Source organism: Pteropus medius, unplaced genomic scaffold (assembly GCF_902729225.1).
Source record: "Pteropus medius unplaced genomic scaffold, Ma_sr-lr_union100, whole genome shotgun sequence".
Lineage (NCBI taxonomy): Eukaryota > Metazoa > Chordata > Mammalia > Chiroptera > Pteropodidae > Pteropus > Pteropus medius.
In genome coordinates this window covers 364,317-436,405 of record NW_024355265.1, presented here as the reverse complement: position 1 = coordinate 436,405, position 72,089 = coordinate 364,317, and the positions used below count along the sequence as shown (strand labels likewise).

The window sequence follows — 72,089 nt, the reverse complement described above, 5'->3', positions numbered from 1 at the left end:
ATACCCTGCACTAGTTGGTGATGCAGAGGAATGGCATCACTAGGAACTCATTTCACCCTGGCCTAAATTTACAAATGTAAGATTCTTTTCCCCATAATTTATATCCGTTTCTCCTGATTGTAACTACTGGAGTATCATGATGGTTGCAATAAAGGTGATATAGTAGTATCGTTGAGAGATCAGCCAATCTATGATATTGCTACCTTAGAATCCATTTTCTGTATGCAAGTTGCCTTGAACTGACACTAGCCCCTCCCACTATGCACACCCTGGACAACCACTCACAGACTCACAAGTAAGTGTAAGTTCCCAACAAGACTTCTCCAGCAGCCCTGCAAGTCTCCCCTGCCTCTGAGGGCCTTCACCTCATACACCCCCTAGATAAGATCCCTGCAGAGCTTACCAAAACCTTGCTATTTTTCTTTTGAATTGACCAATCTAGGCTTAGCTCAAGAACCCCAAAGCTCTATCCCATGGACCGTAATTAAGGTATGTGCCCTGAGTCCGGCCCTTTTAGGCCTATATCCTGTTTACCTATATATCCCTTTGAGACATGTTGTATACTTCCTCTAGGATGCATGAATCATAAACTTGCCCATTTCAATTTCTTTTGTGGTCTTTTGTTGAACTGTAGGCTCAGCTTCCAATACAAAGGGGTCTGCTTAATAAACGCTAATATAAAAGTCACAAGAAATATAATTAGAAGCTGTACTTTGGTTCAAGGGGTGGATCTGCTTTAGATGAGCTTGAAAGGTGAGCAGGTCAGTGCACCCCACGCCCCCTATCTGTATCAGAATTTGTGGGCATCTGTGGGAAAGAATGGCTCCTGATGACAGAAAAAGAGAAACTCACAGTTTGGTCTCCATGTAGGAGCTGATTGTCCTTGACTCACTCCTGTGGCAGAGAACAAAGAAAGGTGGGCTTCTCTGCATGTCAAGGTTTTTTTGCCTATTGGTGTGGTGGTAGCTGCTGAAGAGGCTCTACTGGTGCCTTTTAAAAACAGATCCTCAAGATTCAAGTGTGAATGAGTTCTTAAAGAACTTGGTAAGGAGGAGTAAGAGGTAGAATTGGCAGGTTCTTGGGTAAGTGTCATGTCTCAATTTAGGGGCTATGTGGTTTTTTTTGTTGTTTGTTTTTTAATGACATGTATTTAGAACTTGCAAATATTTACTACCATTCTTTGATGTTTCTAATCAATGTTTGCAACTTATGTTTTCTCTGTTTCTTCTTATGACAGTCCCAGTCAAGCATTTAGATCACTTTTTTGCTGTGTCCCAGAGCTTCTCCACTCTCTATCCTGACTAACACAGGGTGAACAATTCTCACCATGAACTAATGACCTGCAACTATGGGATTTGCTTTCTTTCTGAGAGACGAACATAAGAATGTGTTGATTCCCAAGATCCCCATTGGGGCTGGAGTTGTGTCCAGAGACATCAGTGAAGAAGGAGAATATTTCATGCTAGGTCTCATCTAGATGCCCATCAACTCTACTGGAGACCAGGATTAAAAAAACACACGAATAGACAGGATGGCTTTGTGACCCCGAATTACTCAGAAAGTTTTGACAAGAAGAACCTAGCTCTCCAGAATGCTAAAATAAGACTCTTTAAAAATAATCAAAATACAATACTTGGGAATTGTATGTAGCCTGAAATTTGCATAAAACAGCTGTTTTCTCATGACTAGAATCCTGTCATCATTTACTCCTCCCCACCCCTCTATGATAACACAGGATAGATGATGTGTTCATCAATATGTATCAGGCTGCTGATGCCAGATTGTCCCAGTACAGCTGATGTCAACTTTATTCACTTAATTCAGGACCTGTCTCCCAGATTTCTCCACTGTAATGTTAACATTTTTGCTATCATCATGAATAAGAATTTGGGGAGATTTACTATGTGTTATGTATAAACTGTAACTTTTATTCTTGAGATTCCCTTTCTTCTGAGTCTGTCGTTGCCTGTAGTTTGCTTGGAAATGGTGGCTCTCTTCTTTGTTCATTAGAGATACTGGTTTTTACAACTGGCAGTTCCAAGTCAGGCCTCGGTCCTATAAGTTTTTATTTTATATCAAAGTCATGTCTGACATACTCTACTTTCTGACCTCCTTGTATTTTCATAAGAAGAAAATAAAAAATCATTTAGTTAATAGACGTTTAAGTGTGTTAAAATTCTAAAATATAATTCAGCACAAGGTTAACTCAAAGCTTTTCAATGAGGTATACACAAAGGATACCTTTTGTATGATTTTATGTCATTGTGTGTGTTTGTCTCCATAGTGTTTTTATAAGATACAAAAAGCTTCCTCCACAAACAGAAGTGTACACAATTGAAAATATTTCTTAATTTCAGTGACATTAAAATTTTTCTACTATATCACTTTTATTGTATACATATTTACTTTTTAAAGATATGAATGTGTACATTAAAAGTCATTTATTTATGAGTTCTGATTTGATAACTTTCCTTTTTCCTAACTCTTCTCAGCTACAAAATCTGCTACGATTATTCGTTTAGGAATTTTTTCTGCATATTGGCCTTGTACATGTCTTCCTTTTAGATGAATTCTAGGTCAGACAAACTAAGTTTCATCCCATGTTCTACAGTCATGGGATATTGGAAAATATCCTTATAAAAGTAGTATTGTTCTCATAGATTATATTTTTGTAGTGTTATGCAGTACAATAATGTCTAATGTCAGATGTTAAAAAGGAATGGTCCTTCATTACTGGTATTATATAAGAACCTGTAAATGCTGTGACTCTTTCCACTCCAAGTCATTCATCATGTCCTTTCATGTGTTTTACTGCTTTGGTATAAAAAATGTGGTCCTGGGACCTGTGTGCAGCATTAACTTGAATGGCCACCCTGTTAGAAATACAAAAAGTCAGGCTCCACCCTATAACTTCTGAATCAGAACCTACATTTTAATGAAGTTTCCAGTTCATTGTTGTGCTTTTGAAAATTTGGGAACTACACTTCAAACTTAATATGAGTTTGCAATATAAATATTCACACTCAAATATATATGCCTGTGTTGATGCCTTAAATATTTAATCTTCCCTATACTATAGTGGATTTTTGCATTTATGTAATTCCTTTTTTTAATTAAAATATCGGAAAATATTACAATGATGAAAGTAATCTAATTTTGTTTCAGAATCTAATTCTCCTAAGTCAGAACCACATCTCAACTCTAAAATAAGACTCTTTAAAAATAATCAAAATTATTTAAAATGTGTTTTCATCTTTTGTCAAATTAAGAACTCTTCCCATGGCCACTTGGTAAATGTCTTATTTACTTCAGGGACTGTTGACATTCAGGGTTCGGGCCATAGAATTCGCTCAGGAGGAGTGGGAATGCCTGGGCCTCTCAGTGGAACTTGTACATGCATGTGACGCTAGAGACTTATAGGTTCCTGGTCTCCCTGGATGAGGAATTTCCTTCCAGAATTCCTAGTCTGTCCACCGGGTTCAGTTTCTTTCACTTGTAGAATGTCTCTTGGGAGCTTCTGCATTGCATGGCTGATTTTGTGATCCTCTTTGATGGAAGCTCTTTGGGATTTGTGGGTATAAAATCTTCATAATGTCTCATCTTGACCTTTACCTTCCCCTTTTGTGAGATGATCTGCATTCTTCATTCAGTATTAGGGATAATTCTAGAAATTCAATGTCAAAATATTGCATACATCTGAAACCCCAATTTCCACTTCTTATATTTAATTCCATGTTGGTACTTTGATGTGGAGTTCAGATGTGTAAATCGAAAGTGTTTTCTAAGTATTATAAAGGGGCTGTTAGGAAACAGTGTTTGGGGAAATAATTTTCCATATCCTATAATGTATTTTCTTCTCTACTGAGCAATATACTGGGTTGGAAATTGTAGAGTCTCCAGCAAGAAACATGTTCTTTTTTAAATAAACATGAGTAGTTTTCTCTAAGCCAAATCTGGTCCCCCTTTTAGTGCAATGGAGAAAGTCCTGGATGTGAGGAAGAGGAGACAGTAGTTATACACCCAGGTGGTGGGAATAAACAAAGCAGATGACACAGTGAGAGGAACAAAAATCAGGAGGCAGTCCAATTTAATATACAGTTTGGGAAAATCTGTTTCATTGGAAGTAATTTTGAGAAGTCCAGGTTTCTTTCTCTTGTCATAGAGGGACCTATCCTGCCCAATCTGATCATGGTCCTACATCTTCTAAAGATCCTCCACTCCTGTAATTTCCATCACTCGCCATAGCCAGTGAGGGCCTGCATGGACTCACTGTACCTTCTTGCTTTGGGGGCCTGAGACAATCTGCTCATCTGGAGTTTATACACAGAATCTAAAATGTGAGTGTCCCCTCCCATATCTTTGGATGCTTTTGCTGGCTAGAGACTCCTCCAAATTTGCTATAACCTAGGGAATGTGAGATAGACTGACCCTCCCCTGTCAGATCTTAGGCAGACCAGGCCACCCATGGGGAATTCTCCATAAGCCATACCTATAAACAGTCCTCAGAAATGTCCCTGAGATCCTCCCAGTGTTTAACCCTGGCCTCATGGTAGAATACCCTAGACCACTTCACAAAGACATCATTGATGCCTGTCACGGACTGCTTACAGAATTTCTGGGGGTGGGACACAGGAGATGGTGGTTCTAAAACCACACAGGGGATGCCAACAGGGAGTCAAGCCTAGGAGGACTTTGCTGACTACTGCTCATCAAACTTATAAATCACTTGAAGATCCCATAGAGAACAGATCCTGGGCCCCACACTCACTCTACCTGCCCAGGTCTGAGATGAGGCCCATTCAATTGGCTTTTTAACCATGGAGGTTGCTGCCCCAAGACCCAATTTCCAGCAGCATTCAGCCAGAGAACGCATGAACACCTGAGCGCCTTACACCCAGCTCGTCTGTCTTAGCACAAATACTGCCTGTTCCCAGTGAAGAACACCTAGGAGCTTCTCCAGAGATGATATTCTCCGCTATGTGCTAGTTGAGAGGGGACAGAGAACGCAGTAGTGTCTGAGTGAGGCTATCGTTGGGAAACAACAATCACCTATTCATGAAAGCAGTGTTACTTGAGGAAGACTTCCTTGGAGAGCTCCTAAGAAATAAACTTATTTCCCACAGACCTGTCCCAATAAGAAGCCTTTCCTACCAGCAATGAAGCGGCTTACTCTGTCCACGCGAGTTCCTACTTGTGTTCACGTCTTGATTCATTCCCTCCTGTCTGGATTTTCTCCTATTTTCCCTTCACTTTCCAGGTCCAGGGATCTTTCCCTTGTTGCAAAGTGGAGATCATATTTAGCTCAAACAACATTTCAAAATGTAAAGAAAATGGACCAAGACATGCTATGCTTTTCCAGAATACATTCCCAGATCTTTGTTCAGCTACAAAGAGAATATTATACACGAGCCTAGGAAAGCATTTCAAACCTTGGTCAACTGACTGCCTCCTTCTGAAAGCTGAGGGATTCTTTTGAGTATGCAAAGAGCTAGATGTCTTCCACCAACTACTGAATCAAAAGCACAAGAGTAAAAGCCATAGAATCAGGTATTCTTAAAGCTTTTCCACAAGGTTTTTTGATGACTAAAGTTCTATACCCAGCACTAATCAAGAATAAAATCTGCAGAAATCATTAAGAGGAGAAGTCTAGAGTTCATATGCCACATGAGAAAGTCTTTGCTTCTGAATCAAAACATCTTCAATCCCTCTCTCAAGAACAGCGATTCCAGAGAGTGATTGTCAAGGGCTCCCAAGAAACTCACAAGGGAAAATGCAGATACACAAATTTACTCATAGATTATTAGAGAGAAGCAAGTTCCTGTAGTTTTCCCACACAGCACTCCTGTTCAAGGCAATTTGACCTGGGTCCAGGCATTTCTACTTGAGGCAATTCGTTGGCCACAACTATAAATGTCAGCTGTTCCTGAAAGAAAAACACAGTTCACCCATTAGACAGGAAAGGAGTTCTTATTTTTATACGGAGAGAAGCAGAGATAGGCAAAAATTAACCTGGCCATCAAATGTTCTGACTCATCCATGATAGATAATTTGGAGGAACGTATGTTTCTCTGTTTTTAAGTGAAATTCAAATAATACAAGGTTGGCCATCATAAAGTACGATTCAATGCTATTTAGTACATTCAGAATGTTGTACAAATATCAAATCCAGTTCTAACACACTTTTGTCATTCACAAATGAAACCCTTTAGCCATGATTCAGTTGCTTTCATTTCCCCTTTCCTCACTCTCTGCACACCACTAATATCCTTTCTGTCTCTATGAATTTACTTATTACAGACATTGCATATATGTGGAATGGTGTGAAATGTTGAGTCTTGGCCTCCCTAGTGAATGGGGACTAGAAAAGGAAATGCTGTTTTGCTGGTGTCAGTATGAACTTGCCTATTCTACCCAGGGAGAGCTTTGTATTTCACATACTAACTGGTAATCCCCACACAGTTACCTGCCAGTCTTAATTAAACAGCTTACAATAGTTCTAACTGCCAAAATGTTCCTGGGTCCCACCCTTCCCACTTCCTCCCCCACTGGGTTGCTTCGGCCTTACTAGCAGGGATTGTGTGGGACCAGTTCACAAAGATAGCTTTTCACTTAAACCATTTTCAACTTAAGAGAAAAACATCTTAGTTTCCAACACAAGCGGCTCACATAAGCCTAATTTTTTATCTTAAAAATGTTAAAGTAACTTTAAAGGGTAGGAAGCAACGCAGCTCCAACAGGTGGTTAATACACAGAAGCATTTCTATACGTGGATAAAACATCCTGGGAGCTAAATGTCGAGACCCTCAGACTCGTCCCGCGCCTGACCCCGTCAGCGCATTACCCCTAATGCTGTTTCACCTTGTACCATCACAGAGCGGGCCTGGCGAATAACGACCCCTCCCCCTATCACTCTCGCTCAGTTCCCCGTCGGTCTCTACAATCTATTTCGCCCCCTCCTCAAACCGCCTACTTGCGGTCACTGCTCAGGCCTGAACTGTTTCCAGACCCCGACCCCGATATCTCGTGCCGAGTCTTCCACCGACCGTTCTGTACTCTTCCCACCGATCACTGCGCGGGCGGGACCTCTCACCAGGCACCGCCCCCAGGAAGACCGCTTCTTCCCTCCCAGCGCCAATTTTTTAACTACTCTGGAACAGAGAGCCGGAAGCGGAAGTTACACTGCCCAGCCTGAGTTTCCGAATTTCTAGTTTAAGCCTGCGTTCCCCAACCCCCCTTCTTCATACATGGGTCTGGGGTCACCATGGACCTTATCACAGCCTGCCTGTCTCTCTTTAAATTCCAGGGTCACCATCGTGGCCAGGCTCATCCCTTGGCGTGTGAAATGATCCGCGGCTGCTCCCTGCAGTCCGCTTCCCCACTTTCGGTCCACGTAGACCCGCCTTGGGCCTTGGTTTTCTTCGTAAAGTCCTTCCCGTACCTCTCCGCCCGTCAGGCGCCACCACAGCATTCCGTGAGGTGGATTCGCGGCCCGGTCTCGCCCTCGCCCTCGCGGTCTCTGGGGGCAGCACTGGCCATACTCGTCCAGGAGAAGCCGTGTCTGCTCCCGGGTGCTGGGACAGATTCTCCCCGCCCTGTCCTTGCATCCCCTTTAGACCTGGCCCTTTTGCAACTCAGGCCATGTCCCTTTGTAATTCCCCCTTTCTCTGCGGTCGTGGGGGTGACTAAGATCTGCCCTGTGCCTCCCACTGGTCTTACTTCCCGCATTCCACCCCACTGGGAAGTGTGTGCTTCCGGGAGGCAGGCATCTTATTCCATCCCACTCCTGTGTGGCCAGGGGGTCAGGAGAAACAGGGCCCGGGAGACGGAAATAGAGAAAGTGAAGACAGAGTGAGAAGAACAGATACCAATGTGGAGAATGAGTGAGGGACTTGTAAGGAGACAGTAAGAGTAAAAAGGGAGGGTAGAAATACATAGAAGAGTGGGATTTCCAGGCAGATGACAGCGAGCCAATAGAAGGGCTGGTGGGGTAACAAGGGGTTTCGTAATGAATCAGGAATTCCTACGTCAACCCAGGTCTGTGACTTCTTTAGTGAAAGGATTTGAGATCAGCTTTGTCAACTATTCTTATTCGTGCAGTTTAACACACCTTCGAAGTGACAGAAGTAATGCCCCCTTTTAGAGTTGACCATGCTTAAGATAGCACATCATCTCCTTAGCCGTTCTGTACATTTATCCGTCCCCTGCTTTCTCTCACCTTTATATAAACTATCTTACATTCTTATTTCAAATGCATAAAAGATACTGCAAAACTGTCATTCTCTGAAACATTTGAGCTATTACTCCCTGGTTGATGTTCTCAGTTTGCCTCAAATAAGCTCTTAAAATATCAAGAGTGAGGAACAAAATGAGCACAATAGTAATAAAGAATGAAAGAAAGATAAGATGGCATTAGATGTACAGGAGAGTTGGAAATGCATGGTAGTAAAGAAAGGGGGGGTCTACATCAGAATATATATCTAACAGAAATAAAATCATATTTTGAAGAAATATCTGCACTCCTATGAGCATTACTGAATTATTCACAACAGCCAAGATGTGGAATCAACATAAAAGTCAGTTGACAGATGAATGGAGAACATAAATGTGATCCATATATTTACACACACAATATTATTCAGCCATAAAAATGGAGGAAGACATGAACAACACGGATGAAACTGGAGAACATTATGGTACATAAATTAAGCCAGAAGAGAAAGACAAGTATTATGTAATCTTGCTGTATGTACTATCTAGAAAAATCAAACAGAACCAGAGAGAGGGGTGGTTGGTTACCAGGAGCTGGAGGTGGAGAAAAATTAGGAATTGGTGGTCAGATAGTACAAACTTTCAGTTGTAAAATGAATAAGATGTGACTGTCTAATGTACGGCATCGTGAAATTTGCTGAGAGAGAAGTCCTAAGTGTTCTCACCACACGGACCTAAAAATATTCATTGTGAGTTGACTATTGATGTGTTAATTCAGTTGATTGTGATATTTATTTTACAATGTATGTGTCTTTTAAATGTTCATATCGTACTCAAACATAATTTGTGTTTCTCCATTATGCCTCAATAAGGCTGTGAAAATGAAAGTGGGTGGGAGCTGTGATAGTCTTGTCTCCTCTGGGCGGTGTTAAATCCTGCTTCACATTAGATTGCTGATTCATTTTGAAGTGACTTCTTGTGCCCCTGACTAGACAGTGTCACTGAAATAATCAAAGTGTCCCAGCCTCAATTATATTTAAAGTGCTTCAGATGATTGTAATCTATGTTATGGAGCAGCAAGACTTTGGGTCTTGCATTTCTGGGGACTGAGATCTGGGTTGAGAGTGAGGGGGCTCTACTCTTTACAGGGTTAGAACAGGGCCAGCTCTGTGACCTGATTGGAGTGTTGGATCAGCTGAGGTCCCCAGTGCTGCTGTATATATGAAGGTGTGACCAGGAGGGCAACGTGATCTCAAGGAGAGAGAAGCTCACTTGTTGGTCTCTGAGGAGCAATTTACTGTCCCTGAATACATCCTGTGGCAGGAGCAGTAGACACTGTCTTTTCCACACGGTGAGGTCTTCCCTATGTGTGTGGTGGTGGCACTAGAAAGAGTAAATTGTTAAACAAGATATTTTCAACTTTCCAAATTGACTTGTAGAGACTTGTTGCCTGAGGAAGAAGTCCAGAAGAGGAGGAGCAGTAAAGAAAGGAATTCGGTGATGGCTCTTTTTCAGGTAAAGTCATATTCTCAGTTGATTGTTGTGTCTGCCCTTCCGGGAATGCCCTTTGACTTGATAATTGTCTCTTAGTCTGAATTGTTCTGTGTACGTTTGTTGACACTCAACTGGGCCTTCCCTCTCAGTCCCTCTTATCTCTAGTTAGTTTCCATTGCACTATGATTCAGTGACATTGGACTTGTGAGAAGCTCCACTGGGCATTGTCTTGGACAGGGTGCTTCACACCCTTAAATTGGAGATGAGGTGTGGGCCCCGTGGCTTCAGTGTGTTTAGAGAATGAGGATTATTCAGTGGCCACATCTGGATGCACTATCTTCTCTCTGTCAACCAGGATAAAAGACGATGCACATAGAAGTCACAGATTGTTAGGCACAGATATCTAAGTTCTGGAAATGGGATCAATATGTGGAAATCTTTATGAGTGCTTTTATGATAAAATTTTCATGATTGGGAATGGAGTGGAAAGTTCATAGAGGGACATCATAACAGTGGTAGTTTTATTATGCATTTTAAATAGGGAATCAATCGTAATGTCTGACAGCTGAAGATTCTTTAGATTTTTTTTTCTCAAATCCATTTCTCAGAAGTTGCATTTCTTTGTGCACTGTTTCCTTTGACACACATGAAAGTTTTTGTTTGATGCAGATAGGTTCCAGCTTCATTCTCTTGTATGCGGAATCTAATTTCCTTTCACAGTTTGTCGAATGGATGACCTTTCTTGTAGTGTAGTCTTGGTGTCCTTGTCAAAAATCATTTGGCATGTATGCAGGGGTTTATTTCAGGGCATGCACTTTTGTTTCACTGGTTCATGTATCTGGATTCATGCCGGTATTCCATCTATCTGATTACTATTGCTTTGTAATGTCTTTTCAATCTAAAAAAGTAAGGGCACGAACTTTTCTTCTATTTCTAGACTGTTGGCTCTTCTGGATCTTTTTTGCTTGATTCCATATGAATTCTAGTGTTTTTATTCCTTCCAACATTGCCTTATGAATTTTGATATGTATTCCATCGAAGCTGTAGAACACTTTGGGTAGCATGGGCATTCGAACAATATTAAGTCCTGCAATCCATTAGTAAGGGATATCTTTCTATTTATATGTACCTCGTTTGATTCTTTTTAGCAATGTTTTGTAGTATTCAGTGTATGTCTTTAACTTTCTTGGCTGCATTTATTCCTATGTGTTTCATCCTTTATGATGCTATGATAAATTGGATTGCTTTTTGTAATTTTTTTATTAAAACTTTTATTAAAACTTCAAAACTTTTCTAAAATAGTTTTCCACTTGTAACACTTCTGTGTGTGTGTGTAGAATCTCTACGGTTTTCTACATGTAAGCTCATTTCATGTGGAAAAGATATTTTACTTCTTTTCAATTTGCATGACATTTTTTTTTCTTAATTTCTCTGGCAAGGACTTCTACTACTTTGTTGAATAGTAATGCTGAGAGTATGCATCCTTGCCTTTTTTTTTTTTTGTCATCTTAGAGCTAAAGCTTACAGATGTTAGCATTGTGTATGATGGTATGCGTTCTTTTCAAATATGGTTTTTATTATGTCGAGGTAGTTTACTCTGAATAGTTTCTTTAAAATTGTTGAATTTAGTCAGATGGCTTTTCTGCATCAGTTAAGATCATGTGTTTTTTCCTTGTGTTCAATCCCTTAATGTTGGGATAATTGATTTTTGTATGTTGAACCCCAGGCCAGGGAGAAACTGAGCTCCCTCCGCCGAGTGTGGCGAGGCTGGGGGAGGGGCGCCGAGCGTCCGAATCCAGCTCCCGAGTCCATCTCCCAAGACTGTATACTGCGCGGGGAGGACGGGCTGCCTAGTGGAGAGTTTTAAGCGGGAAAACGACCCAAAGGCGGACACACCACAGGTGGAACCGCCTCAGAGTTTACGCAAAAGGACGGCGGACCCTCCACCCCGCAGCTTGGCATCAGGGACCCGGAAATCTCCCTGGACGCCGGACTCACTGCTGTAGGAGGCGTAGTGCGGGAACTTCAGCGTCTGTAGCGACCCCCAGACTTCACGTGTGTGAGACTGTGGATCAAGAAGCTCAGGTTTCAACCAGAACCACCGAAAATCACGGCCACCAGCAAGACTTGCATCGTCATCAGCGCATCCGCGTCTCAGGAAACCGTCCGTAGGCGCTGAGGGAAAACTTGGGTCACAGGCGGGACTTGAATCTAGCGCTTCCAACAGAGGGTGGGGCCGTGGGTGGAGAGGCGGGACCCACAGGGAGCGCGCGGGACCTGGGCTCATTTCCTCGTTTACTTCCCTAATATTTTTTTAAGGCTCGAACATCATTACTCAATTTGCTAGATTTCCTTTTTAAATTAATATGATGATGATCTCCTAAGGACTGAATTCTCGATAAAAAGTTTGCTACACATGATATTTTAAAGATTTCTCTTCGATGTGTATTTACTTAAATCTTGTTTAAATATGTAGCCCAATTCATTATGCTTTAAGGTCTCCTAGGTACGAATTTCTGATGATTAGAGAAGACTCATCCTGCCTAAAGACTCGAAGTTTATTATATTTGTAAAGATTTTCTCTAATATATACAACCATGGCATTTGGTTATCGATGAAGAATGGATAAAAATGTTGCCATCTTGATTGCAAATGTTGGTTTTAATACTAGGACGGTTTCTTTCCAGTTGTGAAAACAAAACAAACAAAAAATTTGATAAATTTCTTAATTTGATTACACGTATAATATGCATTCTCAGTTTTAATCTCTACGATTCACCCCGATGCTACTGAAAGCTTAATCCAACCCTTTTATCTGATCATTCCGTGCATTTGTTTCGTGGACTTTTTTTTAAGCCACAATGTTATGAATAAACTTGGGGACCTTTAGAAGATAGTTCTTGTAGATCATATACTATTATGGAATATTGCCAATCAGCCATATTGTTATGAAAGAGATTTCAATGTGGACTCTCGTGTTCACATGGAAATCAATACATGGCTTGCGGAACTTTTTATCAAACAGAATAGTTTGGGAAACGCCAATTATAGGTAAAAGTCAAAAATTCAATTTTTTATAGTTTGGTTTCTTGTAAAATTGACAAGGAAGTAAAATGAACATAATCATAAAAAGAAACAGAATTTCCTCAATCACTGGAAATTTGTAACATATGCCTCACTGTAATATCATTATAATACAGATGCAATTTATTAGATTATTAACGAAGTTGGAATTATTGAAGACTTCAAAACTTTGAAAACAGAGGAACTAGTCTAACCTGGTGAATTAATCTTTGCATCACAAAAAAAGACACTGTAAACCACACATGGGAACACATACTATTTACCACTATTTTTTACAAATCAGTATTTAAATTAAAGACTATCTAAGAAGATTACTACTTTAGAGAGAATGTTCTGAGTGCAAGATATACAAGGATCTCACAGATCAGACAGAAAATGGCCTTTGTTTTACATGGACGGGTCAACAATAGTAAAAGAATAAATAATAAAAACAGACCCAAAGACATGGAGAACAAGTCACTGGTTGCCAAATGTGAGGAGGAGAAGAATGTAATAAAAAAATCAAGTCCAATAAAATAAAAAAGGTTTTACAACAAGAGAATAAAAGAATTTTAAATGCAATAACCTGATTGCGGGTGGAGGTGGTGGGGGCAAAGCACTCAAAGTCCTCATCATCCTTGTAAAGTTAAAAATACGAACCTGTTAACATTCTTAGAAAAATACATGATTCAATAATATCCTAAATATCAAAGGTAGTAAGGAAAAACATCTCAAACAATTAAAACATAAAATAAAAGCATGGAAAAAGATAAACTGTAGGCACCCTATTCAAAAGAGTATATATTAAGATCAAAGTAGATTAGAGAACAAATACTATGTGAGGGATAATAAAATCTATTTGAAAATCATGAAGGGATCACTTCATCACATAAATATGACAATCACAAATTATTTCCCTAACAGAACTTCGAAACCCTTGAAAATAACTGACAGGGTTGCAATAAAAAAAAACCCAGTCCACACATATATTGAGAGATTTCTGTGGACCGCCTCTCAATAATAGACAGAAAATAAACACCTGGAAACTTCTATTTTAACAAAGAGACTGACCTAATTAACATTTCTTAAGCTATGAGATAATACACTATACATGTATTGGTCTCTGCCCCTGGTTCCTGACACAGAACTCCTAAAATCCATATGATTTCCTAAGTGGTAAGAGCAATAGGGCATCTTTTGTTCTATTGAAGTGACTCTGGGTGGGCTTCTGGATGGGGACTGGTGATCAGAAAGATCACACCATGAATAGAAGCTTTGAATTTTCAGGCTCACCAGCATACTCAAGAAAGGAAAGAACTGTTAGAAATGAAGTTACTTATTGATCATGCCTACGTGAGGAAGTTTCCATAAAATCTCAATAGTAGGGAGTTCAAAGACAGGTAGGTGAATGCATCCACATCAGAATGGTGACCCACTCTGACTCCAGAGAAATAAGCTCCTGTGCTTAGGACTCTGCCACACACAGACCTATTTATGTCATCATCTAATGGTTCATCTGTATTGTCATATCCTTTCAGAAACTGGAGATCTGTCAGCTGATGTAGCAAATGAATTGAACCCAAAGAGTGAGTTGTTGAAACCTCCAATTTATAGCCAGAAGCAAAGCTAACAACCTTGATTATCAACTAGGAATCTTAAGTATGTGTGTATGGCAGGGGGAGTCTTGTGGAACTGAGCCCTTTACCAGTGGAATCCAATGCTATCTCTGTAGTGATGGTGTCAGAATTGTGTTAAATTGCAGGACACCTATCTGGTATCCTAGAAAATTACTTAATATGGAGGGAAATCTCCATATTATTTGGTAATCATAAGTGTCCAAAGTGAAGTGATCTGGTGGTAGTGTGAGAGTAAAGGGGATACAAAGGACAGAAACTCACACTGGATTTTCATCTGCACAGGAAAAGAAAAACTGAGGATTTCCTGCATAAGAATACTTCACCTACCCAGCAAATTATATGCAATCTATAAATGTACATAGTACCATACCAACATAAACCATATTCTGGGCCATGAAACAAGTCTTGATGAATTTGAAAAGAATTCAATCACCCAAAATATGTCTGTGACTAGAATAAAATTGAGGTAGAAATCAATACCAAAAAAAATCTCTGGGAATCCCTCTAATAATAACATACATGGAACTAACCCTAGGACAATGAAGAAGTTAGGATGGGAATTATAACTGAATCTGAATTCAATGAAAATTTAAAAAGAACATGTCAACATTAACAATTTGTCATTAAAGCAGAAATTAAAAATAGCACCCTTCAAAAACAGATAGCTACTTCACTGAGCCTATGAGCCTAAGGGTTCCCTATTATTCTTTTGTTAGCTTTGGTTTTATGTACATCATTGTGAACTTCCTGCCTGGAAAGGTAGTTTGGTGAAACCAGCTCATAGATTCTGAAGATTCCTTTGGTGAAGGCAGCTTAGCGAGCAAGGGTAAGGTGTCTAAGGTCATGTAGAAACGTCTGATGAGGATTAAACCAGTTGAAAATGTTGGAACTGAAAATATAGTCCAGAGAGAGCAGTTACACAATTCCTAGATGAATTAAAAATAAACAGATATTCTAATGAAAGTAGAAAATATAAAGTGGAAGGAATGAAGGTAATATAAAAAAAAATATTTGAAAATTTCAAAGGTGATACAATTACTGGGGACAAAGTGCTTCTATCTGTAACCTTGACTTTGGAAGGTTCAGGGGGTAAGAGAAAAAAAACCAATGTAATTGACAGAATACCAGTCAGCTTTCTGAAAGTTTAGCTGAGGTAACACATTCCTGAATTCTCTTTGGCTTATAACAACAAAACTTCGCTTCTTCCTTTTACTGTATTTATCATTATTAACCTCTTGCTTGGCTCCATAAATTGATTCTGGGATTCAGGGTAAATTTCAGTCTGGTACTGTAGCAGACAGAAGATGGTTAAGATCAAAGAAAGATGATTAAAGCTTCCATCAAAATTGAAATATGCCATCTCCACTCATACTAAATTGGCCAAGGAAATCACAAAAGCTCACAAAGCCAAGCTTGCTATAAAGTTGGCATAAAGTACAACTTTTCAAAGGAAAGAAGAGTTAGCTAAGTCAAGAAATTAAGCTTAATATCAAAGGGCAGAGATGAGAAATCTCACATGAGGATAATACTTGAAAATAATGCTATGATATATGAAAGTGCAGCTTCCATCTGTTCAAAGGAAATGACAAAAAGTTCTACCTGTACATGACTTCAATCACAAATAACTATCAGTGGAACACAGAAGTAACACTTCAATCAACACCCCTGCTCAGAAAAGAAAAAGAAAGGCAGTAGCCCTTAGTCTCTTGTCCACAGCAAATGTGTGATGTTGCTTGGTGGAATGGACTTGGGCCCTATTCCATGGCAGTAAGAATGAGGAATGAGCCTTTCCTGATTCCAGTTTTCCTGAGAATGGATATCCAGTCCCTCTGTTTCTTGTTCCTGCTGTCACATAGTCACATCTCATAAAGTATTCAAAATGATGTCTTACTTGTGAAATAAGCAGCTTTTCCCAGTGACTTCCTTTTTTTAAATTGTTATAGTTCTCATGATTATTGTAAGTATTGTAAGTCTATCAGGTCGGTGTTTTTACAGGACAAGTTTGTAGACCTCTCAATGGTACAATAATATACAAAAGTGTAGTGTTTTAAAATTAAAGTTATTGGGGTGACGTTGGTTAAAATCGCATGGGTTTAAAGAGTACAATTCAATAATACGTTGTATGTATATTGAATTGTGTGTTCAACATGCAAAGTTTAATTTCTGTCACTATATATTTAACCCCTTTACCCCTATTTACTTCTCCCCTCACCCCCTTTCCTCTGGTAACCACTAATCCACTCTCCGTGTCCATATGTGTTTGTCATGTTTGTTTGATGCTTTCAGTTTTATATCCCACATATATGTGAAATCATGGTTCTCAACTTTTTCTGGCTTATTTCATTTAGCATGGTCATCTCAAGATTCATTCATATTGTTGCAAAGGGCAGTATTTCATCTTTTCTAATGACTAATATTCCATTGTATACATGCACCACCTCTTCTTTATCCCATCATCTCTTTAAGGACACTTTAGTTGCTTCCATGTCTTGGGCACCATGAATAATGCTATGAACATCGGGGTGCATACATATTTGCAGATAAATGTTTTCAAGTTTTTGGGGTAAATATCCAGAAAAAGGATTGCTGGGACATAAGATAATTCAATTCTTAATTTTTTGAGGAACTTCCACACTGTTTTCCATAGTGGCTGTACAAATTTACAATCCCGCCAGCAGAGTATGAGGTTCCATTTTCCCCAGAACCTCTCCAACATTTGTACTTGACCTGTTGATGACAGCTATTCTAAAAGGTGTGATGTGGTATCTCGTGCTTTTGGCTTGCATTCCCCTAACAGCAAAAACACAGCACTTTGTAATATCAAACAGTTCCACATTTCATGAGCTACACTCACAAATTTAGCAAGACATACCTAGAACTTATTCCAGCGTCCTTGTGCATCTCAGTCCTTCTTAAGAGAGCCGTAGTTGTAGTTTCCATTCACTAAACCATTTTGTGCAGAGGGAGCCATTACATGGGAGTCATTTTAATCAACTGGCAGCTTATGTCAAAGGACATTGGGTCATGTTCCTCACACTTTCTCAATGCTTTTGAGTTTTAACTTGTCTTTGACACTTAAAGAATTTCTTCATGGTAACTTTCACCAGACAGACAGTTACAGTCTTTCCTTCCTGCCTGCAAATCAGTTCCTTTTTCTGATGTCAGAACTTTATTGTTCTATTGTGTCATATGCAGTCGATAACAACACAGCACAACATCTGTTGCTTTCCTGAACTCTATGTGGATGGAAGTGAGATCCAGGAGAGGTCACCCCACTCCTAGGACTCATTTGAAAAAATTGGAAGACATTTTTATAGTCACAACCAGAGTGGAGCCTACAGTTCTGGCAGTTCTGGAAGGAATCAGATAAGTCTTTAATTACTACAGTTGGAGAGGCAGAGTCTATAAGGGAAAGAGGTGGTCAAAGAGTTGGGGTAAGTGCTTGCCTTGTAAAAAAGATTCCTGCATGTAAAAACCAGCCCAGTGATAGACACGTGGTATGAAGACTGAATCCTGAAAAGTTGGCTGAGCATGTGTTGCGAAGACGGTTTGGAAGAAGAGTCAGAGACTGGAAATGTGTTATTTACATGGATAAGGGAGAGGAAGAATGGCAATGCTAGCATCCCCCACCCCTGTCTCCATGGCTTTTTATTGTTTCCCTATAATGCTGGCTTTGTAATTTATTAATAGTTACTATCAGGTTAGTAAATACAAGCTACAGCCAACTCCCAGATTCAGCCTCAAAGCCACCACCGTGTTCTCAGCTATTTCTTCTCAAGTGTCTTTTTCTTATCCTCTAAAGTATCCTTTTCTAGTCCCTAGAATAAGAAGTCTCTGAATCTGTCAGGCGTGTGCACCCTCCCTGCAATGTGTCCTTGTGTGCAAGTCCATATCTGCTCCTGATGTCCTTGTTGCTCCAAGTACCAGATATTCTGCTAGGAAAATTCTGAACTGCAGGTGTTTCTTACAACATATCCCCCTTTTCTTTTTGCTGAATTTTATTCAGCATTACTGAGAACACAGCAGCCTGAGCCTTTCTTAATTTTTGGCTTCTTGAGAATCTCTTCCAGACTAGACAAAGAAGAACAAGTAACAAACAAATTACTATCCAAGTAACAAACAAATTACTATCCAAGAAACAAAAGATGAACCTATTAACCCATGAATTTGTGGAATAGGATTTAAATCCTTAATACCATCAACCATGCTTTGTAGCACTGCGATTCCCTGTAATTCAGGAAGATGTTTTTGAAAAGTGTCAGCAATATGTGTTTGTAAGGCTATAATTAAACTTGAAGCATTACCATACCCCAAAATATGCTGTCTTACTTTATCCCATTCAAACATACTTTCATTATATGGTACAGGAGTTATACAAAAGGAAGTAGTATTCCAATCACATTTAAGTTGCATTTGTTTCTGCAAACTAACAATTTGATCTCCTAACAATATAACTGCTTGCTGTAAATCTGCCACTTGACTCTGCAATATATGGAGTCAATTTATCTTTGAGAAGTCTATAATTATTCAGCATCCTGATGCCAGGTTCTAACATATTCAACAGTCTGTACAGATTGATGCAGAGACACTCCAGCCACAGCAGCAGCAGTAACAGCGATGACACCCACAATAGCAGTGATCAACATGCCAAGGAATCTTTTAGCTCTTCTTTTAACATGGTCCATCAGTTGCTGCAATATCATAATGGCAGGGGAGTCCTGCCAAGGTCGAGACAATATAACCTGCATCCATACTCCAGTTCTAGCTCTAAGAATATATAAGCTTTCATATGATTTGTTAAAAGGAATAGAGGAGTTAATACAAGTATAAAAGGAACAGTTTTTACATGTAATATAACCTAAAATTTCATTCCACTCCACTATACCTTTCATAATGATATAGGGGAGTCTAACACAGGCTCGAGCGAAGTGAGTAACATTTTGATGAAAGGTGATATGAGAAGAATTCTCAGATTGATTTACGGAACCCTTCCAGGCATGGCAAATTCTGTCTGATGAAATGCTTACTGAACCATTCTCTACCTTTCGGTGCCACCGCAAATTTGCATTTTCTCCTTTCGCTCGAGCGGAGCCAGAAGGACTCCAGTTAATGACTCTTCCACAGGAAGTATTAACCAAAACCTGAGACTGTTCAGCTCGACACTGAGTCCACTGAACCCAATGTTCAAGCGTCTGAACCTTCGGAGTGGCACACCACGGTAAATCAGGTGGAGAGGTGTCATCTACAGGTTCTGTAACATTTTTAAATCTTTCCATACTTAACAAAAACAAGTGACCTAACCAACACCTTAATTTTTCTGCCTCTTCCCTACATTATTTCCCTTCAGAGATTTTATTCCCTTAATCTTAAAGGGATGTTGAGGGAGGAAGGTCTCTCTCTGTAACTTCTTCAAAGCTGAGATAGGGCTGTAGTCCCTGCCTACTGGGAATAAAAATCTCTGAAAGCCTATTCTAAGGGCCCCAGAGGCAGACAGCATGAGGTCATTCCAGCATGTAGAAGTGGTAGGAAGCCTCACAAACTAGAAGATATAAACTTAGCAAAAAGATAGAAAAGACAAGTCAAAATTAATAGTAGAGGTAATTGACAATGAAGTTACTTTCTCATGGCAGTATGTTAATTTAAGGTACACAAAAGTTCCTGATTTCCTGAGACATGTGGACTTATCTAGTTTCCAGAACAAGAGCTTAAGATCTTCCATGGGTTCACAGGAACAGGTTGTACTTTCTGAAGGAACCTGTGAGGACTTATAAGAAACTCGGTTAATTTAAGATAAATGTACCTAATTGCTGATTCCTTGTAATTTGACAGTAGTTGAGAACTTAACAAAACTTGGTAGGGCCCTTTCTGTTTGCCTTGAGGGCTGACTTTTTATTCCTGTCACCATGTAGTTAGCATTGGAGAGAGGTCTATGGGATGGGTCAGGACAGAGTAGGTAGCTCTAGTATCTAGTAAAAATTTAGTTTTCCCTTCTTGCCATGTCGAAGGTGACCTGAGGTTCTACAGTTGTGATCATGGTGGATTTTTTTGAACTGGAGCTTGGAAGTGCTTGAGCCTCCACTGTTGGAGGAGACAGCTCGTAAAAACCCACCTCTGGAGGGTTTTTACGAGCCACCTGTTGGGCTTCCTCTCTCCACCATGTTTTCATTTGCAAATAAGGACCTGGCTCTGACACAGTTTTTATAATAGCCTCCCAATCTAACACTAACAATTGTTGTTCTGTGGCTATACTATTTAAAAAACCTGTCACATAAGTGGACTACATACCATAGATTCTTTAAGTATTCTCAAGAATTTATGTTCCAATGGAGTATAGTGCACATTGATACCCCCCTGAGGAAATTGAGCATCGGGGGGAAATGCCTATCTCACTACAGGGAACCCCATCAGCTGAGGAGTAGCTGTCTAGGAAAATTTTCTCAATTACTTTCTTCATCTATTATTTCTCTAGTCTATTGCCTTTACTTGGGTCAAAAGAACCTGATATGACCCTTCAGTAGGAGGAATGTGGTCTACACATTCCTCTTCAGATGAGGACTCAGTAGATTCCTCTTGCTCGTTTTCAGACACTATTTCTATAGGATTTTGATAAACATGTTCTTTTGATCCAAGCTGAGAAAATGGAAGCATGGGCTGTTGGGCAACAGACACATCAGACTCATCTCCTCAATTGGCCATTCCTTCTTGTCGTATTGCCAAGTCAGTTGCAGCACCCTCAGAGTCAGATTGCAGAAGCTGTAAAGCCTGAGAAATTAAAGTGCATAAAGACCAAACAGAAACAGGGATGGGATCCCCTTGTCGATGAGCTCTCCGCAAAGCTCTCATAACTTGTTTTCACTTTAGCATTTAATTGGGATTTTCCCTCCGGCTTGAACTAGTAGTAATGTCTACCTACATGCAAAAACAATTCACGAAATTGACTTTTCTTCACTTTTACTCCTGAAGACGACAATAAGTGTCACAATAACTTAATATACTGGGCCTCCACATTTGACGGAGAATTCCCCATGATAAAACTATGCTGAAAGTATCGCTTACCCGTGAGCGAACTTACCCCTTTGGTTTCCAGTGTAATCTGGAAATGTAATAAAATTATGCCGAAGTTATCGCTTACCCGTGAGCGGACTTACTCCTTCCGTTACTAGCGTAGTTCTGCACCCTCTTCTTCGAGCCCCACGTTGGGCGCCACTTGTTGCGGAGAAGGTTTGGAAGAAGAGTCAGAGACTGGAAATGTGTTATTTACATGGATAAGGGACAGGAGGAATGGCAATGCTAGCATCCCCCAACCCCTGTCTCCATGGCTTTTTATTGTTTCCCTATTAATGCTGGCTTTGTAATTTATTAATAGTTACTATCAGGTTAGTAAATACAAGCTACAGCCAACTCCCAGACTCAGCCTCAAAGCCACCACCGTGTTCTCAGCTATTTCTTCCAAAGTATCTTTTTCTTATCCTCTAAAGTATCCTTTTCTAATCCCTAGAGTAAGAAGTCTCGGAATCGGTCGGGCGTGTGCGCCCTCCCTGCAATGTGTCCTTGTGTGCAAGTCCATATCTGCTCCTGATGTCTTTGTTGCTCCAAGTACCAGACATTCTGCTAGGAAAATTCTGAACCACAGGTGTTTCTTACAACAGCATGTAGAGATAAACGAGAAGGCCTAATAGCACACTGATCTGGTGCTGCTAAAATACTGCAGTGTGATTCACTTTGACAGTTGTGGTTCACAGCTTTTCTCTGTAGCATTTCATCTCAAATTAAATTGATCTATAGTTTTAATTCTGATTTGCCTGACATCAAAGAGCCCATGACAGAACTTTCAGAAAGACAGCTTTCTTATGTTAACAAGTAATCTAACATTTTAGTGTAGAATGTCATCAATCTTGATATGCACACCAAACTTTGGACAGATTTCCACCCTGTTTCAATGAATGGCCAGAAGTGCAAATTAAAAACAATAAATGTTACAGGCATGAATACATAAAGTTTCTAGTTTACCAATCAAAAATAACGTTCTCATTGTGTATCTTTCATCTAAGTTATTTCACTGAGTGTTCCTAGCTCAGAAGAGATTTATCTTAATTTCCTAAAATTTCTTTGATTTCTTAATTTTACCATGTTCAAACTTCTATTTTCACTTGATGTAATTGTAGGAGCAAGCCATGGGATGTATTTGGGTACAAAATGGACATAAATATAACTCTATGGTGTATATTCATGAAAGGTGGGCAGGTTTTAGAGGTCAGAGTCTGGAATTGCACTGCTAAGATATTTTGATTATAGCCTCATAAATGGCATGGGACAGAGTATGGAGAGAATAACCCAGGGGTACATTATGTGTATATATCCACTGAATTGTATGTTCTTTGATCCAATCACAGAAGACAATTGTTATAAATGCTTTTGACCTTGAGAGCCCAATAGTGCATTGCTTGTTTATGATCTGAACTACATGAAAGATTAAATAAATCTGCGTTGGCAGAAAAAATATAATTTTTTAACTTATTTTTTTATTAAGTTTATCGGGGTAACATTGGTTAATACAATTATATAATTTTCAGGTGTACATTATAATTTGACATCTATATATTCTATTGTATGATTACCAAAGTCCAATTTTTTCAGCTACCATATATTTGATCCCCTTTACCCACTTCACCCTCTCCCTACCCCCTATATTTGACTCCTTTTACCCCGTCTACCTCTCCCCTCCTTCCCCACCCCCTACCCTCTGGTAACTACTAGTCCATTGTCATATCCCTGTTCATTTGTTGCTTTTAGGTTTATATCCCACATATAAGTGATATCATGTGATTTTTCTACTGAAAAAAGATAATTCATTCAGGGTTATGAATGATTAAATTTTATTTATTAAAACATGAGCCCTAAGATATATTTCTTATCTATCTATATAAGAAACTAGAAAAGGGAATACTAGCACTTCAAGGTAAATCACACACCTACTCGCACTATTCTAGTACTTTATATTAAGCTCCCCTTTTCACATAACTGCTTTTCCAATTTTTTAAAACATGACAACTTTTCCATTAATCTTTCACATACAAAAGTTATTGTCATTCAGTGAAGGAAGTCACCACATCATATCTTCTGCATTATTTCTACCGATACTCACCTCTGTTCGCCTATCACTCTCCTCCATGACAAGCCCAAGTCCTTCATGTCTAGACCTGCTCTGTTTCATGGTCAGTGGTTGAGACTTCTTTCCTATAACTGACCATGGCCTGTACAGAGATGGGCACCTGAGCCTAGTAAGTACAGACTCCATGTAGTTTTCCATTATTCTCTAACTTCCCTGATGCTAATTCATACAAAAATAAATTTGATACTCAGTGTCCTCGTTTTACTAAAGGACATGAATATGAATGAACCGTGCCCAGTGAAGTAGGCTGTTTCATCGCATGGATTACTTCCCAGAGAGCAGCGCTAAAGGCCTGGAAGGCAGGCATGTGTTCAATGGACTTTGGACTTTGGGTTAAAACTCAGTCATGTACTCTTTTCAAGAAAATGTAACTAAATATAAACAGTAAAGATAAAGGGCTATTTGTACATGTCTTTGTTCCTGTGATATATGACATGTCCAGAATTTTAATATAGTTGCATTTATAATTTTTCTGTAGTATGTAATGTCTCAGGCAAATCTCAAAGAACTTAGTTATTCCTAGTATGAATTCTTGACATGTGCTTGATTGTGAGAGCTGGTTAAAAAATTGACTACATTCATTACATGTGCATGAATTCTTGGGTTAATCCTAAGGACACACTGTTGCTTAGTGTTTCCATGTTTAGTATATTAGTATAGTTTTTTCCTCCATTAATATTGTCATTACTCCAAAAGTGTAGACATTTGATGAAAAGCCTTATGACATTCACTACATTTGTAAGGTTACTTGCCAAAATATGTCTTCTGATTTTATCTTTGAGTAAAAAAATTAACATGCATGTAACTTATGTGTTGTTTCTCAAAATGTAAAATCTGCTTTCTAGTGAATTGGGAGGCCTAGATAGAAGTTCTGACATATATTTCTACAATTTCTCTTCCTTGTGGAGTTTCTGTTCTTGCAGAATACTTGAACTCTAATGGCATTACATTGCAATTGTAAGGAATAGCTCCAATGTTTCCCACTGTTGATCTTTGGATAAACACTTTGTCACACTTTAATTTGGTGGTTTATCTCCAGTATGAATTCTCTGATGTCTAATTAGACTTGAATGCACCCTGAACTCTTTGCCATACACATTACATTTGTAAGGTTTCTCTCCTATATGGATTCTTTGATGTGTAGTTAGGGTAGAATATGCAGTAAAGTCTTTGCCACACTCATTACATTTGTAAGGTTTCTCATGACTATGAATTATCTGATGACTAGTTAGGGTTGCATGCACAATAAAGGCTTTGCCAACTCATTACATTTGTAAGGTTTTTCTCCAGTATGGATTCTCTTATGTATAGTTAGGCTTGAATGCAAAATAAACTCTTTGCCACACTCATTACATTTTTACGATCTCTTTCCTGTATGAATCAACTTATGGTACCTAAAGCTTGAATGCACCCTAAAGGCTTTGCCACACTCATTACATTTGTAAGGTTTCTCTCCACTGTGAATAAACTGATGGTTAGTTAGCTTTGAACAAACCCTAAAGGCTTTAGCACACTCATTACATTTGTAAGGTTTCTCTCCAGTATGGATTCTCTTATGTTTAGTTAGGCTTGAAGGCAAAATAAACTCTTTGCCACATTCGTTACATTTGTAAGGTCTCTTTCCAGTATGAACCAGCTTCCAGTATGAATGCACCCTGAAGGCTTTGCAACACTCTAATGAGTGTAAGGTTTCTCTCTGCTATGAATAATCTGATGGTAAGTTAGTTTTGAATGCAACCTAAAGGCTTTCCAATACTCATTATATTTGTATGGTTTCTATCCAGTATGCATTCTCTGATGGCTAGTTAGGTCTGAATTGTACATTAAACTGTTTGCCAGACTCAGTACATTTGCAAGAATGTTTCCTGCTTGCTTTCATGTCTTTTGTCAGCACTGAAGGATGCCTAGAATCATTTTCATATATAATAGAACTGTTGGCTTGGATACAAGGAAAAACTCTTGGGAGTGGAGAAATGGAGAAAGTGTTGTTGAAAGACTTCTTGGCTGGATTACATTCATCAATTTCCCTGCAGAATGAAATATCTCCATATCAGCCTGATGTGACTGAAACCATAGTCCAAGACAGTTTTCAAAAGGCTCATTTATGGCAGGCACTCTACCATGTTTACTTCTTCTATCAGTGAGATGTTTGTTATGCATTATAGGCATTCCTTTGTGATTCCTTTTATCACCTCTTTGCTGATGAGCAAAATCATGCATATGTTTCCAGATTTCCCTGAAGTAAATATCTTTGATGACAAGGTTTTCACGTCTTCCAAACTTCACTGTTTGGAATACTCTACCTGTATTACTGGGTTTTGTTGGTTTTAATTTCTTGATCACATACAAAGGACAGATATCTATAAAAAAAACCATTATGGAGTCATGTCAGAAAGATGGCAGAGTGAAAGACATCCCCAGATTTCTCCCCTTGAAACAACAATAAAGTGAACATCTAACACTCTACAAAAAAACCCGAACTGCACACCAGCACATCTGAGTGTGGGATCTGCATAAGAGCTACCATAGGTCAGAATCACAGAAGTAAGGCAGGAGAAACAAAGAAGCTGCCTCTCACAGCTAGAGCTCCCTGCAGGAGGAGGGGGAAGAGAGAAGGTTCAGTGGGTTCCCGGAACAGAGCTGCCTGGGAGAGTTGTGAGCTCCACACTGCCCATGGCAGTGCCCAGGCATTAGGACAGAAAGCAGAGAAGTGGGGAGGGCAGAGAAGTGGGGACTGCAGAGATACAACAGTTGGTTATTACCAATTGCGGTAGCAAAACACCAGGCTGAGCCACTGCCCCTATCTCCCAAAACAGAGGGGCCCTCTCCCCATATCCTCCAACACCGAAAACTGAAGAGCTCAAGGGAAATCCGAGCAAATACTACCGAACCTGTCACTAACACTGACAGGGACTGAGACTGAGGGTAGCAAGCATGATTGAATATCTATAAGAAAAAAAAAGGCATTATTAAGACTTTATATAAAGCAGGGATGCAAGACGCATAGACACCACCTACTGGAAACCAAAAGAAAAGCACCTTTTTTTTTTTTTTTGCAGCAGGCTAAAGAGAGACATTTATGTAATAAATCCTTTTTCTGGAAAAAAGCAAATTACACTTCCATTAATGCCCAGGCAAAGAAAAATCCATTAAACGCCATGAACAACCAAGGTGAAAAGGCATCTCAGAAAGAAAGAGAAAAATCTCCAGAAAATAAGCTTACAGACATAGGAATATGCATCTTAAATGACAGAGAATTCAGGATGGTACTTATGAAAAAACTCAGTGAAATCTGCAACAAGTCATATCAACAATTTCAGGAACTGAAAAAACAACTAGATGAGCAGAATGAGTTCTTTATCAAGGAGATAGAAACCCTCAAAAAGAACAGAATAGATCTGTTGGAGATGAAGAACACACTGCAAGAGAGGAAAAATGAAATAGCAAGCTTGGGAAATAGAGTCGACCAAATGGAAGAAAGTATCAGTGATATCGAAGACAGAAATCTGGAAATAAATCAGAAGGAAAAAGAAACTGAAGAATGAAAAATAATGAAAGAGAAATCCAAGAACTAGCTGATACCATCAGAAAAGGAAACATAAGAATAATGAGCATTATCAAAGGCGAGGAAAAGGAGTAAGGATTAGAAAGCATTTTCAGACAAATAGTTGACAATAATTTTCCAAATCTAAGAAATGAGCTGGAGCTTGGAATTCAAGAAGTCAGCAGAACACTCAATTATCTCAACCAAAAAAAGGCCTTCACCAAGACATATTGTATTAAAACTGTTAAAAATCAATGACAAAGACAGAATTCTCAGGGTAGCCAGAGAAAAAAGACAGTAACCTATAAAGGAAAACCCATTAGATTATCATCGGACTTCTCAGCGCAAACCTTACAAGCCAGAAAGGAATGGAATCAAATATTTAAGCTATTAAGTGAAAGGAACTACCAGCAAAGAATAATGTATCCAGCTAAGCTCTCCTTTAGATATTAGGGAGAAATAAAGACCTTTCCAGACATTCAAAAATTGAGGGAATTCTCCACTACAAGGCCTGCATTACAGGAAATAGCTCACCTAAAACAAAATGACAAAAAGAATACATAATTAGGAGTAAGGTGACTAGCAGGCTGATAGAAGCAGAGGAGTGCGATCCTTAATAAGAACAGGGCATTATAAGATTAAACAATTAAAAGAGATTTGCTGTAGCAAGATAGTAATAATGAACGTTCATCATATGTAGGGACAAAGTGAGATAATGACTGAAAAGGAGAGGATTCAATGATTCAGATTCGCAAAGGGGAATGGAGATAAGGCACACACAGAAGAAAATGGATGACTGTGTATATATATTCCTTTATATATTCGTAGTGGTAACCAGACGCCAAAGATTCAGAACTGATGTATATAATATAAAACAAGAATGACCAGAGGGGAAACCCACAAAAGCCAACCAAAATGAAGAAACAGAAACACAAGGACAAGGAAGGAATGGAAACACCGAATTACCAGAAAGCAAAAGGTAAAATAGCTCTAAGAAAACCTCATAGTTCCATAATCACCCTGAATGTAAATAGACTGAACTCCAATAAAAAGGCAGAGGTGCAGATTGGATCAAACACAAAGCTCAACCAAATGCTGCCTCCAGGAGACACATCTCAGTTCCAAAGACAAATATAGTCTAAAAGTGAAAGGGTGGAAAATAATACTTCAAGCAAATGGCATTCAGAGGAAAGCAAGAGTAGTGGTACTAATATCAGATGAAATAGACTTCAAAATAAAAAAGGTAAAGAAAGATACTGAGGGATACTTCATAATGTTAAAGGGAAGAAGAAGACATAACACTTATTAATATCTATGCTCCAAGAAGACATAACACTTATTAATATCTATGCTCCCATACAGGAAGCCCCAAAACATGTAAAGCAATTACTAACAGAACTAAAGGGAGAAACAAACCAAAACACTATTGTAATAGGGGACCTAAATACCCAACTGTCAGATATAAACAGATCATCCAAACAGAAAATCAATAAGGAAATAGCGTCCTAAATGACACATTAGACCAACTGGACATAATTGACATTTACAGAGCCTTCCATACCAAAACAACTGCTTATACATTCTTCTCTAGTGCACATGGAACATTCTCAAGGCTTGACCACATACTGGGACACAGAGATAGACTCAACAAATATAAGAGGGTTGAAATCATACCAGCCATGTTCTCTGACCGTAATGCTTTGAAACTAGAGATTAACTGCAAAAAGAAAGCAGGAAGGACCACAAATACATGGAGATTAAACTACATGCTACCAAAGAATAACTGGGTCAGAGAAGAAATAAAAAGAGAGATCAAGAGATACATAGAAACGAATGATAAGGATAGTATAACATATCAAAACTTTTGGGACATGGCAAAAGCAGTCATAAGAGGAAAGTTCATATCATTACAGGCCTATCTTCAAAAACAAGAATGAACCCAAATAAACAACCTAATACTTCATCTTAAAAAACTAAAAAAGGAAGAACAAATGAAACCTTAAGTCAGCAGAAGGAAAGAAATCATCAAAATTAGAGCAGAAATAAATGAAATTGAAAACAAAACAAACTAACAACAACGACAACAACAAAAAACAATAGAAAAAATAAATGCAACAAAGAGCTGGTTCTTTGAGAGGTTAACAAAATTGATAACCCCCTTGCTAGACTCATTAAAGAAAAAGGAGAAAGGACACAAATAAACAAAATCAGGGGTGAAACAGGGGAAATTATGACAGACACCACAGAAATAAAAAAGATCATACAAGAATACTATGGAAAAGTGTATAATACCAAACTTAATAACCTGGAAGAAATGGACCAGTACTTGGAAAAATACAACCTTCCTAGACTGAATTGAGAAGAACTGGGAAATCTAAATAGACTGATCAGCAGTATAAAAATTGAAAAAAATCATCAAAAACCTACCAAAAAGTAAAAGTCCAGGAACACACGGCTTTACCAGTGAATTCTACCAAACATTCAAAGTACGTTTAATACTTATTTCCTTCAAACTCTTCCAAAAAATCGAAGAGGAGGCAATACTCCCCAACTCATTTTTTTGAGGCCATTATTACCCTAATATCAAAACCTAATAAAGATAACACCAAAAAAGAAAACTACAGACCAATATCTCTCATGAACACAGATGCAAAAATCCTAAAATAGATACGAGCGAACCGAATACAGCAACATATTAAAATGATTATGCACCACGATCAAGTGGGCTTCATCCCAGTGGCACAGGGATGGTTCAACATATGCAAATCGATCAATGTGATATACCACATAAACAAATTAAAAAATAAGGATCATATGATTATATCAATAGATGCAGAAAAAGCCTTCAATAAGAGACAACATCCATTTATGATCAAAATTCTTAACAAAACACTTAATATAATAAAGGCCATTTATGACACTCAGCCAACATTATACTTAATGGTGAAAAACTAAAAACCTTCCCTCTAAGATCAGGAACAAGGTAAGACTGTCCATTACTGCCACCGTTATTCAACATAACAGTGGAGGTCCTAGCGAGTGCATCAAGTAAGAGAAAGATATAAGAGACATCCAAATAGGAAATGAAGAAGTCAAATTGTCACTATTTGCAGATTGACATGATTCTCTATATAGAAAATCCTAAAGACTCCACAAGAACACTACTAGAAACAACAAGCAAATACAGTAAAGTCTCTGGATACAAAATCAATGTTCAAAAATCCACAGCGTTCCTATACTCTAATAATGAAGCATCAGAAAAAGAAGTAGAAAATACAATTCCTTTTGCAATTGCAACAAGAAGAATAAAATACCTAGGAATAAATCTAACTAAGCATGTGAAGGACCTATATAATGAAAACTATAAGACCCTATTAAAAGAAATTGAAGAAAATACAACGAAATGGAAAGATATTCTGTGTTCTTGGGTTGGAAGAATCAACATAGTTAAAATGACTATATTATCTAAAGAATTAAACAGATTTAATGCAATCCCCATCAAAATCTCATTAGCAGTCTTTAAAGAGATAGAACAAAAAATCATCAAATTTGTATGGAAGCACAAAAGGCCCCAAATTGCCAAAGCCATCCTGAGAAAAAAGAACGAGGCTAGAGTCATCACTCTGCCTGACTTCAAATTATACTACAAAGCAACAGTGATCAAAACGGCCTGGTATTGGCAGAAAAACGGACACACAGACCAATGAAATAGAATCAAGCATCCCAAAGTGAACCTATGTTTATATGGCCAAATAATTTTCAACAAAAAAACCTAAAACATATAGTGGAGAAAGGAAAGCCTCTTCAATAAACGGAGCTGGGGAAACTGGAAAGCCATCTGCAAAAGAATGAAACTATACTGTTATCTACACCACACACCATAATTAACTCAAAATGGATTAAGGACCTGAATATAAAATCTGAAACAATAAAATGCATAGAAGAAAACATAGGAACTAAACTCAAGGACCTTGGACTTAAAGAAGGTTTTATGAATTTGACGTCAAAGGCAAGGGAAATGAAAGCTAAAATAAATGAATGAGACTACATCAAACTAAAAAGCTTCTGCACAGCAAAAGGTCCTGTCAATAAGGTAAAGAGACAACTATCCGAATGGGAAAATATGTTTGCAAGCAATGCCTCTGTTAAGGGCCTAATATCCAAAATATACAAAAAACTCATACAACTCAATAACAACAAAAAAACAAATGATCCAAACAAAGAATGGGCAGAGGACCTGAACAGACAGTTCTCCCTAGAGGAAGTACAAATGGCCAACGAACATATGAAAAGATGCTCAACATCGCTAGCTATTAGAGAAATTCAAATCAAAACCACAATGAGATACCATCTCACACCTGTTGGAATAGCTATAATCAACAAGACAAGTAATAACAAATGCTGGATAGGATACAGAGAAACAGGAACTCTCATACACTGCTGGTGGGACTGCAAATTGGTACATCCACTATGGAAAACAGTATGGAGGTTCCTCAAAAAACTAAGAATTGATCTACCATATGATCCAGCAATCCTTCTACTGGGTATTTACCCCACAGATTTGAAAACCTATATCCAAAAAGATATTTGCACACCGAAGTTCATAGCAGTATTACTCATGGTATCCAGGACATGAAAGCAACCGAAGTGTCCTATGATAGATGATTGGCTAAAGAAGCTGTGGTACATATATCCAATGGAATATTATTCTGCCATTAGAAGAGATGAAATACTGCCATTTGCGACAACATGGATGGACCTCAAGATAATCATGCTAAGTGAGATAATTTCAACATACAGAAAATGTTGAAAATCACTTATATGTGGGGTATAAACCTCAAAGTAACAAACGAACAGGACAAACAGAGGCTTATGGACACAGGCAGTATATTAGTGGTTACTAGATGGTAAGGCGGAGGGGGAAAGAGGCTTGGGGGGAAGGTAGATGGGGTAAAGGGGGTCAAATACGTGGTGACGGAAAGAAATCTAATTATGGAAGTTGAACACAGTGTAAATATATATATGCCTTAATGTAAAATAAAAATAAAAATAAAAAAACAGATTCATGGACATGGAGAATAGACTAGTGGTTACCAGAGGGTAGGGGAAAGGGGAGGTAGATAGGATAAAAGTGGTCAAATATGTGGTGACAGAGGATATCCAACTATGGAAGGTGAACACCCAATGTAAATATATATATGCTTTACTGTTAAAAATGTACAGCTGAATTTACCAGATTTCATTAACCAATGTCACCATAAAAAATTAATCAAAAAAATTTAGCCTATTAATTCATCTCTAAACAAATGTTTCATGTTGAATTCTAAAATTACATAAAAAATAATGTTATACTGAACACAGTTATAAAACTTCCCGAACATAAATCTCGATCTTCTAAGACAATAAACAGGATTCTTTATAATGAAATAGTAATTACATGGAATTCAAATAAATTTAGGGGTATCTAGTTTCAAACACCTTACGAAGAAGGGGGGTTGTGAAACGCAGGTGTAAGCTAGAAGGACGGAAACTCACGCTGGCAGGGGGAGCTCAGCTGCCAGTTATCCGCTCCTTTGTCTACAAGAAATTTCACCAGAGAAAAGTGCGTGCTCTGGGGGCCATGACTGGTGAGAGGTTAGACTCGTGCAGTGCCCTCTGGGAAGACAAGGATATGACTGTGGGGCAAGACGGGGATGAACGGGGGGCAGGGCGTGTGGTTCAGGCTCGCACACTGACCAGGATGGAGGTGGAGTAAACAGGCTTAGGGGGCAGGACCTGAGCAGTGCAACACTGACAAAGGGTGGGAATGAACAGAAAGGGCCCCACCGGAAACTCAGGAAGGATAAGGCTATGCTTTCTTGAAAAGTGTCTACTATAACACCAGCAGAAAATGTGTAACATTTACTAAGTGTGCTAACTAATGTTTTAACATCTCAGATAATGACATTGAACTGCAGCTCCACTACTTCTGTAAGGTATGCAAATTACTCACTAGATAGTCTCTTAATGGAAAAACTATTTATTCTTATGTTAAAACCAAAACCAAGGGAAGAATTTTCTTACAACAACAAAGCAATCAACTTCATCTTAAGCTAGTCTCAGATATGAGACCCTTCAAAAGAGGGAGAAAATGAAATGGGACATCTTGTTGTGGCACGAATGATTCTGAGACCCACGGAGCCAATCGAGATTAATTATGAGCCTTTATTAGCCGGCCGGCGACTGACTCTCTACCACACAGGGTTAGAGGAGATCAGCAGCCCCCAGCTTCCAGAGGAGGCAGCTTACAAAGCCTCCAACTACATCCTTGAATAAGCAGATTACAAGAAACAGAAGTTAGCCTTTAACGTCTTGTACGAAAATAAATGTATCCGGGGAACTCTCAGATCAAACAAGGCCTAGTAGACAGTTTTATTATTGTCTCCTTGGAATGTTGCACTTCTGGGGCTGGCGCCTGGAGATAATCTCCTCCCTGTGACTGAGTTACTGCTTGCACCTGGAGATACTGCCTCCCTGAAACTGGAGAATTTCCACTTTTACAATCTCTTGCAGAGTTAATCTTTTTAGTAAACCTAGTTTTCTTCCTTCCTCTCTTTAGGAAAAAGGGTCTTCTCCCTCAAATCCTGATAATTGCCCCAAATTGGTAACTCAGATCCTCTGGCTATTGATAAGGGTCATCAGCCCATTGTTAAGCAGAAATGGTGTTAAGACATGCAGGGCCCTTAAAGTCTGTTGGGGAAGGGACTTTAGGCCAAAAGTCTTTTTACTCACTAAGAAATATATTAACCAAGCCTGTTTTCCTTTACTCACTTAATAGGCAAATAAATAGATATATGATTTAAATAATCAGTTCGAATCATTTTCCTTGCCTAGGGACTAAGGCTGCACCCCAGCAGGAAACCCAAGACCGCACCCTGACTGAGGCAGAAAGGGAAAGAGCTCCATGAAACCTCAGTAGGCAGCGACTGCGACCCTTCTCAGCAAGAGGCAGATACGGAAGAAGAAACCTTGTAAAAGTGGAAATTCTCCAGTTACAGGGAGGTGGTATTTCCAGGTGCCAGCCCCCAGGAAGAGCAGTAACTCAGTCACAGGGAGGTGATATCTCCAGGCGCCAGCCCCTAGGAGAAGCACAACATTCCAAGGTGCAGGTAATAAAACTGTCTACTAGGCCCTGTTTGATCTGAAAGTCCCTCGGATACATTTATTTTCGTACAAGACGTTAACGGCTAACTTCTGCTTCTTGTAATCTGCTTATTCAAGGATGTAGTTGGAGGCTTTATAAGCTGCCTCCTCTGGAAGCTGGGGGCTGATCTCCTCTAACCCTGTGTGGTAGTCAGTCGCCGGCCGGCTAATAAAGCCTCATAATTAATCTCGATTTGCTCCATGGGTCTTAGAATCATTCGTGCCATAACAACCTCCTGTCCCTCAACATCCATACTAATAATAAGGGGGTTCGTGGCTCTTAGAAAAGAGTTAGGCAGGAAAATTAGTTAAGGGGCTTCTAGATCTGCCTGCAAAGACACTGAGGTCATCCTATCTCAGAAGGGGTTCGCTGTAATCCATCATTCACCCCAAGGCCTTTAGGCTTTTCCCCTTACAAAATCCTTTTCGAGAGACTCTCCCCTCCAGCGCAAAAGGGAGAAGGATGTAACTGCAACTATGTTAGCAGAAATTTAGGAAAAATATAAAGGGTATTTAGTAAGTAGAGAAAGAAATTTAGTAAGTTCTGTGTTAAGATCTGGCTGGCAGAATTAGCTTTTCGAAAAAGGTTTATACACAGGTATTTGTAATAAATTTGGAGTCATAGTCGGAAGACTCAGATCATGATTCGCTTATTTTCCTAACTTTTGTAATATAATTCTCATTTGAAAGATAAATTAACTTTAGAAAGAGCCCCCATCCTTTGACAGAATTAGGTCCACCCTTTTTAGTCAGGAGAAGAATATAGGTTAAGGTTTAGAAAAAGGAGCCATTCCAGCCAAACTAAACAGGCTCTCACATTGTTATATTAGCAACTCTCACTGCCATTAAAGTTACAGGTATTACTCTGTGAATCCACCACATCTGGGTAAAGACAGCAGCGTTTCCAGAGAACCGGGAAATTTAGACTGCAGAACATTTTCCTGATCAGCCAGCCGCTCCAGATCACATACTGGAGGCAACAGAAAATCCACCTGAGATCGTCCGCCCTGCTCTGGCCACCCCTAGAAGCTGGTCAGTCTACGCACGGCAGAAGCTTGAGGAATTTCATCGTGGGACTCCTTATAATTGGACTTTGGGGAGGAAATTGGTGCAAAGAACTGTGAATATGTATCCATGTTACCAAAAGAAGTCAGAGAAATGTCCACTACCTCACTTTTCTATAGCTACTGTGAATGGCAGTGCCTTTCAGATATATTTTCCAGAGCTGTGCTGGATGTGGCAGGATTTGCCACTCGCTGGGTGCGGCAAGTGGCACCTGAACAGAGACCTGAGTATGGGAAAATGTAAATGAGGTAAGGTGAGTAGACTCCCTTGGGAAAAGCGTATGCAAAAGAGTAGGAGGGAGAAAATACAGATCACAGCCTGGTAGAATTCAAGAAAGCACATGTGTTAAATAAATTTAAGGAATAGACTGTCATAATCAGGAGTAAAACATAGGACAACAAGGGTCAAAGGACTGCAGTGTTTTTGTACAGAGCTTAAAGCTATACTTAGGGCTAGGGAATATGGTATGCACACTCACCAGATTCAGCAATTTTAGATCTCATATAGGAAACAGCCCTGGTTCCCAGAGGAAGGAACAGTAAATAGTTAAAGCTGGGAAAAGATTGGGAAGCTACTGAATTGATTCCCACACAGGCAAGGTCAGAAACTGGATGGCCCCATGTAGGCTTTACTAGATTTGCAGAAACAAGGCCTACAATCGCCTCTCCAAAGTTGGAAAGAAAACTGTATAATTGGCATGATAAAGCCTTCCTACTACCTCTGAAAACAGGGGAATTGCTTGGTCACTCTGTCTCAAAAGCCCTTGCCAGGCGCGGTGGCATGCACCTGTAGTCCTAGTGTTAAGGGTGGAAAATTTTCAAGTGAGCCAACTAGCTAAGTCAGCTACAGGGAAGAAATATCTTTAGATACCAGAAGTTGTCCTACTTGCTTGAGTGTGGTTTAGGAAGTATATTGTATAAGATATAAAGATGGCCAATGTCTGCTTCTGTAATCCATCTACTTGTTAATTAAGGGTGTTGTTCTGGGCAAAGATATGCTAACAGCCAACTTCCACTTCTGTAATCTGCTTGCTTGTTCAGGAGACCACCAGGATATGGCCTTAAGCTTTATCAGCTGCCTCCTCTGAAAGCTCAGGGCTGATCTCCTCTAGCCCTGCATGGTAGAGTCAAATCGTTCGCGCCATAACACTAGCTACTCGGGAGGCTGGGGCAAGAGGATAGCTTGAGCCCAGGAGTTCTGGGCTGTAGTGCGCTATGCCGATCGGGTGTTCGCACTAAGTTCGGCAAAAATATAGTGACCTTCAGGGAGCGGGAGACCATCAGGTTGCCTAAAGAGGGGTGAACCGGCCCAGGTCAGAAATGGAGCAGGTCAAAACTCCTGTGCTGATCAGTAGTAGTAGGATCGCTCCTATGAATAGTCACTGCACTCCTGGCCTGGGCAACATAGCAAGATCCCATCTCTATTACAGCAGGTAAATAGGGAACTCCAAATAGGGTACTGGAAAGATAATGAGTGGCCCCCAGAATACATAATCCAATACTATAGGCCTGCCAAAGTCCAAATGGCAGGCCTAAAGAGATCTTGGGGATACCGTACCCTGATTTACGTGTTAAATCGAATTATCCAACTGCAGGCAGTTACTAATAAAACTAGGAGAGCCCTGACCCTCCTGGCACATCAAGAAACTCAGATGAGAAATGCCATCTACCAGAACAGGTTGGCACTAGATTATCTATTAGCGGCAGGAGGAGGTATACTTGGGAAATTCAATCTCACCAACTGATGTGTGCAAAGAGAAGACGAGGGCCGGGCACTTGAAGATCTTGTCAAACGGATGACGGACTGGCACATGTGCCCATACAAACCTGGCATGGATGGGACCCCAATAACCTCTTTAGAGGTTGGCTCTCCACTTTCGGAGGCTTTAAAGACCTTAATCAGAGTAGTAATCCTCCTCCTCATTACCTGCCTACTTTTGCCTTGCCTATTGCCTCTTTTTCGGACAATTAAACCTCCCTTATAGGAGCTACTGTGGAGAAAAAGACTATAGCAAAGATCCTTAATGCAATATCATTATCGGTCCCTGATCCAGGGAGACTAAAAGGGAGATCAGGAAGATAGTCAAAAAGGTGATGCCCTATAAAGAATTTAGACGGGCATCAAAAGCGGGGAATGATATGGGAGATATAAAGAAACCTAAGATGGCTACCCTGTCCCGGAGGAATTTTTAACAACCTCTTCTCCCTGGAACAATACCTTCCCCACACACGTAAAACAAAAGACCGCCAAGTATGCGGAAGTAATCAATGTATATATCTACCTGCCTGCCTTTGTTCGGGGCTCAGACTCTGGAGAGTGAGTCCTCTGAGCCTGCCGGTGTAAATAAACCTCCTTTGATTCTTAGTTCGCTGAGTGCCCCTTGGTTCTTCGAGGTTCACAGGCCAAAATCCATAAGTGTTTTAAAATCTATTGACTATCATCAGAAGTGCATGGGGCCTTTATATTTGGCATTGTCATGGTGGGAACTAGTTCTGTAGCTTCCCATGGCTACTTATCCTCCATCGGAGTCCCTCCACATACATAGCAGGAAGTGTCATTCAGGGAGTGAGCTATTCCTTCAGCTAACCTTCCTTTGTTTTGTTGGTGTCTTCCTGGCCTGGCTGCAGGGCTGATCAGCACATTGTAGTGTCCAAATGCAGCCCGACCAACACTTCAATTTTCCTACCTCCTCCCTACATTTCTCTTCAGAGATTTTATTCCCTTAATCTTAAAGGGATGTTGAGGGACAAAGGTCCGTCTTCTGTAACTTCTTCAAAGCTGAGATAAGGCTGTAGTCCCTGCCTACTGGGAATAAAAATCAATGAAAGCTTATTCTAGGGCAGACAACATGAGGTCATTCCAGCATATAGAAGTGGTAGGAAGCCTTGCAACCTAGAAGATATAAACAAAAAAATAAAAAAGACAAGTCAAAATTAATAGTAGAGGTAATTGACAATGAAGTTACTTTTTCATGGCAGTTTGTTAATTCGAGGTACACAAAAGTTCCCTGATTCCCTGGGACATGTGGACTTATCTAGTTTCCGGAACAAGAGCTCAAGATTTTCCATGGGTTCACAGGAATAGGTTGCACTTTCTGGTTTATTTTCTGAAGGAAGCTGTGAGGACTCATAAGAAACTGGTTTAATTCGAGATAAATGTTCTCAGCTGTTGATTTCTTGTAATTTGACAGCAGTTAGGAACTTAACAAAAGTTGGGAGGCCCTTTCTGTTTCCCTTAAGGGCTGACTTTCAACAGATTTCAGGGAGGTAGTTGCTCTGCTAGTAGGAAACCCTGACACAGAGACGGGTTGTCTACGAATGGTTTAGCCTTAGGTTCCCTACAAACGTGCTCTGTGTGGTGGGCAAGGGGGATGCCCCCCTTCTTGGCTGTGTCCCAGTTTTCCATATAAGGCTCTTTCCATACTGTACCTGGTCCTGATGTGTGGCAGAGAACTTCATTGCCAGTCCTGGTCTTACAATGGGAAAAGTAAATTACGTTAGGCAGTTAGCATTGGAGAGAGGCCCATAGGATGAGTCATGACAGAGTAGGTAGCTCTAATATCTAGTAAATATTTAGTTTTTCCTTTTTGCCAAGTCGAAGGTGACCTGAGGTTCTACTGTTGTGATTGTGGTGTATTTTTCTAGGACTCGAGCTTGCTAGCACTTGGGCCTCCGTTGTTGGAGGAGAGAGCAGCCCCTGAATGGGGCTTGCTATGTATGGTGAGAACTTATGAGGTCCACCCCTCCTCGGCTTTCCAGGGCTAGATGAACACTCACTCTTCCAGTGCCCTTCCTTCTGCAGTTTGCACATTGATTATGCTTTAGTCCTGACAATGCCACTCATGGCCAAACTGTGCTGGCTGGAAAATTACTGTTGGGCTATCACCCATGGGAATATAACACTCTAACAATAAGCTTTCTGCTTCTGTACCCGCCCCGCTTGCACAACCGATCTGTGGGTTGATAGTAAAAAGAAGAAAAATAGACTTGTGTGTTCAAACAGGACGAAGAATAGGGGTTTAGGGCTTAAAAACCCTGTACCTCTACATTTCGGGGCTGCTTAATTTGGGGTCTGCGTACTCCTGGCAGACCCAGCTGGCTGAATAAAGAGTGTGTTTTCTATAACTCACTGATTTCTGGTGGTCCGTGTGTCTATCGGGGGCTGGCGGCTACAACAATCCAAGATGGAGGTCCTCTGGGCCTACAAGGTTTTTATTGCCTAGGGTCATCTCGAGATGGTCCTTGTATTATGGCAGCTAAAATTTGCACCCTTTTTGTACTTTGCTTACTTCTCTGCCCAGTCACAGTTATTGGACACCTTAAAGACCTCTGGCACCAAGGCAGCCTGTGGGGTTGGGGTTTAGGCCCCAACTTTTGGAACTTCCTTTGAATATTGGGCTCAGATCGAGTTATGAAATGTATAGCTAGGAGTGTCTGGCCCTCAGACTTTGAGCTAATGTTAGTATATTCTCTAAGCCTCAGAAAACTGGTTAAGGCAACATAAAACACAGACATTACTTTGAGCACAGAATCCTTGTTTTCTACTCAGAAAACTTTTCCATAACATCAGTAGCAGACTAATAGTCTAAGAAACGTTAAAACACAACTTTAATTTTGTATTAGCTTACTTTTAGCATTTAAATTTCCAATCTTGTTTAGCTTAATCACATAAAATTCCCTCTCAGGATTTTTCTTCACAAGCCTTCTACCACTTTCCTCATTCCTTCAGTTTGTCTCTTCACTATTCAGAAATAACCACTTTAAGACAAACACCTTTCCTTTAATTTCCTTCCAAATCTCTATACTTTATACCTTCTGTTACCAAAAACATACATTTTCCTTTCTATCACAATTAGAATTAACCAAACCACCATATTACATATAACAGATAAATATAGATCAGAGATCACGCACATATTCATATTTCTCCATCATTTTTTGTAACTTCCCTAGGGGTGCATTTCCAGTTTCCTCAGGGAGTGATGAAATAAATGGAATCCCCAGAGAACTTGGACTCCCTCAGAGTCCGAGGGTAAAGGGGGAGGAGAAAACTCTTGATTATTTTGAGATCTCCGGGAAGATGCTCTTGTCATTGGGCCATCTTATAAGTCTGGGTCTTGGTAAAGGAGCATGTAGGGGACTTCTTCCTATTTTTCAGTTTCTTGCAAAAAAAAAAAAAAAAAGACCTAATTGGAAGATAGCATTGTAGTTTAGTGCACCATTTACAAGCTAAACTTTCTGATCCCCCTCCCATTGTTAATTTAGAAGGAGGAGGGTCCCCAGTGGGTCCTTGCTGCGAGCAATTGCTGCTGCTGTATTTTACTGACAGTGGGGCTGTGGTTTCTGCCTTTCCTGTGGGGGTACAAGCTGGGAAGTGCTTCCCTTACTGGGAGTTGAACCTGGGCGAAATCAGGAATCCTAACTGCTAGACCACTGGGAACACACTACTAGCTGTGTCTGAATTTGAAAGTATGTTACTCAGCCTGAGAGGATTGTGCGTGCACCCTGTGGCGCGGTGCTACCATCCTCAGGATGTGCGACACCTTCCTGCCGCCACTTCAGGCCCTCGTGCTCCCTGCTTTGGCCCTGCAGCTTGATCACTAGGCCCTTGCTCTGGGCTAGAAGCCAGCCTTCCTCCGTTCTGTGCTTGGCTGCCGCCTTTCAGGCGGAAGGGGAATGGCAGACAGCAGCACGGGTTTGAGAGTTTTCTCTGGGGGCATTAGTGAGTGCTGGTTTGATTTCTTTCAAAGCCTTCTGTTGTGTAGATTCCCAGAGTAGGGGCTCCCATTCTCCCGCCTTTGTGGCTTCCTAGAGGGGTTTGGCCATGTGTGTCAAAGGTAATTTGAGCCTGTACTTTTCCTGGGGTCAACTTGACCCCATAATCCCTTGAAAAGCCTTTCTTAGAATTTTTCAACATACAATTTAAGATAGTTGGCTTAGAGGAACCTCCCCTCATTCTTTAACCTGTCCTGTGGAGAGTAAGCAGTCGCTCCTCTTAACCTGTGGAGGACGCTCGGTTACTCTCTGGAGGGAGATTGGGCTTTCCTTTTGCCAGGTGTTAACCAAACACATTCCACCCTCTGCCCAATATACCTGAGAAATCACGATTTCTTCTAATAAATGTAGAGTACTGGTGACTTCAGGAAATGATCAGGCTCCCCCATCTACCCTACGTAGGGCAGGAATTCAGCTAGCTACCCTGTGCCCATTTTTTCCTTACCGTGGCTCTGATGTGTCCTAGTTTTCTTGTTCCTCCATTGTCTGATCCTTGCAGGGACTGGCAGCTGGGGCTTCCCCTTCTGTACTGTGAGGCGTCCACATGGGGTGACTTCCAGTACGCATTCAGCAGGCGCATCTACAGGGCGGGTCGGGGTTTTCCCAGTGGGGTACCCGAAGTATGCCAAATGCAAGCGCTGTTCCTCCATACTTTCCGGCCAATGCACCAGAAATCTGTTGCAGGAAGTAACACCCAATGGAGGAATTTGGATGCTCAGACAACTTTGTTAGAGGAAGAATTTATTAGGCTGGTGGAGGGTATGAGGCTAAACAGCCCTAAAGCATGATCTCCCCTTGGTTAGATTTGTTACAGCTTATATACCTCTGCAGTGTCCATGCAAGGGGTGAGTGATTCCTTTGTCTGAAGGTCTACGTGCACTTCGTGACTCAGGATGGGAGGGGGAGCTTTGGGGCTGCAAGGGGGAAGTAATTTCCAGACCACTGGTCTTATCTATTTATAGGTCATTTTGCCTTGTAGAACCCTGACCTTCACATTATCAGTACTGTTAAAGGACTCTCAAACAGAGAGACGGAACACCAGAAATTAGCACTTACTGATGGCCGGCACCACCTCAGCGGATTCCTATCCAAAGGCTGAGCCCCATCTAAGGCCATGCCACCCTGAACAGGCCCAATCCCATCTGATCTTGGAAGCTAAGCAGGGCCAGGCCTGGTTAGTAATAGGATGGGAGACTACTTACGAAGACCAGGTGCAATCTGTGAGGTCAACCAAAGGTTGCCTCACCTAAAAAAAATATAAATAAATAAACAAAGGCTGAGCCACGATTGTAACATAGCAAGCAGTTTTATACAGTTTTGTTATTCCTATACAGCTACAGAGATAAGGAAGAACATTAGTTGGATAGCAAGCTATGAATCAACAGATGTGAGCTGTAGAGTCCTTGAGGTGGGGGAGGTAGCTGTGGGAAAACATGTTAGCTGGAGAGCACTGGAGAGGGGGAGAGGGCAGACAGGAATGGACTTTAACTGGCTGAGTCTGTCATTTCTGCAAGCCCTTTTCTTTGCATTTTTCAGATGCCTCTTCTCTCTTATTAACGCCCCTCCAGATTTGACCACCCTCAAGAGAGCACATCATATTGATATGGGAAACGTAAAGAAATCTAAGATGGCTACCCTGTCCTGGAAGAATTTTAACAACCTCCTCTCCCTGGAACACTACTTTTCCTGTGCATGCAAAACAAAAGACTGCCAAGTATGCGGAAGTAATCAATGTATAAAACTACCTGCCTGCTTTTGTTTGGGGTTCAGACTCTGGAGAGTGACTTCTCTGAGCCCGCCGGCATAAATAAACCTCCTTTGATTCTTAGTTCGCTAAGTGCTGCTTGGTTCTTCTGGGTACATGGGCCAAAATCCGCAACATTTTGGTTCCCTGACCAGGAAACCCAACCACGCTGGTCCTTTGAAGTCACCGGTTTGGGCACAATGCTGAGATGCTGGTTGGCCAAGGCAACTGAGGAACTAGAAGGTGAATCCTGCCCCAGCTGTGTGGTCTTGGGCCTGGCTGCGCTTGGCATGCCTCACTCTGTTGTTTCCCCTGGACTCTGAATGGTGAGAATATGGAGATTCGGCGGATCCACATCAGACATGGTAAGGCCAGGGCCCCACAGACCCAGACAGGCCCACCTTATAGGTAGAAGGGGAGACCGATCACCTCCCAGGGGCGCGCCTCAGGCAGAGACCACCAGGGAGGGAGTGTTTTAACTTCTGAGAGCATGTGTGCATCTGTGTGGATCTGAGACCTGTCTCTGAGTTTTCAGTTCTTGGCCCGACAGTGAAGAACTATGGGGTCTGAGAGGGCCCCAACCTGCGGTTCCATAGTGACGTCATAAGGCATAAAGGTGATTTGTCCTTCCAGGGAACGGCCAGGCCTGGGGTTTATATGGGTACACCTTAGCCAAGATGCGCTGAAAATCGAGAGAGACACGGCCAGGTGGGCATCTGAATGGTCTCTGAAAAGGGACACCCCACCCTTTGTCTGTCTTCGTGGTACCGACACAGTAGGAAACATGGGGTCAGGTCAGAGTAAGGCAATGGTCCTTGAGGATATGTTAAAGAATTTCAAGAAAGGTATTTGCCTCAGAGGTAGTTATTACTGAATTAGTAAAAAGAGGCAAACTGAAGGAATAAAGAAAGTGTGAAAGAAGGTTTGCGGATGTAGTAGAAGGTCTGTGAAGGGAAATCTTGATAGGAAATCTTGTGAGGGGAAGGTGTAGGAGAAGGTTTGTGAAGACACTCAGAGAAAAATTTTATGTAATAAAGTAAAACAAGGTTGGAAATTTAAATACAGAGAGTAAGCTGATGCAAAAAAAAAAAGGAAACAACAAAAAACTGGAATTGTGTTTAATGTTCTTTAGACTATTGGTCTGATGCAAATATTTGAAAAGGTTTTCTGGGAAGAAAACTAGGATTCTGTATTTCTTTGAAACAATTTTAGTGTTTTGCGTTGCTTTAACTAGGTTTCTAAGACTTTAGAGACTATATTAACACCAGCCTCTGTGCCTACTTCTCAAAGGAAGCACCCTGCAAATGTGGGGGGAGTTCCACTAAGCTAACTGTCTTAGATTGTATGCTGGAAAATTTTAAGGAGGGTTTCTTTGAGGAGTATAGGGTCATGCTGACCTCGGAAAAACTTTGTGTTCTTTGTGAGCTTAAATGGCCCGCCTTAGGGGTAGGTTGGCCCTCGAAAGGGACCTTGGACCTCCTCACAGTGAGGGTAGTATATTGGGTAGTGACAGGGACCCCAGAATATCTAGGCCAAATTCTGTACATAGACACATGGCTGCAGATCATTAATATAGTGCTCCCTTGGGTCTGGTTCGGCACAAATAGGCAGGGACAGAATAGGGCATTTGTGGCCCACCTGCCTAGGCAAAAGGACAAGGAGACGCCAACAAATTTAATTCACCCAGGGGCACTAAGGAATATTCTATCTTCTGACTGCTGTACATCCCAGTAGCTCCATCAGTCTCCGCGAGGCCACTTTACTATCAACTGCCAGACAGGCCTCCAACATCAGTGCCTTTGCTGCCCCCCTACCACCCAAGAGCCTCGGCCTGACACCATGTCTCCCGTCTCGTTCAAGTTCGACTTGATAATAGAAAAGCCTGAAGAACAGTGGTGGAGTGCCCGGAAACAATTCGGCTGGGTTAGAATGATTCCTATCCCTTTTGTTAGAAAGCTCATGAGATCCTCACTACAGGGAAAATATTGTGAAAAGTCTAAATTAGAGGTAAAGACTGGGGCTAGGAAGTCAACAAATTGTCAAAAACAGCAGAGATATACCAGGAGGTAACTGACAAACAGGGAAAGCAGCAGGTGTCCCTGTTGGCAGCTGCATTAGGGAACCCAGGTTTAGTGCAACAGACTGCTGTTCCCATACGGCAGAAAGAAACCAAAAGGAAATTACACTGTAACCAATGTGTCTTCTGTAGAGAGATCAGCCATTTGAAGATCAAGTGCCCTCATCGCAGGGAAACTGTAAGTCCAAAAGGGCCAGAGAATTTAAGACATCAACCTGAGCCAGTCGTCAAAGAAGACTGGGCTGAAGGACAATCAGACTAGGTACAGTCGCAATAGAAGTAGGGGGGCCAATCAATGATTTGTATAGTGGACACTCAATGCAGTAGCCACGGCCAAACATCAAAAAGGAGTAAGTTTTGAGGGGCAGCTGAATTCTGTCAGTTCTGAGTGCTAGGTTTAAATGTAAAGGTTCCCCATATCATAATTACATTAATGAATAGTCAAGAACATAAGCAGCTGACCAACACCAGAATAACTTATTATTAGGAACTGCAGTGCGAAAGCCACAAGTCCGTCTCAAAACTGTAAGTACATTAAACCTTGCAGACGGCCTTGGTGCCAGAGGTCTTTAAGGTGTCCAATAACTGGGACTGGGTAGAGAAGAAAGCAATGTACAAAAGGGCGCCAATTTTAGCTGCCATAATACAGGGACCATCTTGAGGCGACTTTAGGCAGTAAAAACCTTGCAGGCCTGGAGGGCCTCGATCTTGGTTGGCCGCGAGTGGCATTGTCGGGACCGAGACATAATCAACGTGCAAACTTCAAAAGGAAGGGCACTAGAAGGGCCAGTGTCCATCCAACCTTGGAAAGCCGGGCAGGGGTGGACCTCATAAGACCTCTCCCCACATAGCAAGCCTCTCATGAACGGGTTGCTCTCTCCTCCAACAATGGAGGAACAAGCACTTACAAGCTCTACTCCTAGAAAAAATCCGCCAGGATCACAACGGTAGAACCTCAGTCACCCTCGACATGGCAAAAAGGAAAAACTGATTTTTTACTAGATACTAGAGATGCCTACTCTGTCCTGACTCTTCCCACAGGTGTCTGTCTCCAATGCTAACTGCACAGTGACAGGAATAAATAGTCAGCCTAACATAAATTTCCTTTCCCATTATGAGACCAGGATTAGCAATGAAGTTTTCTGCCACACTTCAGGACCAGGGTCCAGTACAGAAAGCACCTTGTCTGGGAAAGTAGGACACAGCCAAAAAAGGGGGCAGCCCCCTTGCCCACCACACAATGTACGTTTGTAGGGAACCTAAGTCTAAACCATTGTAGACAACCTGCCTCTATGTCAGAGTTTCCTACTAGCAGGCCAACTACCTCCCAACAATCTGTTAAAAGTCAGCCCATGAGGCATGGGAGACTTTGCCAGCAAGTTCACTAGAAAGAAAAAAATGAATCAGGCGTAGGGGTGTGGATGGGGCAGAGCTTAACCGGCCTGAAGCCTAAGATGGTGAGGTCAGGTAAGCGCATGTCCACCAAGTGGAAAAAAAAGGAAAAAGGGGAAGATGGGGGGAACAGATGGTTTTTAACTCGATGTGGTCATCACTTTGTAAGATATGACATCATTAACATAAATAATCACTATTTTCTACAACTGATACTAATATAATATTGCATGTCAAGTGTACTTTAATAAAATGAATCAGTAAACAAATCATTAAGTGAATAATTGATTCCACATAGAACCACAATGAAAATTTTGATAACTTCCAGTTTCACTTTTTGCAACAATCGTATATTACATTTTACTATATTAAAAAAAACAAAATTAAAAAATTTAAAAACACCTATCTATATGATGGTGCTATATAATGTGGAATAATTAAAAGATTTCACTATAATTGTCAGAAAATTTATATCCAAAGTCCTTTATCAACACGTGGCACACTACATATTTATTCACATGGCTGAAATTTTAACTTAAATCTGATTACATTTAAAGTAAACAATTTCATTCACTTCAGATTTATTCAAAGCAAATCCTTATTTTGATTATAGCCTCATAAATGCCATGGGTTAAAATGTGAAGAGGATATTTCAGGTGTAAATTATGAATATACAACAGCTAAATTGTATGTTCTTTAATCCCAACATTGAAGGAAATTATATATAGATTCTTTTGACCTCGAGACCAATGTTGCATTGTTCATTTATGTTATGAAGTACTCTACGGAGATGGGATAAAACTGTGTTGGTTAAAAAAGAACATGATTCACTCGACAATATGAGAAAGTGACTAAGTTTTATTCATTAAAACATGAGCTTGAAGATACAGTCCCAATAAAACTGGCAAAAGGTAATGCAAGCACTTCAGTGTTAACCATACACACACATACTATTCTGGTTCTTTTGATTCAGTTCCCCTCTAATGTACCTGCTCGCTCTACAATTTCCAAGAATAAGCTAACTTTTCCATTAATTTTTGATATACAATAGTTACTACCATTCAATGTAGGAAGTTACCATTTCTACTGCATGACTTCTACCACTTATCGCCCCCTAGTCACCTATCACTTTCCTCCCATGATAAGCCCAGGCCCTTCATTTTCTGGACGATCAGGCTGTTTCATCGTCAGTTGGTGGAGCCTTCTTTCCTATGAAAGGCTGGCCTGTCCAGAGGCATGCACACTGAGCAGAGTTGCTATGAAGACTCAGAGCATAGCTTTACATTATGCTCCGCCTTCCCTAATGTTAAGTCATACAATAAATTTTATAATCAGTGCCTTTGTTTTTCCATAAGACTTGGATATGAATGAACCATGCCTAAAGAAGTAGGCCCTTTCACTGTACTGAGTGCTTCCCAGAGGTAAGTATGAAAGGCCTAGAAGACGTAAGTTCAACAGACTTAGAACTCATAGTCATGTAGTGTTTAAGGTAAACAGAATAACTAAATCTGTATTATAAACTCTAAAGATAATGACTTGTTTGTTCCTATGTTATACATCATCTTTTCAGTTTCAACATAATATGATTTGTAATGTTTCTATGTAATGTCTCAGGCTAATCTCAGAAAACTGGAGACTAAGTGATTGCTACTATGGATCCTTGACTGTGTCAGTTGTGAGAACTGGTTAAAATTTTTACTACATTCAGTACTTTGGTGTGACTTATTGCATGAATCCTGAGGATCGTGTTGGTTAGAAGCATTTCCATGTTCAGTATATTAGTATAGTTTTTGTCCTGCATGAATTGTCATTAATATTTGAAGATGTAAACATCTGATGAAAAGCCTTATGACATTAACTACATTTGTAAGGTTAGTCTCCAAAATCTTATAATGTTCCAGTTTTGGTCTTTGAGGAAAAGCATTAACACGCACATTATGTGTTTTCTCAAACGTAAATTCTGATGTCTAGTCAATTGTGAGGTCTGAATAAGGGCTCTATCCTGTACATTTACATGATTGTTCTTCATTGTGGAGTCTCTGTTCTTGTATAACACTTACTCTAATGGCTTTGCCACACACATTGCAATTGTAATGAATCACTCCAACTTTTTCCAACTATTGATCCTTGAGTAAAAAGACTGCCACACATTAACTTGTTTGCTTTTTAACAAAGATATATATTCTTATAGCTTCTAAAGAGTGGGCTCTAATGTAAAATTTTGCCATATTCATGGCATTTGCATGTATGAACTATTTGGTGAATCTTAAGTTTAAAGTAATACCTAAAAGCCTTGCCACATCCAGTTCATTTCTAAGAACTCTCACAAGTATAAAGTATCTGATGGTAAATTCAGGTTGAACTCACACTAGAGGTTTTGCCACTCAATACATTAAGGTTTCTCTCCAATATGTATTCTCAGATGTCTTGCATAGTGTAAAGTATGACTAAAGATGTTGCTACACTCACTACATTTGTAGGTTTCTCTCCAATATGGATTCTCTGATGACTTGCAAGGTATGATTTGTTACGAAAAACCTTGCCACACTCATTACATTTGTGAGGTTTTTCTCCAGTATGGATTCTCTGATGTCTCGAAAGGCTTGATTTCTGACTAAAGACCTTGCCAAGGCACGCATGAAAGATGGTAAGGTTTTCTTTCTCCAGTAGAGTGGATTTTGATGACTGGGTGGCAGAGTGACTTGTTACAGGAAAACTTTGCTAGCACGCATCTACAGATGTAGAGGCTTTCACCAGTATAGGATTTCTACGCCTTGAAAGGTTGATTTTCAGACTCAAGACCTGCCACACTCACTACATTTGTAAGGTCTTTCGCCAGTATGAACAATTTGATGCCATGCATGATGTGATCTTTGACTGAAAACCTTGCCACACTCACTACATTTATAAGGTTTCTCTCCAGTATGGATTCTCTGATGAATTGCAAGGTTTGATTTATTACTGAAAACCTTGCCACACTCATTACATTGGTAAGGTTTCTCTCCAGTATGAATTCTCTGATGACTTGCAAGATATGATTTGTTACGGAAAACCTTGCCACACTCATTACATTGGTAAGGTTTCTCTCCAGTATGGATTCTCTGATGATTTGCTAGGTATGATTTCTGACTAAAGAGTTTGCCACACTGATTACACTTGTAAGGCCTTTCACTAGTATGAATGCTTCGATGACGAGCATGATTTGATTTGTTACTGAAAACCTTGCCACACTCATTACATTTGTAAGATTTCTCTCCACTATGAATTACTTGATGGTAACTTAGGATTCTATGCACAGTAAAGGCTTTGCCACACTTACTACATTTGTAAGGTCTCTTTCCAGGATGGACTGACTGATGGTAAGTGAGGCTTGAACGCACCCTAAAGGCTTTGCCACACTCATTACATTTGTAAGGTTTCTCTCCAGTACGTATAAACTTATGGCTAGTTAAGCATGAATGTACACTAAACTCTGTGCCACACTCATGACATTTGTAAAAATTTTTCCTGGATGCTTTCAGATCTTTTGTCAGCATTGAAGGATGCCTAGGATCACTCTCATATATAGTACAAACATTGGCTTGGACACTAGGAAAAACTTTCTGAGGTAGAGAAACAGAGGAGGTATTGTTGAAAGACTTCTTGGCTGGATTACATTCATCAATGTTCTCTTCAGTCTGAAATATCTCCATATTGGCCCGATGTGAGTGAAACCTTACACCAAGCCGGTTTTCAATAGGCTCGTTTCTGGCATGCTCTCTACCATGTTCACCTCTTCTATCAGTGAGAAGTTTTTTATGAGTTATTGGCATTCCCTTGTAATTTCTTTCAACAACTCTCTGCTGATACACAGAGTCATGCGTATGTTCCTGGATTTCCCTGAAGTAAAAATCTTTGATTACGTGGCTTTCATGTGTTCCAAACATCATTGTTTGGAGAACTCCTCCTGCATTACTGGTTTCTGTTGGTTTTAATTTCTTGATCACATATGAAGGATAGATATCTACAAAAATGTAAAGAAATCACAGTTATCCTATTAATTAGTTTTTAAGTAAATGTTTCACACTGAAAACTAACATTACACCAAAAGTAAAGTTATACTAAACACATTTATGAAACTTCCCAAACATGACTTGTAAACTTCTAAAATAATAGAGAAACAGGATTTTTGACCAAAAAAAAAAAAAAAATAGTGGTCATATACAATTCAAATTAATATCAGGGAAGCCTCGTTTCAAACACCTTATAACAAAAACACTCACGTCATGCAAACTTGTGTTAGCTTTCAAGGAAAGGGTTATTTTTCAACCATGAATCCAAAACACGTAACAACTGTAACTGTACCGCTATCTCATAACTGAGGAAAAATATATCATACATATTTTTACATACATATGGGACATTAGTAAATGCTAAGTGATAGACAATATATGTAATGATAAATATCCCCAAACAACATTATGTAAAGAATAATTTATATACACAGGCAGTCTAAAATTGTACCACAAATATGCCCCTAAGAAAATTAAAACATCAACAAAACATTTTTTTAAAAATAAGTTTTTTTAAAATGTCTGTTATAAAACTATCTGTATCCCTTACAAAAAGGCATTTTAGAACATCAACAAATGGTGTATGTCAATTATATTGCATAATACATGCTCAAAGACCATCGTCTGTATATCAAACTAAAGGTAAACAAAGGAAAATCAAGAAATCCAGGGGAAAACCAGCAGTGAATAACAGGTAACCATATTATAGTAAGTTAATTGTCAAATTCTAAATATTCCCCCTTAAGAATGAAGAAAGAACTTCCAGAAAAAAATATGAGAACTAAAAATGACACGGGAAGCACTGACTTCCAAAATATCAGGTCAGGAAAATATAAAACATTATAAAGAAGAGTATTAGAAAAAAGCCAAAACTCACCATTAGAATTTTATGACTGCTATATAACAGCCAATCCATAGAATAATTCCCTATGTACGCAGGGCCATTTACTCATCCAGTACACTGCCCCCACAGTATATGTAATATAGTCTGTGCTTCAAAAATTGATTAAGGTGCGGGAACATATTACAAAATAAAAACATACAATATGATACATGCAAAAGGGTATCTCACAATAAAGATGTAACAAAGTTGATATATCTCATTAAATAAAAGTAACTTTTGAGTCCTCGGTATAAAACATGCAATATCTTAAGTTGTCTAAGAGCACTAATGTGCTTTAAAAAGCCTTGTGAGAAATTACCTATATATTTTCAATTAACGAAAGTAGACTCACAGGGTTAATGTACATAAACCTCATTTACGTAGAAAGTGAGAGAAACAGGATTAGAACCTGGACCTACAGACTCATGTTCTGAACCATGACTGCCCACCCAGGCAGTAGATTACAAAGGCTTACAACAAATACCATGAGCTTAGAAACAAATACTTCTTGGGACATACAACAGCTGAGCTGTGTCACTATGATAGGGTTGCACAGCCATCCATTCTAAATATGGTTTCTGAGTAATCATCTACCAAGGGTGACTCTTGAAGAATTAAAAAATCTGAACACACCTATAGCTTGTAAAAAGATTAAATGACGAATCAGAAGTCATTCAACAAAGCAAGCACATAAAACTTTACTGCAAAATTCTATCCAACATTTTAAAAATAATGAACACCAATGTTCCCAAAACCCTTCACAAAAAAACTGAAAAGGAGGGAACCCTTCCAAACTCATTGCAGGAGGCCAGAATAACACTAATAGCCAAGTGAGACAAAAACAGTACAGGAACACTAATAGCTCTGATGAATACTGATGAATGTAACACTGTACAGAATAAGAATGAATAAATGATCACCTCAACTGATGCAGCAAAACATTTGAGAAACATTAGCCTTTCATGATAAAAAATACACAATGAACTAAGAATAAAAAAATCAGCTCCCTCAAAATAAAAGAGGACCCATATGACAAGCCTAGCACTAACATCGTACTCAATGGTGAAAGACTAAAAGCCTTTTAACATCAGGAACAAGACAAGTATGCCACCTCTCCATGTTTTAATAAAAAATAGTACTGGAAATTCTAAACAGAATAGGCAAAAAATAAATAAAAGTTGCAAGATATGAAATCGAGATGCAAAAAATCAATTCTATATATTAACAAAGAATAATCAAAATGAAAATTCTGTAACAATTCTAATACGATACCATAAAATAAAAATGAAATAAGTAAAATACAAGATAAATAAAGTAAAAATATTAAAATAATAAAATACTTAATTATAACCAAACACAGGGAGGAGAAAATTGGTGTACTGTCAACAAAAAACAATGCTAGAAAATTTTAAAAAGTCACAAAAATTAAAGACATTCCATGTTTATGGACTGGAAGACAATACTGTCAATGTGTCCATAACAGCCAAAGTGATCAATAGGTTCAATGTAATATCTTTAAAAACTTACAAATTCACTTTTTAAAGAGATATAGAAATCCATCCTAAAGTTAATACAGAATCTTGTCTCTACATGAAAAACCTAATTTGGAAAAATAAAAGTCAAAGACTCAAAGATACATATTTCAAAATATATTTCAAAGTTAAACTAATCGAAACATGTGGTACTGGAATAAAGACAGAAAACAGCAGAATAAAATAAAGGCATCCAAAATAAAGGGGGTAGAGGATATGGCATAAATGATAGAGGCTCTGTCATCCCTCTGCCAACCAAATCAAAGTTGTGACAGAAATGAGGAGCAAACAGCAAGAAAAATCTCCTGGGATCTGGATGAACAAGCCATACAACTAGGGCGAAATCTAAGAAATCACCCTGCAACGGCAAAAGGTGGGATGGGCAAGGACGCAAGGCTGCCTGGTCTATAGCAGCTGAGTGGGACAGAGGCCACAGCAGCGGCAGCCAGCAGCTGCAGATGCCTCTTAAAGGGGCTGAGTCCACGAGTGAACTTTCCCGGTGATGGATCTGTTAGCTCTGAGCACCAGTGCAGGTTCAGTTGCGCAGGGGACACCAGGGACTTAGAGGGGGACACTGAGTTGTTGGAGTGAGGGCTTAGGCGAGACTCACTCTGTCCAGAAGTGCTGCAGTATCCACTGTTCCTCTGTTGAGCCCTCCCTGCTCCCATGTGCCCACTCAACGCCACCAGAGCTGAGACATCAAACTGGATAATAGAGGTCACTCAGCCCAGGATTCCCTAAAACTCTGCCTCCACCAACTTGTGGCCCCACCCAAGCCACATCCAGGTGTGTCCTCCCTTAGTTAGGTACCCCTTGCTGAGCAGCGTGAAGTCTCCCACTGGTGGCAGATGACCTCAGTTTCTGGTGTGGCCTTTTGAGGCAACTATAAGCACAGCATCTGCGGATTGCTTGCTGAATCTTAACAGGTGGCTCTGGAGAGGCACAGGCTGGGGTTAAATTTGGCCTGCAGCTAAACCCCTCTCAGGACTGTGCCGCTGGACACCTACTACACAAAGCCTCACTAATAAGACCGGGAGACTTAATAGCTTTGCTTAATACATAGAAACAGACACTGAAAGGTAGCCAAAATGGGAAAGCAAAGAAGCAGAAACCATAGGAGAGAACAGAACAGAGATCCAGAAAAAATGGAGTCAAGCAATCTAACAGATGCAGAGTTCGAAACACTGGTTACGAAGATGCTCAATGAACTTATGGGAAGTGTAGATGAATTCAGTGAGAACTTCAACAAAGAGATAAAAAACATAAAATGGAAATGGAAATTATAAAAGGGAACCAGTCATAAATGAAGAACACATTATGAGATGAGAAGCATATTAAATGGAATAAACAAAGTGAATAAAGAGGATCAAATGATCTATATGGAGGATAGGAAAGCCAAGGACACTCAATCAGAATGGCAAGAAAAAAGAAGCCAAGACTATAATAATAATTTAAGGAGCCTATGGGACACTATTAAATTAAAAAATATCCATGTCATAGAGGTACAGGGGGTGGAGGAAGATGTTAAAGAGCTATTTTAAGGAATAATGATGGAAAATTTCCCTCACCTGGTGAAGGAAATAGGCCTACAACCCCAGGAAGCTCAGAGAGTCCCAAGAAAGAGAAATCCAAAGAGGCCTACACAAAGACACATCATAATTAAAATGCCGAAGGTTAAATTCTACAAAGAGAGAATCTTAAAAGCAGCAAGAGAAAAGCAGTTAGTTACTTACAAGGGAGTACCCATAAGACTGGCAGCTGATTTCTCAATAGAAACCGTGCAGGTCAGAAGGGCTTGGCACAAAATATTCAATGTGATGAAAACCCAGGATCTATTACCAAGAATACTTTATCCAGCAAAGCTATCATTTAGAGTCGAAGGACAGATAAAGAGCTTCCCAGACAAAAACTAGCTAAAGGAATTCATCAACACCAAGCCAGTATTACAGGAAATGTTGAAGGTACTTCTTTAAGAAGAAAAAAATGTATGAAAAATAGTTTTAGAGAATGATAATAACTACATATTTATCAACAAGTACCTCAAATGGAAAAGAATTAAGTGCTACAAATAAAATATAGGGAAACTGAATGAATAAGAAAACAAGACTCCTACATGAGCTGCCTACAAGAGACTCACTTCAGATTAAAAGATACACACAGACTAAAAGAGGATGGAAAAAGATTGCCTTGATGGACCTAAAGGGTATTGCACTGAATGAAATGGGTTGGAGAAAGACAAATATTGCATGATTTCATGTAAAGGTGGAATCTAAAGAACAAAATAATAACAACAATAAAAGTAAATAAACTCATAAATACAGAGAATATTTTGAGGGCTACTACATGGGAGGGGGTTGGGAGAGTAGCAAAAAAGCCCCACAAAGGGGTTAAGAATAACAAAGGGGTAATTGCAGAATAGACATGGAGATGTAGAGTGTAGCATGGGGAAGATGGCTAATAATGTAATAAATATGTAAGGGGGAAGAGAGGTATTAGTTTCAGTGGGGTGATCCCTTTGTGAGTTATGTGGATCTCTGATCACTATGCTGTACACATGAAACTGGTATATTATTGTATGCCAACTATAATTGAAAAAATACTCATTGAATTGTACAATGTAAATACAAGCAACTAATTGTCTTATATTTCAATAAAGATTAAACGAAATTTAAAAAAACAAATAAATAAAATAAATGGAGGTATATATGGTCAAGTGATATTCCAGAGGGTTATCAAGACCACTCAATGAAGTCAAAGCAGGCTGTTCAACCAAAGTTGTTGAAAAAATGAGATATAAACATAAAATAAATAAATTTGGAACAATTCCTTATACCATAAAAATAAATTAACTAAAAATATAACAAAAAAACATAAGACCAAAAACTATAAAAGTCCTAGAAGAACACATAAGAAAAAAATCTTATACTGGATTCAATAATAATTTATCCGATATGACAGCAAAAGAACACAAAACCAAAGTAAACAAAGTGAAATGAACTTCACCAAAATGACACATTCCTGGGCATCTAAGGACACAGTCAATTGAGTGAAAAGCCAATCCATGGAATAGGAAATGGTATTTGGAAATCATAAGCATCAAATAACATTTTAGTGACTACACTATTCAATTACTGAGAAAGGATAAAGGCAAGAACCACCAGATGAAGAAATGCATTGGGTAACCTACGGGAGAAACATCGGAAGCTTCCATGCCCCACTCAGCACACCACTCTCTCCAGTCACCAGAGGTTCAAACCTAGAAGATTCAAAAACACTTCCTTTTGGGTTATAGTTCATTACATACGAGTGATTGATTAAATGATTGACCATTGGTGATAAGCCTCAATCTCTAGCCTTTCTCCCGTCTCAAGAGTTCAGAAGGTTGGAGTATAAGTTCTAACCTTCCAATTAAATGGTTGGCTCCCCTGACAAGTAGGCTTCTCGACATCAGCTATTTTCAAAAGTCACCTCACTCACATATATAGTGTTGTGACTAAAAGGGACTGGTTATGAATGAGACACCCATTTCAGAAATGGGGACAAATACCACATATATTTTATTATAAATCACAGTAACATAAACTTCTATCCTTGCCATGAACAACAACCCAACATGTCTCGATTAAATACTGAGCAAAGGATGTGAACAGACAGTTCTCTAGAGATGATGTATAAACACATGAAGTATCACTAGTCATAAGGAAATGCACATCTCAACCAGGATGAACTATCACCTCACACCCATTATGACTACTATCAAAAAAGCAGGAAATAACAAATGTCGAAGATATGAAAAAATGGGCATCTGCACCGCTCTTGGGAAGGTAAAATGCTGTTGCTTCCGTGAAATGTATGAGGGCAGGTCCTTGAAAATTAAACAGTGAATTATCATCTGCTATAGACTCAATATGGGTGTCCCACTAGAATTTGATGGTGAAATCCTTCAAATGACAATGGTGAGCCTGTGGGAGGTAAATGGGTCATGAGAGTGGATCCTCTTGAGAGACCAGAGACCACTCTCTTTTTGCCCTGAGAGGGTACAAGGAGAAGTTGGCCACTTGCAACTAAGAAGAGGGTCCTCCTTCCAACCTGACCATGCTGGGCCTGACCTCAGACTTCTACTCCCAGAACTGGGAGAAATACTTTCCTGCTGTTAATAGGCCACCCACTTGGGTTCTCTGTTATAGGAGTGAGAACAGATGGACACACTGTGTGATCCAGCAACTCGACTTGTGGGGACATATACAAAAAACTCGAAAGCAGAATTTCAAACAAATGTTTGCATACCTATGTTCACAGAAGCATTATTTACAATAACCTAGAGGTAGAAATAACCCAAATGCTCACTGAGAGATGACTGTACAAACAAAGAGTGGTAAACACCTACAACAGGATATAATTCAGCATGCAAAAATAGTCACTTATCCAGTCATTTGCACTGACATGGATAACCCGAGGATATTATGCTAATTGACATTAACCAGTCACAGACAAATACTATATAATGCTATTTATGGGAAGTACCCAGAATAGTCAAATTACTAGAAAACTAACAATGCTGTTTGCCAGGGGCTGAAGAAAGATGAAAATAGAAACAAGTAATTTTATTTTATTTTTATTTATTTTTTTAGGTGAGGCAACCCTTGGTTGACCTCAGATTGCAAGGACCTTGTCAGCTTACAATCCGTTATTTTTTATTTTTTTACTCCTACAGCACCTGGTCTTCCTTGGTGGTCTCCCATCCAAATACTAATCAGGCCCGACCCTGCTTAGCTTCCAAGATCAGACGGGATTGGGCTTGTTCAGGGTGGCATGGCCATAGACGAAACAAGTAATTTTAAATACTCATGGTAATCAATTAATTCTGTACTTGAAGAAAAACAACAAAATACGGTACAGATAAATTCTGTGAAGCATAAATGATATAAAATGATGTTATGTTGTATCATAATAAAAAGAAAGACATGAGGTCAGGGGTGCTCCCACGGTATGTTTTAGTAGACACATAATTAGTATTATAAATCAATGAGACTTAACGGGCACTTATCAAAAATTCATTAGTTCCACTCCAGAAGCATCTTTTGGAGAAAAGAAGGAAATGACCTATAACACAAAAGGACTAGTATTCAAAAGTCTTTTAAGTAGGAGCAGATACGTGCAGGAACATCTTCTGGAAGTAACATGGAGACACACAGAGGAGGCTGATGTGCAGACAGATGGACAGCAACATACACAGCAAACAAGTGCCACGGAACAACAGGACAGAACCTGGAGGGAGGACAACAGGGTGCAGGTACACTGTATAAATTCAGATAGAAAGATGGAAACAAAACAGTCTTGTGTTCACTCAAGGATGCAATTTCCAGTACTTTAGAAATTTTGCAGAAATTATAGGTGCTAAAATGACGGTGGAGAAGAATTCATTAAAGTGCAAGAAAGCAGCTGAGTTAGTCATAAAATACAATAAAATACTTAAGTATTAATTCAGTACACCAACATGGACATGGTGGTTCCAGACAGGGCAAGTAATAATTAGAAAAGAGCAGTTATACCAGGAAGTAAAAATGCAGTGAAGCTTACAAAAAAAATTATGGATAAAAAATAGAAAACATGCTATAGAAAACCAATGAATCATACATTATGACAAACCAACTTAATACTATGTCTGAGATTAAGAAAATGACATAAAAAATATATACATAATGTATTGAGAATTCCCAAATTAAAAACTGTAATAAATTCAATTGACAAAAGAGTAACTTAAAATGAGTTACAAAATCAGGTGAAAAGAAGTGGAAGAAATAATTATCTTTTCAAAATATTTTAGAATAAGTTTAGGATTTAGAAAAAATAATTGGTGGGCCATATTCACCACACTAAAGAAGAAAATACTGCCATATGTACCAAACAACGTCCTTGCTCCAATTCCACCTTCCCACACACTGCAAATACAAAACGCTAGAGTATCATCAAAAATATAAAACAGATGACTAAATAAGCAAAACTCAAATTCATTTACAATGCATGGGAATTTACAAGATGAAAGGAGCAGTGGCTTAAACAAAAACAAATGATAGTAGACTTCACTGAGGCACCACTCAACTTCCTAAGCTTCCTCAGTAAGATGGTTCAAAATCTTATCTGCTGAGGCAGTGTGCACACACGGGATGAGAACCATGGTATGAACAACAATTTAGTTAGGAGCTTCAAGGGTAGGAGGCTGTGAACTTGGACAATGTTCTCCCAGGAGAAATTCTACCCTGTTTAGTACGTGTGTGCACATGATCCACGTGATCACAGCGTTCTGAAGAGATGCTTACTGATACTCTGCAACTGGAAACAAAACTAAAATCACTTATAGACCAGCTGTCAGGACACTTTCTAAGTTGGTGTCCTGGGAAATGCTGACTGCTCTGCCAAGCAGCTCCAAGTACTGCTTCTGTGCATAGCAGGATAATATTGCAACATATCAGTCAAAATATCTCTGTCAAGAATCTTCTGTGACTAAGGACACACACTCCCCAGGAGTTGTCCATCCCTTAAAGGTGGATGACACCAGCAAAATACAGTGAACTATCAGACCTTAGCAACGTTCAGAGGCAAACCATGCAAATTGAAGAGAATATGAAATCTGGAAGAGTCTATATTCCCAGACTGGTAGTGTGGTGCAGAGAGAGAGAAGAGTATAAGGAATGGGGTCACACACTATAGGACTGTGAGGGGACTGTGTGCCACCACAGACACCAAACTACAAGCCTGGAAGATTGAAATGCGCTCCCTGTGTAGGACTGGGGATCAAAGATATGCCCTCTCTGTCCACTGTCTCTAAAGATTTCCTAATAAGTTATAAAAGATCCTACCCACCTGTGATACACACCCTGTGATACACATCTCTGAAGTGTGTAGCAAAAGCAGAGCAGAACAGAAGAAATAGTTGAGGGAAAGGGACAGGTGGACAGGGCAGGAGTTCTCACGCAGTTCCTGGGAAGCCAGACAAAATGGATAGACGAACAGCACGTCCCCTCTTCTGAGCAGTCCTTCCAACCACAGGAAAAGGGGATAGGATTGGGACAGGTCCAGGGCGCCGGACTGCAAGGCCTCGGCCCTGCTCTGTATGGACTGAGAAATAAGCATCTGATGAATTCCAGTCCAGAAGGAGAGACCAGGGTGACAGAGACCATGTGAGAGAGCCTGCACTACGCTCCTTAAGTCAAGGAACCAAAGACGTCCCAGGGGACACAGAACAGTGCTGGGATCATGATAAAGATTCTGCCTTCATCTCTGTTACAACTGCAACTCCACTAAGAATGAAAGAATAACTTTTACACATTAAAGGGTAGAGTGGTAACTTGGAAAGAAGAAAATTTTCCTTTAAGGGTTCCCCAGAAATAAACTTCTGTTTGCTCACAGAACTTTCTCCCTTGGTGCAAGTTTGCAAACACTATGAAAGCAGCAGCCTTCTCCCTCTCTTCCTGAGTTCGTACCTGTGTTTACACGTTCAATATGTTCCCATTGATTTGGTTTCTGTGCTCTTTTCAACTTGCTCTCCAAAGTCCAGGGCACGTTCCCTCGCTCCAAAAAGGAGACAATATGCAGATCAGAAAGAGAAATTCCTGCATATAAGAAGAAAGAAGTATGAAGACCTGTAGTTTTTCCAGAATCCCCAATCTCTGTTCAAGTGAGGAATAAGAATAGTACAGATAGAGAAACACAGTTCCTGAATCCATTGATTTCTTGCTTCCTTCTGTGCATAGGGACCAGAGTCATATGCAGATAGCGAACTCTCTTCCAAAAGCTATTCGATCAATATGTAAGAACAGAAAACAACGAATCAGATATTTTAGGTTTGCTTCAGGACTTTATGTAAACACTTAAACTCTAGAATGACCCCTGATGTATCACAAAGTGGGCAGATCACCTGCAAAATGGCGAGGTTAAATTCCTGATGCTACTTTATGTTCCAGTAAACAGAGTTTCGATCTCAGTCATGCAGCCAGAGTCTCCCAAGAAGCACCCAAGGGAAAAGGAAGAGACCTCCCAGGACAGATCTTGACTTTGAAGAGAAGTCATCCTCACCCAGGAAAAGCAGGTTCTGGTAGCTCTCCAACATCACCTCCTTGTACAATGCACGCTGAGCTGGGGCTAGGCACTCCCATTCCTCCTGAGAGAATTCTATAAATACATCACTGAGTGTCAACCATTTCTGAAAGGAAAACACATTTTAGCAAGGGGAAATGGTGACAGTTCTTACCTTCATTCAGAATGAGAAGAGGAGACAGATATAAAATCAATTCAGGTGGAGGGTTCTGTCAGATCCGCTTCAGATATTTTTGAGCACGTTATGTGTCCGCAATGTTGTTTTCTATTACTTTCCCATAAAAGGCTATGACAGCCCGTAAATCAGGGAGGGCTTCTCATTTTTGTGGACAATACATTAAATTACAATTAAAATTCTCACCGGGCTGTCTACAAAGAAGGCTTCGATGTTATCTTCTACACATTGAGTGACATTCACTGACTGCATGAGCTAGAGCATAAGCAGTGTCTTAAGAGATGACAAAGTCCACAGCATCTTTTAAAAAAATTCAGAGTCTTAAATTGTGATAACAACAGCCATGACTAAACATTTCTGAACACGTCCTATATGCATTATGCTTTACATATTTTAACTTCTTATCAACATAATAGCTCACTACAGTCAAACCTGTTCCCATCATACAGCGGAGAAAACGTGTGAGAAAATCTACAAAACTCAATTCAGGTCAAAATCTAAGATCTGATCTAGCAAACACATGAACTTGGTGCTGGGATTTAGACTGAACCTAAAAAAAAAAAAAAATCAAACAGTTATGTGACAGACAGACCTCATAAGTGCTCTGACAAAGTGTTCTCTGAGAAAACGAAAACAAGTTCCAGGTTAACGACATTGAGCCACAAATAAGGTCATTATATTTGCATGTGCACACACACGCACATGAGGTATCTTTACTTCTAGTTAAATCATTAACATGACAGCGTAGACAAAAATTAAGGTCATAACAAATGTTTAAGTTATTGTTGCAACTGCTAAAAAAATATAAAACTTACTTATGAAATGACTTTATAAAAATCATACACTTTTATAAAAAACATGCATGCGCACATGCACACACATATAAACAAACCAATTAAATGAAAATTTATTTCTTGACATATTTTTGGATGACTTTATACATTGTTGTTTTTATTCATGTGCATTTCAGCACCTTGGGTTAATAAAAATGTATCAGGGGTAATTATTCTTATTTTTCAAGATTGCATAATAAAGGAGGTAGTTAAAATTATAGAACTGAAAATATAGACTACTTAACTCCAGTTTCTATAAAATACTTAAACACATAAACACAAATTTATCTATTTACATTTAGACATGTAGGCTTTAACAAAAGCCAAATAGTGTACTGGTTTATTCTATCCATAAAACGAAAATTCAAGGTTGTTATACATCAATTTAACAGATCGAGATTTCAAAAATTCTCACATTTGTGATCATTTGAAAAATTTCTTCAGTAATTAGAAATCAGAACAAAAATGAAATTGGAGAAAAACCTGTAATTAACCAGAAACATTTGCCAAACATTTTGAATAGCAAAAATCAGTGGATGCATTTGCATTGAAATTATAGTAAAGAAAGGGGGCTGACCAGAGCTCCTATCTCAGCAGAAACCAGAAGAGAAAAGAGGGAAAAATAGATTGAGGGAGACAGAGTCAAAGCATAGAACTGTTAAAATTCTCAAATCAAAGTATAAAGATTGGTTATTAATAAGAAGAGGAAACAAGATATTCCATGCAAACCATACCCTAAAGAGAGCCAAATGGATATAATGTATGAGAAAAAACAAAGACAAAAACTGAAAAGATGAAAAGGACATTATAATGGTAAAAGGGTCCATTTACCAAGAAGTTATAACAATTATACATATAGATGCATATAACATTAGAACTCCCAAATATATGAGGTAACTGTGAACAGAAATGCAGGTAACAATAGGCACCAGCACAGTAATCGTATGAGACCTCACTATTTCAGTTTTAGTCATGGATACACCAACCAAACACAACATCCATAAGGAAACAGAACACTTGATAATCCTATAGAATGATGGAGTTTAACAAACATATACAGAAGTCTCCAACACCAGCAGAAAACACACTGTTCTCAAGCGCACATAAAACATTCTCCATGACCGACCACATGTTAGCCTCAACACAAATATGAAAAATTGTTTACAAATTGCAATCCTAAAAGGTATCCTCTCTAACCACAAGGAAATGACATTAAAAACAAATAGCAAGAAAAAAACATAAAAATCCACAAAATGTGGAAAATAAACAAGTCATTCTTAAACAACCAGTAGCTCAAAGAAATCACAAGAGAAATTTTTAAAATCTGGATGAAAACAACAGTGAAAATACAACAGACAAAAATCAACAGGATGCAGTGATAGCAGCACTAAGAGGTGCTAAGCGGTATTTACATTAAAAAAGAACAATCTCAAATCAGAAATCTACTTTTACACCTCAAAAAAAAGAAAGAATAAACTAAAAAGAATAAAAAAATAATAAAATAAAAAGAATAACCATGTTTAGTACAACTTACAATTGTAAAAAGTAACAGGAATCAACTAACCTACATTAAGAGAATGAATACACAATGGTATGTGTATGAAAGCTTTAGCTCTAAGATGAGGAAAAAGGCAAGGATGCATACTCTCAGCATTACTATTCAACAAAGTACTAGGTCCTAGACAGAGCAATTAAACAAGAAAAATAAAAGTCATCCAAATTGAAAAGAAGGAAAATTCTTTTTTGCACATGAAACGAGCTTACATGTAGAACACCAGAGATTACACACATGCAAAAAATGTTACAACTAAGAAATTATTTAAGGAAAGTTCTAATGAACAATCCTAACAGAAACTTAAGAAAACAATCCAATTAATCACAGCATCAGAGAGGATAAAATACATAGGAATAAATATAGCCAAGAAAGTGAAAGACTTATACACTGGAAATTATAAAACATTGCTAAAAGGAATCAAAGGAGGTACAGATAAACAGAAAGATATTCCTTACTCATGGACTGCAGGACTTAATATTGTTCAAATGTCCATGCTACCCAAAGTGCTCTACAGATTCGATGGGACCACTATCAAAAAACAAAAACCAAAAGCACTAGAATTCACATGGAATAAAGAAAAAGGGACTGAAAACCATCGAAACACTCTGAAAATAAAAAAAGTCAGAGGCATCACTTTTTGAGACTAAAAAACATATTACAAAGTGTAATCAGGTCGGTGGGATACCGGCATTAATCTAGATACATGAGCCAATAAAACAAAAGAGAATGCCCTGAAATAAACCCCTGCATATATGCCAACTGATTTTCAACAATGACGCTAAGACCATACAATGAAGAAAAGTACATTCACTAAATTGTGCAAGAAAAACTGGATATCTACATGATAAAGAATGAAGCTGGAACCTTATCTGTATCAAAAAGAAACTTCTGTGTGTCAAAGGATACGATCCATAGGGTGAAAATGCAACCTCCAAGAAATGTGAGAAAAACGATCTGAAGACTCTCCAATTGATATTACGGATGATTTCCTCTTTTAAAACGGATAATGGAATAAAACACCCTCTGTCACCGATGTCTGTCTGTGAACTTTCTACTCTATTCCCAATCATGAAGATTTTGAAGTCAGTGAGTGACTCACTCCTTTAGCTTCAAATGCATCATAGAAGCAGTCAAAAAGGTTTTTGCCTATTGGTCCCTTTTCCAGAACTGAGGTATTTGTGACTATCAATATGTCTACATGCATCCTTTTATCCTGGTCGAGAGAGGTGACAGTGCATCCAAATGTGGCTGCTGAACAATCCCCATTGCCCAATGGCATTGACACCATGAAGCCCACACCCTGTCTCAAATCTAATGCTGTAAACCCCTGCCCAGGACAATGCCCAGTGGAGCTTCTTCACAAGTACCATGTTACTGGATCATGGTAAAATGAAATCTAGCTAGAGAAGAGACGGACTGAGTAAGGCCCAGGTTGAGTATGAACAAACATTAGGCAGGACAATTCGGAGTCATAGAAGATTAGCAAGTCAAAGGGCATTCCAGGAAGGACAGACACAACAATCAACTGAGAATATGACTTCACCTGAGAAAGAGCCATTGCTGACCCTTTTCTTTCCTCTTCCTCCTCTTCTGGGCTTCTTCCTTATGCAACAAGTCTCTACAAGTCAATCTGGAAAGATGAAAATATGCTGTTTATCATCATATCCCCTTCCCGTGCCACCACCGCACATACAGGGAAGACCTCACTATACAGAAAGGACAGTATCTGCTGCCCTTGCCACAGGATGCATTCAGAAACAGTAAACTGCTCCTCAGAGACCAACAAATGAAGTTTCCTTCCCCTTTTTTCAGATCACATCGCCCTTCTGGTCATACCTTCAAACTCACTACAGCAGTGGGGGCCTTGGCTGACCTGACACTCTCCTTCAGGTCACAGACCTGGCCCTGATCTAATCCGATGCAGAACAGAGCCCCCTCACACCAGATCTCAGACCCCAGAAATGGAGGACCTAGAGCCTTACTGCTCAATGATGGATACAGATTAGAATCACCTGAAGTACTTTAAGTATTATCGAGGCTGTGCCCATCCCAATTATTTCAATGACACTTTCTACTCAGGGGGTACAAAAAATATCACAGCCAAAAAGTCTCAGCAATGTAATGTGAAGCAGGATTCAGCACTGTCTAGACCAGGCAACACTAGCACACCTTCTACCTGCTTATTCTTTCCTAGGTTTATTGAGGCATAATGGATAAATACAAATTATGGGTGTTTAAGGAGTATACCAATATTTAAAATATATATATAATGTAAAATATCAGAACCAACTGATATCCATCAACTCACATGACTTTATGTATGTGTGGTGAGAATACTTAGGACTTATCTCAGCAAATTTCAAGGATACAATACAGTATGAAGAACTGTACTCACCATACCATATGTTAGGTGGCCACATGTTATTGATTTTAGAACTGAAAGTTTGTATCATTTGACCACCATTGCTTCATTTTCAGGAATCCCAGCCCCTGGTAACCATCACCCTCTCTGGTTTTGAGTTTGACTTCAAGATAGCATATATGTCGAGATCCTGCAATATTTGTCTTACTCTGGCTTAATTCACTTAGCATAATCTCTAGTTTCAAGTATGTTGTTCATTCCTTCTTCCATTTTTATGGCTGAATAATATTTGTGTATTTAAATATGTGTATCACGTTTATATTCTCTATTCATTTGTCAACCTTGGCTGTTGTGAATAATCTAGTAATGCGCATGGGAGTGCAGGTAACTTTTCAAAATATGATTTCATATCCTTTGGATATATACTCTGAATTGGACTCCCCTCTTTCTTCACTACTATGAATTTCCCTCCCTCCTTCTGTACCTCTACTGCCATTTTTTCTTTCTTTCTTTATTACCATTGGCTCATTTTGTTCCTCTCTCCTAATGTTTCAAGAGTATTTGAGCCATACTAACGATATATGCTGGTGAGCGAGTTCTCAAATTCTACCCAGAACAATTTTGCACTTTCTTTCATGCTTTTGGGGGTGGGGGGGAGAGGAATGTAAAATAGATTACATGAAGGTGAGAGAAAGCGAGGCAGGGATAGAATCACACTGTAATTATTACAGTAACCAGATGATGTGCTCTCCAGGGTAGTCAAGTCTGGAGGGGTATAACTTCTGGCACATCAAAGGTGTGTTAACCTGAATGCATAATAATGGATAAGGCTGCATTCAAAATCTTTCATTAAAGCCACAGGCCTTGGGTGTGTTGTTGATTTTAGAACTGAAAGTTATACCCACCCACCATTACTGCGCAGTTAGGAATTCCTGATTCAGTACAAAACCCCTTCTTCCATTACAGGACCCTCCATTTGCTCACCATCATCTCTCTGGAAATCTCAATTTCCTCTGAACTTCTATTTCCCACTCCTGCTACTTTCACTCTCACTATCTCCTTACACGTCCCTCACTCATTCTCTACATTGGCATCTGTTCTCACTCTTCTCCCCTCACTTACTTTATTTCCCTCTCCGGGGCCGGTTCCTCCCCACTCCTTGGCCGCACAGAAAAAGTGGGATGAAATAAGATGCTGCCTCCCCAGGGGACACATTTTTCCGTGGGGTGGAACGTGGGATGAGAGACCAGTGGGTGGCACAGGTTAAGCGCATAACTGTGGGGTCAGAGGAAGGGGCGCTACAAATCGGAGGTCTGAGGAACAGAAGGACCCCTCCTGAGGGGGACGCGAGAATAGGGCGGGGCCGCTTTCTCAGGAGAGGGGTGGGGTCTCCAGAATCCCAGCACCGCGGAGAAGACGCAGCGTCTCCTGGGCCAGGATGGCCGGCGCTGCCTCAGGGATCGCGAGGTGAGGCTGGGCCACAACACCACCTCACGGAATGCTGTGAGGGCACCTATCGGACCTCGGGCCTGGACCTCTCCGCCCCTGAGCAAGGAAACGCCCCTGAGCAAGGAAACCGAGGCGTAAGGCAGGTCTAAGTGGACCTAAGACGGAGAAGCGATGGCAAGGAGCAGCCCCGGAGCCATTTCACACGCCAAGGGAAGTGCCTGGCCCTTACGGCGACACTGGAATTTAAAAAAGGAATAGGCCGACTGCGGGGACGATAAGGTCCACGGCGACCGGCCCCTGTATGAAAAAGGAGGAGTTGTGAAGCGCAGGCTTAAGCTAGAAATTCGGAAACTCACGCTGGGCAGTGTAATTTCTGCTTCTGGCTCCCCGTTCCCGAGTTGGCAAAACATGGCGCTGGGAGGGAAGAGGCGGGCTTCCTGGGGTCGCTGCCTGACCACGAAGAAGAACGGGCTGGGGAACTGGCTCAGGGGCGGGACCAGTGAGGAGAAAATCCACAAGGGGAGGGCTGGGCAGAAACTGGTCGGCACATTAACAGGGAAGAAGTGAAACCTGTGCAGGAGTGTGGCCATGAGAAGCCCAGGAGGATTAACGTGGGGCGCGGTGAGAGGCCAGGCATGCGCAGACACCTGGAAGTGAATGGAAAAAGGCAAATGATCGTGGTGGGGGCGGGGCTTGAGCTATCTTGGAGCTATATATATTGCATTGTGTGTTCACAGCTCATAGGTAGATTTCTTTCTGTCACCACATATTTTACCCCTTTTACCCAATCTACCTCTACCCTCCCCCAGCCTCCCTGATGGTAATCACTACTCTATTATCCATGTCCATGAGTCTCTGTTTCTCCTGTTCCTTTATTGCTTTTAGGTTTATATCCCACATATAAATGGTACCATGTGGTTTTCAATCTTTTCTGTATGTTTTATTTCAGTTTAGCATGATTATCTTGAGGTCCATCCATGTTGTTGCAAATTGCAGTATTTCATCTCTTCTTATGACTGAGTAGCATTCCATTCTATATACATGTACCACAGCTTCTTTATCCAGTTATCTGTTGTAGGACACTTTGGCTACTTCTATGTCCTGGCCACTGTGAATAATGCTGCTATGAACATCAATATGCAAATATCTTTTTAGATATATGTTTTTAAGTCGTTGGGGTAACTACTCAGTAGAGAAATTGCTGGATCATATGGTAGATTAATTCTTAGTTTTTTGAGGAACTTCCATACTGTTTTTCATAGTGGCTGTACCAATTTGCAGTCCCACAAGTAGTATATCAGGGTTCCTTCTCTGCATCCTCTCCAATACTTGTTATTACTTGTCCTGTTGATTATGAAGAGGAATGGCTAACCTTGTAATCAGCTTTTTGTTCTGCTTCTGTAGACATGCTTGCTGCAAATGGCTAACCTTGTAATCAGCTTTTTGTTCTTCTGTAGACATGCTTGCTGCATAGGCTGAAGGGCAGAGTGATCTTGAGATCAGCTGAAGACTCACCCTCCCTTTTGCTTGTTCTGTCTAGATAACAGATGTTTTGCCTTTGCTTGTTAAGAACAGATGTATTGCTTTTGCTTGTTTAACCCTATAAAACTAGGGTTATCCCTGAGCTTGGGCCCTAGATCTTCAGAGTGCCAGCTCTTCTGGGACCGCCAGCATAATAAACCTGAGTTCTCAAACTCTCTGAGTAGTGCTTGGTTTTTCGCCAGTCTGGTTTCGTTCTGCAACATTTCTAGCTATTCTAACAGGTGTGAGATGGTATCGTGGTTGTGATTTGCATTTCTCTAATAGCTACCGATGATGAGCATCTATTCATGTTTGTTGGCCGTTTGCATATCTTCTTGGGAGAAGTGTCTGTTCAGGACCTCTGCCCATTTTTTGATTGGATCATTTTTTTTTGTTGTTATTGAGTTGTATAAGTTTCTTGGTATATTTTGGATTTTAGGTTCTTATCAGAGGCGTTGCTTGCAAACACATTTACTCATTTAGATGCTTGTCTGTTTACCTTGTTGACAGTTTCTTTTGCTATGAAGAAGCTTTTTAGTTTGATGCAGTCCCATTTGTTTATTTTTGTTTTTACTTCCCTTGACTCTGAGGTGAAATTCATAAGATTCTCTTTAAGTCCAAGGTCCTTGAGATTAGTTCCTATGTTTTCTTCTGTGCATTTTATTGTTTCAGGTCTTATATTCAGGCCCTTAATCCATTTTGAGTTAATTTTGGTGTGTGGCGATACACAACATTCTAATTTCATTCTTTTGCAGGTGGCTTTCCAGTTTTTCCAGCACCATTTATTAAAGACTTTCTCCACTGTATGTTTTTGGCTCTTTTGTTGAAAATTATTTGCCCATATAGATATGTGTTTACTTCTGGACTCTCGATTCTGTTCCACTTGTCCATATGTCTCTTTTTCTGCCAATACCATGCTGTTTTGATTACTGTCGCTTTGTGATTACTGTCGCTTTGAAGTTGGGCAAAGTGATTCCTCCAGCCTTGTTCTTTTTTCTCAGTATGGCTTTGGAAATGAATAGGTACAAAGTAGACTTGGAGATGTAGAGTGTAGCATGGAGAATATGGTTAATAATGTTGTAATAAATATGTAAGGGGGAAGAGGAGTATTAGTTTCAGTGGGGGTAATCACTTTGTGAGTTACGTGGATCTCTGATCACTATGATGTACACATGAAACTGGTATATTATTGTATGCCAACTATAATTGAAAAAATACTCATTGAGTTGTACAACGTGAGTATGAAAAAACAATGTTGCTAGAATTATCCAGCGAATTCATCTAATCCAGCGCTATACTTTGTTCAGAGTTGTTTTTTTTTTTTTTAATATCATTACTGATTTTAACATACTATTTTTAGGTCTTTTTTTTTTTTTCAATCCTGAAAAGTCTAAAAGGGTTTTATTTTTATAGAAATTAATGCATTTTTCCTACATGTCCATTTGTTGTCATTTAATTATTCATAGTAGCCTCATAATTATTTTTATGGCATCATTTATAACACCTCTGCTTTCACTTCTGATTTTAGTATTGTTTCTGTAATTCTTAATTAGGTAAGGGATGTTCAATTTTGTTCATCTTTTTTAAACATATGAATCTTCCTTTCATTATATTTCCCTATTGTGTCCATTCTTTATTTTCTCCTCAATTTTTGAATTTCCCTACTCCTGCTAACTTTGGGCTTATATTGTTTTTCTTTTACTTTTTCCTTAATGTGTAAAGTTGTATTGTTTATTTCCAATCTCTCATTTTTGATGTAAGTGCAGTCTCTATAAACTTATCTTTTAGTACTACTTTCTCGAAATCCCATAAGTGTTGGTATATTGTGTTTCATTTCATTCATCTGAAGGTATTTTCTGATTTCCTTTTGAATATTTTTATTGACCCACTGGTTATTCAAGAGTGTGGGTTCAATATCCAACTATTTGCAGAGTTATCACGTTTCTGTATCTATTAATTCTTGGTTCCATTCCAGTGTGGTCAGAAATGATACTTGGATTATTTCCATCTTACTAAATTTGTTGAGACTCGTTTTGTGGACTAACAGGTTGTCTGTACTGGAAAATGTTTCACATGTGATTGCAAAGACTGTACATTCTAGTTTGGTAAAGTGGAATATATATGTATATCTAGTTAGTGTATAGTGTTGTTCAGGCCTGTCTTTACTGATCCTGTATTTTTTTTTTTTTAATCTAGTTGAAATTGAGGTATTGATAGCTCCTATTACATGACTTTCTATTTCTCATTTTGCTTTTATTTTTCAATTACAGTTGACATTCAATATTATTTTATATTAGTCTCAGAGGTACAGCATAGTGGTTTGACATTTATACAATTTAAAAACTGATCCCTTCAGTTTGTCTAGTACCCACCTGGCACATAGTTATTACAATATTATTGACTATATTCCCTATGCTGTACTTTGTCTATTTCTTTTCTTTTTTCTTTTTTTAGGCGAGGCAACCTTTGGTTGACCTCACAGATTGCAAGGACCTCATCAATTTACAATCCCTTATTTTTTATGCCTGCAGCACCTGGTCTTCCTAGATGGTCTCCCATCTAAGTACTAACAAGGCCTGACCCTGCTTAGCTTCCGAAATCAGACAGGACTGGGCTTGTTCTGGGTACCATGGCCATAGACACTTTGTCTATTTATTGTTTTAATTCTGTTTTGCAAGCTTCATATATTTGGGAGCCCCAATGTTATGTGCATTTGTATTTATAATATAATTGTTACAGCTTCCTGATAGATTCACCCTTTCGTCTTTATATAATATCATTCTTGTTATGACACTTTTCAACACTTACTGTATATTTGTCTGATATTAGTATGGCCACCCATACCTTTTATTGGTTACCATTTCCATAGAATACATTTCACCATCCTTTAAGTTATACCCTATGTGTATCCTCACATCTACGTGAATCTTGTGTAGACAGAAGTTAGTTAAATTTTATATTTTAGTTCATTCTTGTGATTGAGGAAGTTTTATCTGTTTGCTTTTTTTCTGGTTTGTTTTTTTTTTACTTTTTATTTTATAATATTTTTTCATGGTGACATTGGTTAAAGAAATCCAATAAGTTTCAGCTGTACACTTTAACAGATATATATATGTTTACACTGTGTTCACCTCGCATAGTTAGATTTCTTTCTGTCACATATTTGACCCCCTTTACCCCGTCTACCTCCACTCTCTTCCCCCACCCCCTACCCTCTCGTAACCACTAGTCTATAGTCCATGTCCATGAGTCTCTGTTTGTTTATCGTGTTCATTTGT

At 39.6% G+C, this 72,089-nt stretch overlaps 2 protein-coding genes and 1 pseudogene across 10 annotated transcripts; all 3 read right to left on the bottom strand.

The window, feature by feature from the left end:
• Positions 1 to 24,527: 24,527 nt before the first annotated feature.
• On the bottom strand, positions 24,528 to 37,288 carry LOC120599466 (zinc finger protein 665-like). The gene is given in 3 exon segments (XM_039858521.1): positions 24,528 to 24,835; positions 24,838 to 25,273; positions 37,103 to 37,288. Coding segments are annotated over 3 exon segments (867 nt in total). The 3' UTR covers positions 24,528 to 24,590.
• On the bottom strand, positions 36,892 to 67,938 carry LOC120599465 (zinc finger protein 347-like). 9 transcript variants are annotated; one of them, XM_039858512.1, is made up of 7 exons: positions 67,647 to 67,934; positions 65,023 to 65,109; positions 61,278 to 61,641; positions 60,896 to 61,022; positions 60,304 to 60,432; positions 49,161 to 50,355; positions 47,191 to 48,981 (listed from the first exon to the last, which is right to left on the bottom strand). In XM_039858512.1, the coding sequence occupies exons 3-7, from the start codon at positions 61,341 to 61,343 to the stop codon at positions 48,771 to 48,773; spliced, it is 1,728 nt and encodes a 575-aa protein (XP_039714446.1). In that variant the 5' UTR covers positions 61,344 to 61,641; positions 65,023 to 65,109; positions 67,647 to 67,934; the 3' UTR covers positions 47,191 to 48,770. The 9 variants fall into 9 exon arrangements, with proteins under 9 accessions (XP_039714454.1, XP_039714446.1, XP_039714449.1 ...); XM_039858515.1 differs by having other exon boundaries at positions 47,191 to 48,909; positions 49,173 to 50,355; XM_039858513.1 differs by having other exon boundaries at positions 61,278 to 61,391.
• LOC120599468 (uncharacterized) lies at positions 57,525 to 57,643 on the bottom strand (annotated as a pseudogene).
• Positions 67,939 to 72,089: the final 4,151 nt, after the last annotated feature.

Excerpts from the sequence above, each read along its gene's own strand:
- LOC120599465 (XM_039858512.1), bottom strand. The coding sequence starts at position 61,343 with ATGCAGTCAGTGAATGTCACTCAATGTGTAGAAGATAACATCGAAGCC. Across the intron at positions 61,023-61,277 it reads CCTTCTTTGTAGACAGCCCG|AAATGGTTGACACTCAGTGA; the intron begins GTGAGAATTTTA and ends TTTTCCTTTCAG. Across the intron at positions 50,356-60,303 it reads TATTGAACGTGTAAACACAG|ATATCTATCCTTCATATGTG; the intron begins GTACGAACTCAG and ends ACATTTTTGTAG.